Source organism: Thermobia domestica, unplaced genomic scaffold (genome assembly GCF_964235325.1).
Source record: "Thermobia domestica unplaced genomic scaffold, izTheDome1.hap1.1 HAP1_SCAFFOLD_993, whole genome shotgun sequence".
Classification (NCBI taxonomy): domain Eukaryota; kingdom Metazoa; phylum Arthropoda; class Insecta; order Zygentoma; family Lepismatidae; genus Thermobia; species Thermobia domestica.
The window spans coordinates 5,790-67,701 of NW_027656703.1; the positions used below are offsets into that span (position 1 = coordinate 5,790).

A 61,912-nucleotide genomic window follows, 5' to 3' on the forward strand; every position below is an offset into this window, starting at 1 on the left:
TTTTTCTCAATTTTTCATTCAAAAACTAACAAAATATACAGTACTTTTCTTCCTCCTAGCGGCTTTTTTGACCACTCCTTTCTTTGCTTTCATTTCACGTTCGCTCTTCATATCATTACTAATACTGCTAGCCAGGTATTAAAAACTGGTCACATATTCTATTTTCCTCTCCTACTTTTACATTTGACTCTGACCGCATCGTTCCAATCAACATAGATTTTGTCTTTTTAACATTTATTTTCATCCCATATTTTCCTCAACCCATACAGCCCTTCCTCAAGTTTTCTTAAATATTATTGATTATCTTTCCTGGTTCCGCAAAAAAACTGCAATATCATTCGCAAAACTATTCGCCCATTGTTCTAAAACCTACCGAAATACAGTCTTCATCATATAGGATCCTTTTCACTGTCTCTTCTAGATATATATTAAATAATGTTGGCGGAAAATAACATACCTGTCGGACTCTCCTTCTAATTGCTCTCTCCTCTGGTTATTTTATCTCCTATTCTAACCCACACTTGTTGGTTGTCCTGTATGAGTTTTCGATCATTCCATTCCAACCCAACTTTCTTTAGAACTCCCAACACCCGACTCCAGTTTACGTGGCCAAAATCCTTTTCTAATTTAATAAATACAATATACACACTACTTTCACACAGTTACTAGAAATGACAAGTTTTACAAAATTACCCAATTATAACATGTGAAGGATCATCGGGCATTGAAATAATAACCCCTTCAAATTGACGTTGTTTCTGGCTGACTCAGTCGCTGACGTAAATGTTTAAAATGTTTCTGACTTGCTAGAAATACGAAATTTACCACATGATACCATACGGGGTATCATGTGTATATCCAGAAAATTCCAATATTTCGAATATCACAGCTAAGAGAACTAAACAGCGCCATCAACCCTCCAGACTACTCCTTATAAAGATCGAAATTATCAATCTCAACAAGACATAAATACTGATTATAACTATAATAATGTCAGCAAAGCCAAATTTCAGACAATTACCAGCTGTTCTGTATTAAGAGTGGAGTGATTGTTCCATGCCCTATTGCCCTTACAATTAAGGGGGAGCGAAGATTTAAAAAAAAAAAAACATTCAAATTCCGTGAATATCTTGTCCATTGCAAAGCCCACATAGTACGAACCAGGATTCAGACAAGGAACCCAGACGGGAGAAGTGAGTGGTTTATCACTGACGTGAGTTCCCATAACCCATCTGCTTACAAGTGATGAAGGGTTGATGGGAGGTTGCGATATGAACCCATCGAAACTGCATTTTTCGTGTAAATCGTGAAGTGATCGAAATGGTCACTTTTAAGACATCACTGTTGACTAATAGAAAAATTGAACAACTGTTGAATATCATTACCTTCTCTTTTCCCAGATTCTTTCCTTAAAAGAATTATGTTCACGACGGATCCAGAAATACAAAAGTATGCACATTGAAATGGTAGTATTCACATATCCAGAAAATTACCAAAATTTCAGCGTACCACTGCTAGGGGCTGAAAGAGCGCCATCCGTCTCCCATAATATTCCTTAAGAAGAGTTGAAATAAAAAGAAAAGGTAGAATTAATTTCGGCAAAAATTATTTCTGCCTTGAAGTGAACCCAATATTCTTCCAAGCAATATATTAAAAATATACATAAGTATGGTCATATGAAATATATTTTTCATTTGTCATCATGAAGAAATGGCGACAAAATTTGAAAAAGTTTTTACAAATAACAATGTTGGGTATCAAATTGCAGGGAATTAAATGTTGAATGAGAATGTGGCGTTGGTTGTTTGGAATCCCATTTATTTTCTTAGCCTATTTAGTTTAAAGAATGCTGAAGTAGGCTAAATGGATTACAGAAACCACTCAAACTAAGTCTACAAAACGTTCTGATATCCCAAACCAAAACATTCCGTGTCAAATAGAAGCAAAGCTCCTAAGGAATACAAAAAATAAAACTATCAATATAGCCAAACTCTTCAGTAGAGGTTATATATGATATCGATTCTGTCAAGTTCTTGAAATATTTTTTTTTTCACTCTGAAAGTATTTGAAAAACTTAGCCAACTAATTACGTTATCCATACAGCCAATTTCTTTACCGAAGGTAAGTTATTATATCGATTCTGTCAAGTTCTTGAAGTAAATTTTGTCATTCATTTTGCCTGAAAACTTGACTGGTTTATTACAATTGATCATAACTTACAATCGCTGAACAATTTGCCTGTATTGATAACGTAACTAGTTAGCCAACTTCTTCAAATATTTTCAGAATGATGAAAATTATTTCAAGAACTTGCTAGAGTTGAAATCATAACTTACCTTGCCTGAGGAGTTTGAAGAGGCCATATTGATAACATTACATTTTTTGTACTCCTTCGTATCTTAACTTCTTTTCTTTTCATTTTTCTTTTCTTTTTTCTTTTTTTGACAGCGCTTTGGATTAGTGTATTCTCTTTCTCTTCTGCTGGTTGAGCCAAGGTTCACAATAACTAGTGAATTCTGTCTACGGAAATTGACCAGTCCGTCTCCCCTTTCATTTCTTTCACCTAAACCATATTTGCTTACGACACTACTATTTCTCTTCCACAACTGCATTGAAATCTTTTAATAAAATTACGCATGTACCCCTCTTCTCCCTAGAATTCCCCATACCATTAAGGCAGACCTTTTCATTACCTGAGTAAAACATTCTATATCTTTCGCTTCTTAACTAATTTTACCTTCACATCTAACTTCAGAAACTCCTACAAGTCAAGGCTATTTTGTTTCATTTATTCTTCATGATTTTCTAGTTCTCCTCCCAGTACGCACGTTCCGTGTGTCTATCTCTAGCGAAAGTAAACTGGCTTGCGTATTATTCTTGAAACAGTAGGGACCAAGACTGGGATACTACATGCCTCAGAAGATAGAAGTTTAGTCTTTGTATCTTTAGAAGAAAGTATTGAGGATTTTTATTTCCATGCTTTTATATATAGGTTCTCAAGAGATCTTTCTCACGCAAGAAAAGTTCAACAACAAGAACAGAAATCTCTGGGATTATGAAAACCCATATTTAGTATACATTAGGGCTTACTAGCAGCTCTTGTATGAGAAATATCGAATCAATTGGGTGATTCTGAGACAAGTCATTTTATCACTACGGCTGAACGGACAAAGTTATCAAGATGTATACATCACAAAAACATGTATACTTAATATACACATAACAAAGATAAAAATTTCACTGAAATTGTTTTTCTGTGATAACAAACCCTAGATGTTCGAGTATTTCTCGGACACCCTGTATAAAGAAATGATAATCTATTGCTGTTCCAGATCAATTTCCCGAATTCCGAATTCTCTATTTCTCAATGATTCTGATGTGGTATCATGTACCGAGAACACAAAAATAGCACTAGAATATCATCGTATCTAATAGTTTAGAATGTACACCTTCTTCGTAAGAAATCCGAGTTTCTTTTCAGTGTTTGAGCTCGTTTAATGGGAGCGTGGGCAAATTAAACTGTACGTGCTTGCCTAACATAGCCTTACTGATGAAAAACATTAAACTCTAATCATACCAACAAGAAAGAAACTTACCACACAGTACTTATGATCAAATTCACCAGATATTTAATATACTGTACATAGAATAAAGTTTTACGCTGTCCTGAGTGTAATAAGGGTTAGCGCCAGGCCCATATTCAAGAGAGTCTAGGGGGGCCGGCCCCCTAAAATTTTGCTACCCTCGAAAATTTTCACGGTAGTCTTGCAAATGAACTATAATATGGTTGGACTATAGTATGGATAACTTCAGCCGGCCCCCCTACATTATTGGACTGGTTACCGGCCTGATTAGCGCAGATATCTAGATTATGTTCTACCCTCTTCACTGGTCCTGGTTAGCACGTGCATCTTTGGAGCTCAAGTTTCCAGATTCGATTCTTTGTTTCGTAGCTAGAGATTTCGGTGCCCGTTGCGAAGTAAGATTCGGTGCCTCCTCTACACTCTTTACCAAGCTTTTCCTTCCTCCTTTTTTTATTCAAATAAGAGACACATCTTTCGTTGTTATGCTACGTTGATTTTTTTATCAAGTTGCTTGGACAGATTATTGTAACAACCAAACGCGATCATTATGTGTGAGAGGTGTTTTCAAAGAGCTTATTTTAAACGTCTTGTTAAATTTGACAAAACTACCTTCCTAGTTTGTATAGAAATCCACTTAGAGAACAGTTGTGGAAATTTACAAGTATTTATATGTTTCACACTATTTATAAGAAATGAAATTTTAATAGGTCTACATTAGAAACTATGTCTTTTTAAAATGTTCGAAATTAATTAATTTCCAGTAATAATTTTAAATTTTTGAAATTTTCTTCTGCGTGTGACGACACAAATGGAATTTCAATTTTGATTTTTTTACGGTAAAAATATTTTGTAAAAATGTAACTGAATTTCAGAAGGAGCCTTCTTTGTGTATTTGGTAATATTGGTTGATCAAAGTGAAGAGTACGGTATATTTAATGTTTGTACTTAAAATCCAAAATATAGTTTGGCTACTACATGTGTCTTAAATTATGGAAATTACTTAATTTCTCAATGAATGGAAATTCCGAATTTAAGGTTAGGGACAGTCCACGTATTTTGGACCAATTTTTACCCCTCCCTCCCGTTTGTCGCAATTTGTAACGCATGGTGGAACTCATCACCTTTTGTTACATAACACTTTTTGATTTTTGTTTTTTACATCAATTTTGCTTATTTTGTGGATTATCATAAAAAAAGCTACCGTATTTTTAATGGTACAACTTTTTATTACAAAATGCTTTTAATCTGAATATATTTGTAGTGTTTTTCGCCAACAAATCAAAATATTAGAAAATGGTAGTACCGTAATAATATTTGAACCCCATAAGATTGTTTAATTAACCAGTTTTAATTCTTCGAAATTTGCATCCTGTCGCTTTAGTAATAGTAAAAATGGAACATATTACTTATATTACTTAATTTATCCCAGCGAAATCTGGGAGCGTCTTAAATTCGAATAATTATCGAGAAATTATTAATTAAAGATATTATTAAAGTGTTATTAAAACTATCTTGCTACGTACGGTTTTGCTAGTTTATATTAACATAGATGGAACCACTCTAATAACAACAGAAGACAAACAAACTTACCACAATAGGAAGCACAAAGACATGCTAACCATAAATGAAAACCTTTTGAACCGTAAACAGATGTATGTGGAACTGTCATTAACTCTTTGATTGGCGAGCATTAGGTATACCATTAAAATGTTTAGTTTGCTTTTATAGTTGTACCATATCAGTCTGATCATACTTTCGTAATTTTTAAAGTATTTTTGTACTTTGGTTACAAAATACAGTGTTTATTTCAAAGCAACATTGACATAAAATAGGCCTTATATGTAGTTACTGAGCAGCATTGCCCTATTATGGTAAAATATCATAAGAATACTCTCAGTGATCAGCAGCAATTTCGTTGAAATAGAGCAAGAAACCACAAATAAAAAATAAATAAATAAATAAAAAGGAATTTTCGCGGAACGAAGAAGATAAAGCTTCTACAATACTAAATTTGACTGTCCCCTGTTGACAAAGAGTAGAAGTGCCTAAAGAAGCGACCCGCAAATCATGTATATGAATATTGTATGAAAGCAATAATGCCAATTAAATGAACACTGAAGTTATAATTCGTGCGGATAACGCAATAGAATGCGATGTTGCTTGAGAGCAACACTGCCCAATAAAGATATAAAGATGAACACCTTGCTTGTATCAGAGAATCACGAGAAGCTATTAAACCAATTAAAATACTCGAACCTGTCGTCCAAAAGAGGAAGAATTCAAACCTCAGGTAGAACTCCAACCATAATATCAATATAAGTTTCAATAAAGCTCCAGAATATTTGTTCATACTATTAGTGATAATATTGACTTACAGCCTCAGTACACGATATATATATATACCTGAATCTTGAAGAAAAGTCATATACCACATTTATTCCGAAAATTAGTAAAAATCACACCAAATCAAGTAGGTACAGAACATTCTCTTTAACTTCAGTTAACTCAAGAATTATGGAGAAATTACTTGTAAATAGATTACATAAATACTTCAATGAGACGAAGCAAATCACACTGAATCACGTGGGATTAAAATTACAACTTTGCACAACTTTGCACTTTGTATAAATAATGATTTTTTTTTTTTAAAAAAAAAGGCTTGCTCATGATGGCATAATCACTAAATTATATCAACAAAAGTTATCTACAACTATAATACGGTGGATACGCAATATCTTTTGTTCAAGGCACGTGCAGATCAAAATTAACCAATAACTTTCATATGAAATTAACTTGAGACAGAAGTTGCACAAGGAATTACTGATATTCTTCTACCTAGGTACTATCGATACGTCAGTGATACGCCAATATTACTACACAACAATGATACCATAGTCTATATTGGACTAATGGTAATCACACAGCATTAATATTAGCAAGATTGAAGAAATAATTAAGCAAGTTTTTTTTTTTTTTTTTTTTAATTCTCGAGCAATGGTTCCTTTCTTGAACCGCCAAGAAAAATTTCAGATTATATTATTTTGTCTACGTTGTAAAGGCACAAATTCATTATCATTGACAAATTCGGCACAAATTCAGTATTTTCCTGAAAACACTTTGTCAGCTTTCTAATTGTCACTTTTTTCATTCCGTGTTCAATTTAATGGTAGAGTATTGTGTATGGTATCGTTTTGTTCCTTATAAGATAGAGAATGAGAAAGGTGGTGGTGGATAGTCAGACTCGCGACTGGAAGGGGAGGGAGGGTGAGGAAAAGTGATGAGTTATTGCTTGTTTAACCCCTTATAACTTCGCTCCTAATCATTCTATTTTAATTTTCTTTCCTAAAAAGGAAAGGTCTAAGTACTTTCTATACATTATGTTATTAGCACCTTTTACGTAAATGTAGCCGTTTTGGTTAAAATTTCAAAAAAAAGAAAAAAGAAAAAAGAAAAAAAGAAAAGAAAAGAAAGAAAAAAAGAAAGAAAGAAAGAAAGAAAAAGGTAACAAGGAAGAATACAATAACAGCCAAATCAACCGTGCAAAAAAGAATACAATAGCAACCAAATCAACCATGCAAAGAAGAATATAATAACAACGAAATCAACCATACAAGGAAGAACACAATAATATCCAAATCAACCATACAAGAAAGAATACAATAACCAAATCAGCCATACAAAGAAGAATACAATGACAATCATACAAGAAAGAATACAGCAACAACCAAATTAATTATACAAGGAATAGTACAACAGCAACCAAATTAACCATACGAGGATGAATACAATAACAACAAAATCAATCATATAAGAAAGAGTAGAATGGCAGAGCAAGAAAGAACATTTAGAAACGTTTTTGAATGCTCAGCTGGCAACATACAACCCCAGACATACCTACATTACACACTGGATACAATGGTTAATAGGTTAAATATTCTTTCTATTCACTTTGGTTGGTCGATAAATGAACTTGATTGTCTCAGTACTGAAACCAGTATTTACATTGCTTTTGGCATTAATTTTGCATGTAAACGTATAGAAAATTAACAGCGAAATACTGAAAGCTTATAGAAGACTAATCTCTATTAAATGTCCCTTCGAAGTCCAATTATCCATATTGAAGCAATAAGTTTGCAATCTGGGGGTGTGTTATTGATTCATGTTCTAACTGGCTCTATATCCTGATACTTTTGTTACTGGAGTACTGTGGGAAAGAATACTGCAGTGGTTGTGAACAAGTCTCACCCCCCTTTTGTTTTATTCCCCTAGACGACAGCTTTAGTTAACCGCAAATAGATTTTCCATCCAAGTTGAATTTTGATACAGTACGTGGGATACATTTTTTAATGAAACGATGCGGAACTCACTGTACACTGATCTTTATAATATTCATATTAGAAAATCTATCGTCTTCTGAGATACACGCCAGAAGAAAGAAATTCCCTTAAGTTGACTTAAAAAGCTTCAAAGAATCGATAAAACAACTTACCATTTTTTGTTTCTTTTTTAAACTAATGGTAAGTATACTTTTGAAAATCTTTTCTACACCTGACCTTTGAGAGTTGCGGGGTCAAATACCGTTTTACAAACGAGAGCGGAACAAGGTACAAAGTTTGAGGATTAGAGGAAGCGTGCCCATAGTAAATGAGGATTAAGTTTCAACATTTTCTCTTCTTAAGCTTTGGTTCCATATTTTTTTTTATTTCATCCACTTTCCCTTGCCATCCTTTTGTTACGTTTTTTTACTGTGATCTCTCTCTATATATATCACACAAAGTATGTTGAAAGAATCAGCTTAACCGGCACGCACGTATCCTACCGTAGAAATTTCCAGGTTCCATACTGAATGTGTAATAGCAGATTATAAGCTAACCGTTGTGCGGCACGAGGTTTGTGACTTACATACAATGAAATTCTGAATATATATATTTCTTCTTTCAAGTGTGTTTTGTGATAGTGGTTTTATTTCTGTCTTTATAATGTTTTTTTTTTTTTACTAAATCTTGATATATGAATAAATATTCTACTTTTTTTTAACGCTGGCGCTTAAATAGATTTGTATCTGGCTCTTAGTGCTCTATATAAACCTATTTTTATATAATACTATATGAAATGCCCATTTTTCGCACAGGGTGAATAGATTTGTTCAATATATAGATTTGAACCCTCTTTCCGGTTTTACGATACACATTTCAATACAAGAATGAAATAATCAAAACTTGAAAATGTGAGTCTTTTTTAAATGAACAATTTCATTCGCATTCGAAGAAGGGCGGGCCGTAGAAGGTAACGCCTTCTCTAGGGTCATGAGCATTCATTTATTGGGAGTATGATTGGAAGATGGGTATCAAAATTTATTTATTTATTGATATACTTATCTGGTTAAGCATACAGAAGAAGATGACCTTCTGATATGTAATGTAAATGATGAAGTGCAGTGTGTAACGAAGCAAATTTTAGAATTGTTTCATTACAGAAAAATAAACCCTGACATCTCTTTAAGTAGCTCCGTCCCGGAGAAGTAGGAGAAATGTTGAATTTAGTATTTTATGTCAGAGATTATTTATGCTAAGAAATATCATAGGATGGCCTTTTGCTTAATGTAAAATTTTAAATATTTGTACCATACTATATTGTATCTGTATGATTTATTAATTATTATATTTGAACGTGTGTAATTCACTGAATGTTAAGAAAATACGTCTTATAAATTTATATCGTTAATTAGAATGATTTCATATGCACAATATGTTAAATATGTATTGATTTCGACAGAATGTAAATCGGAAATTTAATTCATGTTAAGAAGAAAAAAAGAAAAATATAGAGATTGTCTTGTCATGTTATATACATAGTTACGAATTAAGTGATACTGCTTTCAGTGATTTGGTAATCTTATAGGAGATATAGATGTGTTGTAAGTTAATTAAAGGTCATTAAAACACTTTCTATAACGATTTTGAAGTTGCTGCGAAGAATTTAATGTATAATTTTGCAATGTGTACGATAGAAAATATTTTTATTGAATAAGATCTTGAGGATATATTGTCGATACTAAATAGACATTAATAAATAAGGTCTTGAAGATATATTGTCGACTCTAAATTGTTTTTGTTGAATAAGAACTTAAAAAATATATTTATATATTTCTTGTTGAACGAATATTATACATAAAAGTCGCATTAAAGCAGAAGACGACGAATTCATAAAAGGAATCATTAATTATTCTTCAGTCTTGTTCAAAGCACAATTAGTAAAATAAAAACATTTTAAAATTTCACCACAATCAACAGCACCATCAAGAAGATTGTAAAAGCTGCCACTCCTAGAACACACATCATTTTCCGACTTCTTTTCTGATGTTTCTCTGCTTTCTGCAGCTGCTGAAGTCCTTCTTGTACCTGCACTTGGACTTGTTCTATGTTGTAGTCTATTCGATCTAATACAGTTCCCGGTATTAGCCATGACTTCCAACAATGTATATTTATCCAAACTGGATTCAAAACATTCTTCATGAACATAGTCAAAGTGGTTGTCAGCCTCCTCGGATATGTCTCCTTCCGTCTTATTGTGTGTTATAGAAGAAAAATCTCGTCCAGTTCTTTACCAGGAGGTAATGTGCCTAAGATCGATGACACATTCCCGCGCTGGATGGCGATGCTGATACGTTGGAAAAGGAATGCAGTAGCTCGGGGGTCACCAGTTTTGATTGCTATTCGATGACCAACTTCATTAATTAAATTAAATCCTTCGTGACCCCAAGACCCACTGGTTTCTATTGCTACTGTTACAAACCAATATTTGTCCAATAGGTTTGAGTATTTTAGTCTTTTGTCTGATTCTCTGTGAGCGGCGACGAGACCTGCCTGAATTGAAGAATGGGGTAAGTTGGAAGGAGCAAACGTATCGGAACATGTGAAATCCCAGACTAGTGCTTTTCCATTTTTCCACGGTACCAAGGTCATGCCATCAGGCCTTTTACCATCAGAGCGGCAACAACCATTTGGTTCTTTTATTGAAGGAACTCCCGCTGAAACGAGGGCTCTACAAATAATGTCGTTTACAATATGATGTCGAGATTGTCTTCCCGCACTTTTTTTACATGAAAGGCCATGTAATCCTTTATTATCGACATATGCGTTGCAAGCAGGACAAAAGTGAGGCTCACAAATATTAGCACCTAAGCGCAGAGCTGTAGCAATACGAAAGCTCTCATTAGAAAGGTGTAGCCCGAGTGTGTGAGAAGGTAGGGCTTGAAGCCATGCTCCGTTTTTGGAGGAAGAGACAGCTAACAGCCTGGCTTTGTCATCTGGGTTATTAGTTGATGATAGGAGTGAAGATAAACGAAGCTTGACTATAGGTTCATCCCAAACAGACTGAACATGTCTTTTGTCGATAGGTGGGGGATCCATTCCAACCAGACTAGTCCATTTATCGGTGCATTCTTGTACATCTCGAATCGAGTCTAAGTCAACTTCCTGTTGAAGAAGAGATCCAATTAGTTCTCATGAGCCATAGAATGATGCGAGGAAAGAAGGTATGGCGATATCCATGGCTCGACGAATCCCAAGGCCTCCATTCTCAACTGGTAAGGAAGCTTGTAACCATGAACTGTCTTTCAAAGAACAGTTTAGAATGGATTCCAGTCCTGTTCTAAGAGTGTGGTCGAATTTGTCAAGTAATTTATCATCCTGCCAAGAAGGGGAGCAACGGAGGAAATACAGTAATCTTGGAAGTGAGAGTGAAGCTCGTAGTAAATAATAAGCGGAGTGTGCAGAAAGTTTTGATAATTGAGAAAAGAAGAATTCTAATTTTGATATCTTGTCCAATAAAATTTTGCTCCTTGATTCGGTAGAGATGGCAGCACCTAAAAGTTCCGCATTGGTAGGTGATAAGAGTTTGATACCAGGTGCTACTTCGTTAAACTTTTCATAAAGGTCATGGACTTCATCAGCTCTGGCGCTCAGAAAACTCACTTCACATTTGGCAGAGTTAAGAAACAATCCAATAGATGAAGCTTCTAGACGAATTTTATTAAAAGCGCGTAGTACTACGTCGATATTTCCAGCTATGGTACCGTCATCCAAGTACCAGATATTTAAATCTGTGTTAATATCCTTAATAATGTGATGGATTGTTAGGGCGAACAGTGCTGGTCCAAGTGGGTCGCCTTGCTGTACTCCACGTTGTGAGTGAATTATGTTATCCCTTATAAAAAGATTGCTTGGTTCGGAGTAGCATTGGTAGATGTATGGATAGTACGTTGGAAAGTTAGTTTTAACAGATTGTAACATTGAGTCGCGGTTGAGTTCATTGAAGGCGTTGCGGAAGTCAATTTTCAAAAATGCTTTCACTTCAGTATGGGAAGATGAGTAGTACATTCTGGCAGCATGTACGGCTGATTCTGCTCCGAATGGTATACAGACCCCAAGTTGGTGTGGTGACAGTATATTAATTAATGAATCTCGTATCCGGAAGCAGATAATTTTTGCTGATAAGCGTCTCCAAACATTGCCAACAGCTATTGGGCGAATTCCACCGCTTTTCTTCTTCAGTGCTATAAGTGAAGCACCAAAAAAAATTGGTCGTAAAATGGTCGGCACTTTCCCAGATATAATTAAGTGCATAAATTCACAAATGGATGTGGTTAACCGTTCCCTTGAATCAAAGTCTTGATTTATAAGTAGATCTTTTAAGATTGAGGGACGGAGATTATCCATTCCGCCTGCCGAACCAGAGGGGAAGGATTTTATAGCCTTTAATAATTCGATGGAAGAGACTTTAGTTACTGTAGTCGAGTCCTCAGGTGGTTCGGGATTGATGAATGAGTGAACGTGGGCTGGATGTTTTTCTCTGAGAGCATGTAGTACTGACGTATCTGGCGTAGCCACAGTGTCATCGGATATCAGTAGTCTGATAGCGCCACGTATATCACCATCTGCTAATTTTTGTTCGATGCTTTTCGTATTGATTGAACCGGATTTTTGTGGTTTGCGAAGTTCGTTGGTCCCTCGATGCTGCTTTGTTAATACTTCACGCTGATGTTCTCTCCAGTTTCTGACTCTTAGCTTCATCCAAGTGGTGAGATTACTTACTTTCTCAGAACGCGGTGGAATGCAAAGCACTGCGTAGGGGAAAACTAAAAGGTCGATCCAAGAATCAACATTATTGGTGTTGTTGATATTACGAATAATATCACATAGAGAATCAGCTACCGATGAACGAGCACCGCGCGGGACACGACGATGAACCGGAACATTAGCCTTCAAATAAGACACAAGATCATTCATTTTGGTTAAAAGTTCAGAAGAATTGTCACTGAAATCTAAGGTTAATAAATCCGAAATATAGTTGGTAGGCTGTTGAAGTTTCACGTTACTGTCCTTACTCTTGCGTGTCGCGTGATGACATTTCCCTGTGTGAATGGATAAGCCTCTTTGGCTAAGAAAATGTTTATTACAATGAGCACATTGCACATCGTTTGAAATGTTTGATGTATCCATATTATGGTTATACGTTATTAAAATTGTTTTGTTTCACTCATTGTTATTGTTGAAAATTTCAAACATACACTTTTAACGAATAGTAACTGATAAAAATGCACTTTTCGTTTTTCCGTTGCACTAGATTTCATTGTTAAAGATTACGGAATTTTAACGTTCATTAGGCCTATTTTTTATTTCTTTATAATAAAATTCTATATATATAATATACTATATAAAAATACTATATAAAAAAATATAATAGAAAATATGTACGACAAAACTAGTTCAGGGTCCCTTCAAATGATTCGATCTCACCTTACAAGATGCTATAATCCTTCTTTATCATTGCAATACTAAGTAATTTATTGAGCCAATAATATTTAATCTGCCTGAAAATTACTGATGATGACGATATGCTTGATAGTTATTCTACTATAATCTGTTTATTAACAAAGTATGAGTAAATGTGCCTGATAAATTCGCATCTGTACACAGCCAGGTAAATGTATAGTTAATATAGTCATGGTGATGCTATGGAGGGAAACCGCCTTGTGAATGGGTAGTTCGAGCGAAGTAAATGCCGAACCCTCTTATATGTAATTATAAGTGCGTTAAATCTTTCATGAGTAATCACACTTGTGGCGTCAGTGATAAATGTTACCTGTGTTGCTAATGTGGAATCCTAGATGCTTTAATGATGTATGGTATTTCTCATACGCTCTAGCCTACATTGTCTGTATAGTTATCGTCCTCAGTTTTAGGTGAAATTATTTGTTCCTTGAAGTTTGAAGTTACGTCAGTCACAATCGATTGTATATAAATCAAAAGAAGGAAAGAAAATTATGAAGCCAGTGATTACCGTTGACATTCAGGAAACCACATTAAGGGAATCTGGAAAAGCGATATCCTGAATATTTAAAATTTAAAGTCTACATTTCATCATCTTTCGAAGACGTAATGTGTGAAGTTGTGACAAGTGACAGAACCAAGGATGTATGATGTTAGTTGTGAGAAAACAAAGGAGTTCATTTGTGAAATTATGTGCAATGGACGTATGGATGGTAATAATATATACAAGAACGTGGGTTATAGTGAGCGATGGCCTGATCATGTTCATAGGTAGCAAGAGGGTGATCTAACGATGGATATGCGTAACGATGAATATGCGTATAGAGCTTGAGTCTCCCTAAAAGTACCCGGAGAATCGGATGAGGGTCTGCTAAGCGGCGTTAAATGTAACGAGAGCGAAGGTTGGTATAGATGTTCGACTGTAGATCTCGTGCTGGTGACCGTCGTGGTGAGGAATAAGCAACACGTAAAACATGGCGCTCCAGGACTTATAGTTTATCATATTCTTTTCCACCCCCGCTCATCACACCTTTCTCACTCAATGCCGATGTGGGAGCTGAACTTGTACTTGAGCGGTATTTAGAGTGTCACTTTCCATCTCAGGGACCCCTAAAACTTTGGGTTGGATACTAATATTGGTCGTTTTTGGGTTATTTCTTTTTTACATGTCAGCCTTTTCCTAACCCCAATACTTCCTTCCTATGTCGATGGGAGATTAATGTTGACTTAAACGGTATGGCGAATATAGTTGCTAAACTATATCCTAAAATTCAGACTTATTTTCGTGATTCGCTCGCAAATAAGATCACTTTCTATTAGTTACGTATAATAGTGTATATATATGTCTCACTTAGTAGTTTTTTCTTACGTATACAAAACATAAATAAATAATATGTTCCAGTATCAGTAACAACAAAATTAATTATTGGCAAAAAACGGTACAGTTTCTAGCTTAACAAAAGTGTTTTTTTCCTCCATTTTCCCGAAATCTAAGCATGGGACAGACTCGTATCCAGGAGGAGCTAGAGCGAGTGATCCACGCTCTAAATTATTATTATTTTTTTTAATTCTGCATCTCAATACAGAGCACAGTAGAGAATTTTAAAAATAAAATGAAATCTTTCAGTTTTACGTCCGACGTTTATGTCCCTTAAGCTAAGGGAGACGGATGATTAAGGAAAGCGAATAATGATGGAAGAATTGCTGGAAGGAGAATAAGGAAGGAAACGGAAGTATCCCGAGAAAAACCCGCGGACACAATGTTGTCCACCACAAATTTATTTGATTCGGGATCGATCCAGGGACTTCACGCACCAAAGGTAAATGCTCTACCACTGAACCGCCATCCTCCCTTAGAGAACTTTTTAAATTAAAAGCAAAACTAAATGTGAAATGCATGAAATCTTACTTACCAAATTAAATTCAATTTTAGATTTTTTGTTTTACTAATTTTTGTCTAAAATAAGAAGGTGAAAAAAATCTACAGCTCCGTTTCCTATTTCACAAATGATAAATATATAAATTTGTGGATCCCTTGATGTCTGTCATTGTTTTCTCGTATTAATTTTTACTGCATCTAAGAAATCGGACATGGCTAAAAGTCTGATATGATAATTTTACTTTCCGGCATACCGTTTATTTCAGTTCGATATGATCTATCGATTCGTATACAATATATGTTTGATCTTTTCACAAGATTATAGTAAATTTTAAGAGTTAATTATAATTTTAGGTCATATGTCATTAGCCATAAAGTGTACTGCCTTCTTGCTACTGTCATAATGAAAACCTTGATGATGTTATGCTTCAGTATCAGTTCCATCTTAATAGCTGGCGTGGTCAGAATGAAAAGCTTGATAAGATATACTTCAGTTTTAGTTCCTTCTTAATAGCTGGCGTGGTCAGAATGAAAACCTTGATGAGGGTATACTTCAGTATCAGTTTCGTCTTAATAGTTGACGTGGTCAGAATGAAATGCTTGATAAGGTATACTTCAGTTTTAGTTCCTTCTTAATAGCTGGCGTGGTCAGAATGAAAAGCTTGATAAGGCATACTTCAGTTTTAGTTCCATCTTAATAGCTGGCGTGGTCAGAATGAAATGCTTGATAAGGTATACTTCAGTATTAGTTCCATCTTAATAGCTGGCGTGGATCAGAATGGAAAGCTTGATAACGTATACTTCAGTATTAGTTCCATCTTAATAGCTGGCGTGGTCAGAATGAAAAGCTTGATAAAGGTATACTTCAGTATTAGTTCCATCCTAATAGTTGACGTGCTTAGAATGAAAAGCTTGATAAAATATACTTCAGTATTAGTTCCATCTTAATAGTTGACGTGGTCAGAATGAAAAGCTTGATAAGATATACTTCAGTATTAGTTCCATCTTAATAGCTGGCGTGGTCAGAATGAAAAGCTTGATAACGTATACTTCAGTATTAGTTCCATCTTAATAGCTGGCGAGGTCAGAATGAAAAGCTTGAAAAAGGTATACTTCAGTATTAGTTCCATCTTAATAGTTAACGTGGTCAGAATGAAAAGCTTGATAAGATATACTTCAGTATTAGTTCCATCTTAATAGCTAGCGTGGTCAGAATGAAAAGTTTGATAAGGTATACTTCAGTTTTAGTTCCATCTTAATAGCTGGCGTGGTCAGAATGAAAAGCTTGATAAGATATACTTCAGCATCAGTTTCATCTCAAAATGTGGCGCAAGTATCGTACAGAATCAATTTTTAGGCTTAGAAAGAAAATAGATTTTCTCGATTTCTCAAAAGTCATGCATGTGGTTTTATGCTCACCCATATTATTTCGTTCAGTTCTATGGAGTGTATATATTGGTTTATCATTGGACAGTTTTTCGTTGTAATATTAGAGAGGGACTGATAAGCTCTCGGCCCGACTCCTTTCTGTGCATTCATCCTGAAATAATTCATACCATTTGAAACAATGATCGTTTGTAAGTTTAACTGCCGGCTATAATGATCGTAACACTAACTTTTTTCTTTACAACTCATTGATTGAATCATGGCGTAGCCAAATGTGGAACTCACCAAACAGGAGTTGCAAGATATCATGAACGTTTTCTTTCTGCAATAGAAGTTGCCAAAGGAAATCCATAGTTGTATGCTAGCACATTCCGCCTTATGCAGAGTCGTTTTGACGTATGATTAACTTTATATTAAAGGTCTGACTACTGCAGGAAACGTACGTTAGTCGAACTCGTTAGTATGGCACTAATAACACGTCAGAATGACTCTGCATAAGGCCTATTAGGTGCGCATTGCCCTTCATACTTCACTATGAACACAAATGGTATTCAAACTTTAAGCGTGGTGATTTTTCTACAGAATATGCTGAAAGATGTGGAAGGCCAGTGTTACTGTCAAGTGTCAGCAAAAAATGGATCAGGCTCGTGACATTTATTTTGAGTAACAGACGAATTTCACTTCAAGCAATAGCTGACCCAAAGAAGTCTGGTCAATAATTCTTTATCAGCTGGACGTGCACAAGCTTTACGTGAAATGGATACCTAAACGTTGAACACCGATGAGTAACCCTAACGTATGATATATTTTCAATTGATATTGCGGTATTTTGTGAACTATAAGGATGATTTTTTTGAATCAGCTTTATACCCGAGATGAAAGTTGATTCCATTGATTTGATCCTGAGACCAAACGGTTGTCATGCGAATGGTGCCCCTCAGTATCTCCAAGGCCAAAGAAATTCAAAGGAAAGTGGTCCGCAGGGAAGGTGCTTGTCTCAAAATTCTGGGATAAGGATGGCGTTTTATCAAAATACCTTCCAAACGGACAAACCATAACATTAGAATAATACTGCAGTCTTCGGGCTAAGTTAAACGACGTTATTAAAGTGCCGGGAAAAGTTGAAAAGAAATGTGTTGTTCCTGCAGGACAATGCTCTCGTTCACAAGGCTGGAAGAGTAATGAATTTTCTGAAGGACCTAGAGCTTCAGTGCAATGATCACTCACCTTATTTGCCGCACCTTACACCTTCTGATTATTATTTCTTCTCTAGAATAAAAATAGAATAAAAAGAGTTCTGAAAAAACCGAGATTTAGCAGTGATAATCAGATTATAAAAGCTGCAGAACAGTTTTTTTTTTTTTTCAAATGCAGACGAGAGGAATTTTTCAAGGTGATAAAGAAGTTGGGGCAACAAAGTGCCAAGTGTATTCACCTTCGACAAGAACACGTTGAATAGCCCGAAACCTTTTGTTTCTGTTGTTAAAGTTCTTCTGGTCGACCTAAGAACTTATCACCATCCCTCCCCTTCGTAAATGTGGAGAAATTTAGCATATATTTAAATAAGTCTGAAACGTAGATAGAACAATTTTATCTCTGTGACAAATATGTACATGTAATCAGAGATAAAAGTGAGGGGGAACGCAGAAGGAGACCGTCCCCCCACTTCCGGAAAATATGTACGACATACCCTCAGTTCCTAAAAAATTACAATGGCCAAAGATATGAAGGGGGACGGCGTTACGTCATGCCGCTACCTACCGTCCCCCTACCTTGGAGCATTGGACTGTATGGTTCAGAGATGTGGACATTACGAAAGTTAGAGAAGAAATATATTTAGAGAGCTTCGAAATGTGGTGTTGAAAGAAGATGGAGAAGATAAAATGGACATAGAGAGCAATAAACGATGTTCTAAAATGGATAGGAGAGAGGAGGAAACTTCTAGCCACCATCCTTCGTAGAAAGGTCAATTAGATTGGACACATATTGCGAATAAATTGCCTCGTTCACACCTCCATAGAAGGAAAGATGGAAGGGAAGCAAAGAATAGGAAGAAGAAGAACACAGCTGGTCGATGATTTCAAAGATAGGAGAAAATATTGGGAGTTAAAAGAGGGAGCTGAAGATCGAGAAAAGTGAAAGAAACATTTCCAGGACCAAATCTAAAATTGAAAGAATAAAATAAAATGCTCATTAGTCCGGACCTGCCGAAAGGCAGAATACTTAATAATAATAATAATAATAATAATAATAATAATAATAATAATAATAATAATAATAATAATAATAATAATAATATTAATAATAATAATAATAATGTGATATATAACTATCAGAAAATTAAATTGTATGAGAAAATGAAATTAAATCTTTGAGTTTTACGTACCACGGTTATGCCTGTTAGGCTAAAGGAGACGGTGATGATGAGTAATAAATGAAATGGTGAAACAAAGAAAGTGGGAGGAAACGGGAGAACCCCGAGAAAACCCACGCACACGGTGTTTGTCCACCACAAAGTTCACTTGGCGGGGGCTGGGATCGAACCCGGGACTAAATTGTATGAGAGTTGTCCCATGAATTAGAGTCACGAAAAAAAATTGGTGGAATTTTTATTTAGCCCTGGTTCAAATTGTTTGAAAAACGTGTGAATATTTTCATAATTAAATTTATCGGTTATTAGGACAACGATGAAGACTAACGCTTGATTATTGAAAAGTTTTTGTTATATTTTGAGCCTTGTTACTATATTATTAAGGCTTCCACAGAAGGCGTCCCAATCGATAATGGGAATACTACCTCTCCAGTAAGCATTCCAGTACATCTGGATTCCTTATTGGAAGAATCTTTTATATATATATATATATATATATATATATATATATATATATATATATATATATATATATATATATATATATATATATATATAACAGCGTTTCCCAACCGGTGTGCCGCGGCACACTGGTGTGCCGTGAATGGGCCGCTGGTGTGCCGCGAGGAAATCAAAACAAAATTATTAATTATATAGCAATCAAATTGCAAAACGTAGGGGAAAATGTATATTTGCATTGCACATTACTGTGAACCTCTACTATGAATTTACAATTTTAAGTTTCATATCGTGTTACTTTTCTGTACATTTCTAATGTTGAAAAAAGTATTTGTTATTGTTATGACCATTATTGCTAATTTATTGTTGCAGACTATTTCGTAACTTAAAAATTTAAAATATCATTCAATTCTTTCGACAGATTACCTACATTTGTGTTTTAAAAGTAAAAGAGATTTGTTTGTTCGTTCGTTATTTAGTGAGCTTCATTCTTAGTAAAAGGTTGGATACATTTTTCGAAAAAGAAAGCGTATTTTTAATAACCTGAGTCCAACATTTCATTGCAGTTGTTTTCTGTTTTTAAATCAGAATGAAAAATAAGCATAGTGATTACCACGGAGAAAACCCAGTGATCGAGCTTTTTCTCTGTGCGAAGGAGATCAGTAATCAAAGAAAAAAAATACCAGCGTGTTTTATATTTACCAATAATAATATATATAAGTGTGCCGCAAAAATCCCAGTTACACCCGTAGTGTGCCGCAAGTTGAAAAAGGTTGGGAAACGCTAAGAGGGTGGACTCGCACGAGTCATTCTCTGATATGGCAGTCATAATTTGAGGTAGATAGGACTGAGTTTATTTCCGATCTATCCAATCTTTCGTTTCTAGGAGGTTCCCAGATCTTGAGTTGAGTTATGCCGGTATCCTACCGTGAGATTGCTACTTTGAAGTGTCGGGGTTTTTCCTGGCATCAGAAGAAGTATATGAGTTTCTCTCAACACTCCAGTGCCGACACTGAGATGCCGGTAAACTTCCATATGCTAATAGAGTTTCCTCCACCAGTAAATGTGGGCCCCGCATAGCATAATCGCTTGCGCTCTCGCCTTTGGTGCGAGTGATTCTAGGTTCGATTCCCGGCAGGGACACTCGATCGAAAAAGTGTAATAGTTTTTTCAGGCCTGCCATCTTTAGTGGGATTTTCCTTGGTTTTTCTCATATATACCAGGCAAATGACAGGATGGTGAATAACATGAAATTAGCAGACCGCTTCTTTCGTTCCCCTTTCCTTCTCCCCCCCTCACTTTCCGGGTAATGTGATCGCCAAGGAGTATCATCCTTCATACTTGACGGGCCATAGATAACGAAAGCTCCGAAATCTAATTCCTAATTACGCCCTAGTCCTAATAGGTTGAGTTGAATTGAGTTTGAATTTAACATCCCGTTCAGCAGCGAGGCTATATGAGATGTGGACCTACTAATTAACGTGGAATCCGAACCACTTGAGCTCCTGCCATGAATCGAACCCGTGTCTCACGCGCCAAATGTGCGTACGCTAACCGCTTCTTAGCCACGAAGGAGCTCTTAGTCTTAATAGACCAGCAACTATAATTCGTAGATGGCTTTTGTCACATAACACTGCTGGGCGTATTCCATAACCCTTGTGACCCTTCTACGGAAGACTCTTTTTGTAACGTTATCTGAAATTTTGATTCAATATAATTGATGTCCATGTTCAACTACAGGCCAAATTAAAACGATAAAACCTGGTCTTTACGGTAGGGCACGTACCAACCCTCAGTGGGTCAGTAAATGCTACACCAGGGCCGTGCCGTGAGGGGGCGAGCGGGCGACAGCCCCGGGCGCTGAAGTAAGGGAGCGAAAAAATCGGGAGAAAAAGGGGCAAAAGAAAGGAAAATACTTGGAATATATGTATGGGGGCGCTGTCGTATACTATCGCCCCGGGCACTGATTTTCCACGGCACGGGCCTGTGCTACACTATGTATTGTAAGGCTTGAAGAGCAATATAGTAAAGTGTATAATTTTAAAAATGCCTTATTATTGTAAACAGAATAGTTGCAAAACAATGTATGGTACAGAATAAAAGAAAATTTAATAAACTTTTGCTTATCTTAATGGAATGTAAATGCATGTGTTAGTGCTATTAGTAACTATAGATGGCTGTTAACACGCACTCCATTAGTTGTCAAAATGAAAAATCACAGAAGAAAGAAGAAAAATACATTCTTTCGATATATGTGTTCACGAATAAATTCACACAATACAAACCAGTTTGTGGTAACTTAACTGTTAATTTTATTGACATTTCCATACAGAAAATTACTTCTCAATATGGAATTTTTTAAAATAGAAAGATATTTGAATAAATTTTTGAAAAACTGTAGTACAATTTATATCGTTCTCTAATATCGGATAAATGTAGTTTCGAATAAAGAACATTGACTCAACTCAATGTTTTAACATTTGTCATGGTTTGTTTTATTTCCATACTGTGCTATATTTAGTTTGGTAAATGTTCAGCTGAAGGGGTCCAGAAGTGCATAAGAAATACAAAATTTACAGGAGAAATGGAAGATGCAAGTACTTAGACCTAATATAACCTAACAACTCTAACCTAACATAAACTAAACTAACCTAATATTAATAGAAATAAGCGAAATTCTATATTTTTTTAAAAAAATTTATGCTGGACCTCTATAATCTAACATAAACTAACCTAACCTAAGCTAACCTGAGCTAACCTATTGTGAACAAAAATTGCTGAAATTGTAACATTAAAAAAAAATAGCTGGACCCCTTCTGCTAAACATTGTCCCTTAGTTCGTCTATTTACATGTGTATATATAAATCTATAATTAAGCTACAGTATTATAAATATACAAATGTCTCTTAAAATAATGGAAACACATGTAGTTCATAATACTTAAGTATACGTTTGTTGTAGGGCACAAAAACGAAAGTGACGCAAAATGGGAGACTGTTTTATGTCCTAGCCAAATTATGGGTGTGGAGTTAGTGAAAGTGAATCTGTCTGACCACCATGGGCGGCGATTAGGGGGGGGCAAAGGGGGGCAGTTGCCCCCCCCCACTTTTCTGAAATGGCCTATTAATGTATATAGTTTCAACCAGGGAAATTTGTATATTAACATTGATATACAAATATTCAGATCATGTCTTGCCCCTCCACTTTTAACGTCCAATCGCCGCTACTGCTGACCACTAAGGTGATAAGTGTTACGTGTTTCATAAGGATGATGGCGTACTGAACTCATAGCAAACAACATCGTCGAAGACTAATAGTGGACGGTTCAGTGATAGGAGTTGCCAATATTGAAAAAAAAATGTTACCATGAACCATAGAGCGAACGCGGAGCTCAACCCACACGTAGGACTATCTATTGCAACACCATAGTTCAGTGTGTTTAGTGTGACTTAGATAACCTAAATATTCACGGTATGGTCGCAATTTCCAAATCGTTGAATCACTGTCAACATTGTTTTAGCGCGAATAAAAATGGTGCCGAGAACGTGCTAGCTATAAGTGCCAAATACGTAATATGGTCCGATGAGTCACCTTTTACCTTACTTCCCTGTTCATATATGACGGACACCTAAGAAAGCTTATGTCTCCTTCCTTCCGTACAACGTAGTTATGAACCTCAAATTCTATGTATTCCGTGGGTCTCATGACTATACTAGCAGGAATAATTACTCCAACTGATTACGTGCTCAGTTTAGGTGATCTTATGCACCCTATGATCTAAATCTTATTTGGTCAACGACGTAATTTTCCAAGGCGACTACGCGTCAATTCATACTACTTTAGATGTTGAGGAGTGATTTTCATGTACACCGGATGAACTATAACCCCTTTCCTATTTTGCGATGGGAACAAATGGCCTCGATGCTAACTTCTTCATTAAACATGCAATCCGTCAATCAACTTCCCTGACCAGTGGTCTAAGTGAGGCGGTATGCGGTGGTATGCCATAGCGCCTCTGGTTTTTCAGTAATGAAGGCATACCGTTTCTGGTTTTTTCAATGATTAAAACATACGTCACTGGAAAGTAGATGATAAATACTTTTAATAAATCCATTTTTATACATAGTAGCCTAATTGACGAATTCTGCACGCAAAAAGATTTTACTTTTTATGTCAAAATAATGACTGCAATGAGATTGCGCACACTTTTCCGGTTTTATCAGTTTTATCTGATAAGCCATTGACAAGCTGTCATTATGTACAGGGTTGCGCACAGAAAAATTAAGCAATATTGTCAGATGGAAAATATTTTCTCTTCTGTTTGTAAATCTGTAAGAAAAGAGCAGCAGAATACCCGAACTAGAGATCTGCACGGGATCGAGCCGAGTCCGCGGGCTGGACTCGGGCCTACAAAGCATATATCACTTCGGGCCCGGGCCGTAAATTTTTAAGTATACAATCCCATTTCTTGGGCCTTTTCGGGCCTAACTTTGTAAACGTACCATACAACGATATTTATTGGACGATTCTTTCTGAAGAACTTTTAAAGCACAACTGCAAAATTAAACCTCTTCTTGCTGTAAATAAAAAATATAATTTTGAATTATTAAGTTTATGTAATTCGGGCTTATTTCGGGCTCATTTAATTATAACATGAGATCGGGCCTAAATGCTAAAATTATTTCGAACTCGGGTCGGGCCTCCCATTATAAACTCATGGGCCGGGCCGGGCTCGTGCAAAAATTTCCAGCATGTGCAGACCTCTAACCCGAACCAAGGGTCGAATAAAATTACTAGGATTGAGCTAATTTAGAAAATACAGAAGAATTAACACATAAGGATAGTGATGCTATACACCAGCCCTGGCCACGGCGAGCAGATAGTGGAAACTCTCCTCGTGAGCGCTCACGAGCATTCTACGTGCAAATATCGTTGTTCGTGCTTCGTGAATCTTCGGGTTTCGTCCTTAGAGGAGCGGAAGTATTGTCAACCTTGGCGGTAATCACTAGCTTACCAAATTAAAAAAAAAAGGATGTATGGTAATTGATTGCCATTTAGTGTATAGTGTTTTTTACAATGTGGTAACCGTTAACTATAGACAACACAAACTTGTAACAGCAATCAAATGATAAACTATGCACGTTCATTTTCTTCTTTTTTCTTTTCTTTTGTTAAAGAAGGATGTGGTGGAACCAAACCATCGCTTACATTTATAAAAATTTGCTAGTTTGCCCAATGGAAAACCAGTTTTCAATATATATATTATCAAGTTCTTAATCCGAGTGTGGGTTTGTTATGGTGTATTATGTTGTTTCGCTTTTTAGGAAAAGAGATAATCTGTTGATACGAAAAAAAAATACTGTAGCACTTGTTTGTAATTATCTAAGTATTATCTCCAGAAAATTAGCTTATGCATGTATGTGTGTGCGAATAGACTTAGCAAGGGGTTGGTTGTGGAGATTAGAAGCCACTATTACACTATCAATAGGAAGAATAGTATTTCTTACTCCACTTTTAAAGTTACTTTGATCGCAAATAGGGATGGTATCGAGACGAGACGAGGCGAGACTTTGTACAGTCTCGGTCTCGTCTCGGTTGATAAATAACGGTCTCGGTCTCGTCTCGAGTAAAAAATCACCGTCTCGGTCTTGGTCTCGTCTCGGTCAACAGATGCTTGTCTCGATCTCGGTCTCGATCTCGTCTCGAAAGTCTCGAAAGTTTCGAAATAAATAGTGTGAAATTAAAATAGTGAAAGTATTATTACTGTACAGTCTGTCGTTTCCGCTTATTTTTTCCTTTCATTTTGACTTAGAATTATGGTATGGTGTACCTCTTCATAGCTAATTTGCTAGTGCTAATGCTTTCCATGCGCGTATTTCAGGTTCAATGATCAGTGGGTATATCACCCTAAAACCCTAATAGAACCCATATTTCACTTTCAGCAATAGACTTTGTCTCATATAGCCTCAGAACTGCCTATACAATTAAACTCTATTAAATTAACTCCAGTACTATACAGTAGTTTATTTCCTTCCTTTGAATCAGAATTGTTCAATACCTCCTAACGGATAACGCAACACATAGCAGCACGAATGTATTTAATCGTACCGAAATTGAAACTTTACAATTTCTCATTTATTATTCAATACATTCTGCTGTGACTGTCATTTTAAAAACAGAATATAACGTTCATTATCTTAACAAATAGGGTAAACTATTACTACAATATACGTATTTTGTTTGAAATTGATGAAATGCTTTATTACCATTTAACATCTCCGTGTTTAATTGACACTTTATAACACGAATGTCCTGAACCTTGTGGTGGGAGCTACTACACTCATCTTTGCTACGTGAGGTCTCGAGTTGGATCACAAAACAAGTTAGATTCAAAGTCCGATGTTTCGTATAATTCGCGTCTCATTTTAAGTGCATTCTGTTTCTTATACAAGTTCATAAGGTCGTAATGCATTACGTAAGCACATATCCAGTGCCGTAACATAGATTAATCTTATTCCTGAGCTCTCAACGGTGCATGCAATCTTTATTCGAGAAAACTAATCTTGCTTTCATTACATTGAAATTTTATATTTATTAAAAATTACTTGCGAAACATGAACATACATATTATATATGTATATAGGTAATTCGAATTATCTGTATCTATTTTTTTTCTCACTCGCCAAAACAAGTGGTTCTTAGCTTTCTAGTTTTCTTTTGTGTTAATTTTCGTAGTTTTGCTGCAACATGATGGATTGAATAGTCAAAAATACTTTCTTCGTTCTACGACTTTCATTAAATTTTGGATCCATTTTTATCCTACCTTACCTAGTAAAAGTTATATATATAGTCTTAGTTGAGAAACCAGTTTTTCGCTTCTGTAAAATTACGAAATTATGACTTGGTTTAGTTTACCTCCGAGGTTCAGATATAATAAAATCATCACCACCATCATAATCAACCATTATCAATCCATTGCTGGTTGAAGGTCTTTCCAAGTCTTCACAACTATCTAACTTGGGCAATTCTTTTCCAGGTTACTCCTCAGTGGCTCTTGATTTCGTCACACCTTCTTGTATGCGGGGGTTTCCTAGGCTGTTTTTGTCTTGTGGTGTCCAGTCTAGAATTGTTTTCGTCCGTCGATCATAATTTCTTCTTGCAATACGTCCAGCACATTTTCCAGCTCATATTAAATTATTTCATTAGCATCATCAGTATTCATTTCTATATATTTGGGCTACAAATAGTTCGAATTCGCTACTTTCGGAGTACAGACACGCTACTTTTTAATCTTCAGATCTGGCAATACTGACTGAATCATTTAAATCAACATAATGTGAGAACCCCCATTTGGTATAGCGGCTAGCACTCTTGATTTCGGTTCGCGTGGTCTCGAGTTCGATTTCCGGTAGGGGTAAAGTTAAACGACCGAAGTAGTTCGGATTCCACTATAATCATTAGCTCCACGTCTCCTTTAGCCGCCCTAGCATAACTGTGGGCCGTTAAACTAAAACAAAACAAAACAAAACAAAAGTGAACACTGTGTATTACTAACTGTAAGTCCTTGAATAATTGCATATACGTAGCTATATGGTATGGGTCGAGTTTGATGTGATCGGTGGTCAAACTAAAGCAAGTGAAATGTAATTAGTGTGTAATTAGAACTTTTAATTAAACACGGTCTTAATCTGAAGTGTACACCAGGCCTAAGGCTTAGGGGGAACAACTAGTGTTACTGAAAATGTATCAGTTACATTTAATTTCAGTTACAATTTGCATTTACATGTATTGCTGGAACATTAACATTATAAGTAGCCCAAAGACTATGAGAAACGTCTTCTCTTGAAAGCATTCTTGCACCATAAAACAAACTACGAGTAATTTTAAAATATCTTGCAGTTCATCTACGTTATTTGCACTATATTTAGAATCATATTTAGCAATTTATTTAAGAGGGCAACGCTGCTTAAAATAATGTAACTGACACTTGTAATTAAAACCACCAAAAACTATTGTTGTAATGTTATAGAAGCAAAGGAAAGCAATAATCATTATAAAAATTTAATACAAATAGGGCCTACGTCATTTTAAGCAGTATAACAATCACTACCAATGTGTTTGGTATCTCTGAAACGATTTGAAATAACAGTTGTTGTAAATGGCGTTATAAACATTTGTCTTTTGGAAACATCTGCATGATGAGACGTGATATGTCAGCGCGTTTTCGAAGTAAAGTCTTTAGAAACATTTAAATTTTTCGTTTCTTGTAACTTTGTTCCCTCATTCATTCGAAATATATTATACCATGATTACAGTATTTGACGCTAAGATACAGTTGAGGCGCATTGCACCGTCCATGCCGTTTGTGTTATTAGAGATTTCCAAAATGTTGATGTTAATGATACTGTGTTGTCCTTTGTTACACTAAATAATGTATGGGCTATTGTGGTTTTGTTAAATAACTAAATTAGAAATATGTAATACTTTACGTAGCGCAATTTGAGAAAATACAACTTTATTTTGCTTTTAGCAACATTGTTTATCTAGTGATATTGCAGAGTATCTAAAAGAATTTCCCAACTTGGTAGAAAATTTCAGAATTTTTAATATATATATATATATATCGCAGATCATAGGGGAGGGCTATAGGGACTATAGACCCCCTTAACGCTCAGTATGCACTGGATAAAATGAGTTTCAATCCTACTTTCTTTACACTGGATAAAGCGGCAAACCATGGTTTAGCCCTTCCCTTGATCATATACTGGGTCCACGGATATATATATTTAATCTTTCCACGGAGATATCTCGAAAACGGTTGAACATAAATGAACCGAAGAAAAACTCAAATAGGAAATGCCATTGGGCACACCGAATGGTGTTGTCGTGGCGCCTCCCGGAGCCATCCTTCATGGGGTACCAGGGTCAAGCTTTAAAATTTTAAATGGAAACATGGGGTGAAAATACCTCGTTCCATAGATCTTTAAAAAGTAAAAAGCGATGTGGCAAAAGATTTTTCATATTGGTCACCGTATTCAAGATGGCCGCCATGACATGGTGCCTGTATCTGATAAAACGTCCAGTACCACTAGCCCTCTAATATGAAAACAGTTGGAGATAAACGAACAGTCAGAAAGTGAAAGAGGAAAGGCATGCGGCGCGTCGAGTAATGTTCTCGCAGTGCTCCACGGCTGCCTTTCAAGGGGGCCAAACTTAGAAATTTTGAACCGAAATATGGGTCAAGTAATACGTTGTTGGATAAATTTTGAAACACTGAACAGTATTGTATCAAAAGATTTTTCATATGGGTCACCGTTTTCAAAATGACCGCCAAGACATGGTGTCTGTATCAGATAAAACGTCCAGTAAAACTAGCACCCTAATATGAAAATAGTTGGAGATAAATGAACAGAATAAAACTCGTATAGGAAAGCACAGAGGGTATTTATCATTCCACGGCTCGAGTATAATGCAACGGAGAAAAAGATTATTAAAGTATAATTAACATGATGCAAAAGAGGAAATGATAGAAAATTATCTTTCCGATCTCTGTCCGTAAGTGGGTGAAGCGGTAATGAATGATAAAATCTCAAATGAGAACCTCACTTTTATTTGCAATAGATATGGTTTGTCTGAAACACTTGTGTGTACAAATGACTGGTACTATAATGAATAAAAATAAAGTGAAATTCAAGTTTAACAACATTTTGCCCGCCCCTTCGCCCCTGATAATTTAACGCAATGCGTGCAAGATTTTTGGGACATATCTGCATCAGTATGTACCGTTTCGTTACTAAGGATCACAACTGAAATTACCGTTGAAAGTTATTCGGAATGTAACTGTGGACATCTCAGTGAAACTCATATTCTATCACATGCAAGAAGACATACAAGGAAAAGAAGCGAACCAATATCATGCAGACGACTGTTGAACAAAACCAACGTTTGTAAACATTGTTCTAAAATTGCATTGTTCGACAAATTGGTTTCGCATTTCAGTTGATTCATTTTTCCATCAAACCATTGCCTGCAATCAAAATGGAAGGTACCATTTAACAAGAATTTTACATACTTTTTCCCATTACAGAGACATTTATCTCTTATTAAAACACATTTCAAATAACTTTGTTTCGTAGATACAATTTGCAAAAACTAAGGCTCTCATTTGCAATTTCACCGATCCTTCCCGCTTCACTCACTTACGGAATGAGGTTAGGATAAATTTCTAGGAGTTAGATTTCTTCCTTTCCATTATGGCACTTTCACTCTAATCATCTTTTTGACTGTTGCAACATTCCCGAGATATAGAATGATAAATATCCTCTGTGATTTCCTATTCGAATATTTGTTCTGGTGTTTTCATATTAGTGATACTGGACGTTTTACCTGATGCAGGTACCATGTATTGGTGGTCATTTTGAAAACGGTGTCCCATATGAACAATCTTTTACAACAGCACTATTCAGTTTTTAAAGATATGTTGAACGATGTATCACTCACCCCATGTTTCCATTTACAATTTTGAGGTTGCGCCCTGGGGCCACATGAAGGGTGGCCCTGGAAGCCTCCGTGAAAATATCAATCAATGTGCCACATGACATTTTCTATTTGAGTTTTTGTTCGGTTCATTTATGTTCAACCGTTTTCATATTAGTGGTACTGCACGTTTTAACTGTATCTGATAGAGGCAACATGTCTTGTCGGCCATTTTGAATACATTGCCCGATATGAAAGATCTTTTGCCACAACGCTTTTTAGTATTTAAAGATCTATCGAACGAGGTACCACTCACCCCTTGCTTCCATTTAAAATTAAAGTTGGGCCCGGGGAACCTATGCAGGGTGGACCTGGGTGGGGGATACGGACAAAATCTCGCGGCCGAAACATCGCCGCCCAAAATCTCGCCGGCCATAACCTCGCGTGGCCAAAACCTCGCCGCCCAAAACCTCGCGGGACAAAATCTCGCCATGCCAAAACCTCGCCGCCCAAAATCTCGCCGGGCCAAAACCTCGCCACCCAAAACATCGCGTGGCCAAAACCTCGCCAACAAAACCTCGTGGGCCAAAATATATATCTCCCACTCCCCCTCCCTTTTGTTGTGCCGACAAAATGAAATTATAAAAGACATCCTAGGCTCGAACCTCATGTAAATTTGATTGAGAATTAGAAAATTTGATTGAGATCGGTAGGATGGCTTAAGAGGTATAATGTAACAATTTATATATATATATATATATATATATATATATATATATATATATATATATATATATATATATATATATATATATAGATTTCCAAAGCATGCATTAGAATTTTTCTTGTCATTATTTTAATGTAATTATGTGTTATTAGTAAATATATACAGTAATATATAGAACATTCTACATTGAAGAAATCGTCGTGAAGAGGTTTTATCCTGACGACATTCCTTCCCAGGCGACACTACGTCTCGCTTAATTTAGACCAGGCGAGATTCTGTGTCGCGAGATCATTACAACGAGGTTTTGGTCAAGCGAGAGTTTGGCATGGCGAGATTTTGTCCCGCGAGGCTTTGGGCGGCGAGGTTTTGGCCACGCGAGATTTTTGGCGGCGAGGTTTTGGCCAGGCGAGGTTTCGGTCCGGCGAGATTTTGGGCCGCACGGTTTTGGGAGGCGAGGTTTTGCCCAGGCGGGGTTTTGGCCAGGCGAGATTTTGGGCCGCGAGGTTTTGGGAGGCGAGGTTTTGGCCAGGCGAGGTTTTGGTCCGCGAGGTTGTCGCCGCGAGGTTCTGGCCGCGAGGTTTTGTACCCAAACCCCTGGGTGGCACCGTGATCATATATATATATACAGAGAGAGAGAGAGAGAGAGAATTCTATTTGCATCAGCAGTGGATTTAGTTTCTGGAGAGGCTTGAGGAACCAGTAAGAAACATTTGCGTTCTACGTGCAATGCAAAAAATTATCACAAATTTATTTCGGGAGGGGTTTGAGCCCGATAACTACCCCCTAAATACGCCAATCTACATCAGTCAATTGTTCTCATATTATCTAACACAGCAACGAAACAAATTTTGAGTGAAGGCAATTTTAGTATCTATCAATATCAATATTCGAGACGAGACCGAGACTTTCGAGATTGACCTAAGTCTCGTCTCGGTCCCGTCTCGATTTACAGAGGTCTGTCTCGGTCTCGGTCTCGTCTCGGTATTTAAAAGTCCGTCTCGGTCTCGGTCTCGTCTCGGTATAAAAAAGTCCGTCTCGGTCTCGGTACCATCCCTAATCGCAAAGAATCAAACAAAATATTAAGAGAGCCAAAGAGATTTTCCATTTTTAAGAGAGACCATTAGTGACTACCATTAGTGTGTGTTTTTTTTTTTAACAAGGAGTGCCTTTTTAATAAGGAAAAATAAAGGCTGGAAGGTCCCTGGCTGGTTGCTTGCCGGTGGCTTGTTAAAAGTGAAAAAGAATGTTAAATTATATCAACGACTGAAGCTACACGCGTGTCTTTCTTCGATAGTTACTGACTGGTTTTGAAAGTCACAATGTTGTAGGCCTACTGTAACAGAGTAAACTCGGAATAAACGTTCCAACTGAATGATACGAACAATTATTCCCAATGTCTTGAACATGAAACGTGGGTTACACGGATAACGCTTAAAGTGGGCTGGACTGCACTGGAATTTCCTTCCGGCAAATTAGTGTTCTTCTGTGTAATTCTCTCTTAACAACATTTGAACATTTCTTTTAGATAATAATAACTAAATAACTAACTAACTCTATGGTCTATGGAACCCGAAGGTTCAATGCCGCGTTTACAAAATATTTCCACTAACTTCTGTCCTTAGCCAACTGGATCCAGTTTCTACTCTGTACTCTTATTTCTGCAAGATCCATCTTAATATTATCTTCTCATCTACGCCTAGGTCTTCCTAGTGGTCTTCTTCCAATTGGGTTTTCAGTTAAAATTATGAAAGCGTTTCTAATTTCATCCATTCTGGCTACACGGAATGGCCACCTGAGCCTTCTACACTTAATGACCCTAACAATGTTAAGTGAGCGGTATAAACTATGCAATTCCTCGTTATGAATTTCCTCCAATCCCCATTTTCATCCCTCTTTGGTCCGAATAATACTAATACTAATACTACTAATAGTAATAATGATAATAATAATACCATTATTATTATTATTATTATTATTATTATTATTATTATTATTATTATTATTATTATTAATATTATTATTATTATTATTATTATTATTATTATTATTTTCAACCTCTCGTCGTTCTGCTGAAGCGAATGACAAGTTACAGACCGAGTGCTAATGTAATACAACGTCACGAATTGTGTAAGCAAGCTAAAGAGGTCTGAAACAATTCGTTTCCGATTTTTGCAGCGTTTTTACGTCTGTAAGCTGACATGTTTAATATTAGTTTCTTTCTTTCTTTCTTTCTTGTTCATTTGTTAGTTACTTCAACGCTAACTGTAACCTCTATCATGCGTCTTCCTCGACCAAAAAACGTACCAATTTTATTTCCTGCAGTGTTTTTGCATCACTGCTTTCGAAATGGGGAGGGAGAGAGCATACCTGCACATTTCACGCTTGCGTCTGCTCAATGCTTCAACATCGTGCGAATTTCTGACCAGGCTTGGCCGTAGATTTTTTGCCATCATGAGTGGTTGGCAACACTTATTGGATGCAGTGGAAGGGGCGAAGCTAGTGCTCACCTGTTCTTACCTCCGCTCGTGCTCGCTCACGCTTCGGCTCTGGGAGCCAATTCATGGACAGGCCTGCTATACACTGTATCAAAAAAAAAAAAAAAAAACACTTCGTCCGAGAAATATTACAGAGGCTGTTCAGTAAATGGTTGAAAAAGAAGTTGAGTTCAGTTATGGTGGAGAAACGTTTCTATTTATAAATGAAGAAACTAAGATTATCGTCCTAACTTGTGCGAGTAACATTAGGTATGAACAATGATAGCATTTACTGTACATAGTCGTAGTGTATGTAATAAAACTAGCAGGTAGCTACATAATACTGTTTCTAACTAATTATATATTCTAACTAGATTTAGGAAGGTGATTTAACATACATTGACAGATTCCATGTTATTAATAAGTAAACCGTGTAATTTTGCAAGGATTAAATTGGAATGCAGTGTAATTTATATGAGGAAGTGGTTTACTCACATCGTTGTATTATATTAATAGTATTGTAATCTAGGTTTGTAGTATCGCACATATTATTATAACAAGTATCCTGTTATATGACCGGGGAAAAACAGACGTTAACGACAGACCTTAATAAATTTACCAAAACAAAGCTTTACGATAATGGAGAAAATCATTCACTTTGATTTTCAATTGTCAATTTTTCCATAAAACTTGGCTAGTAGCGGGAAGTATGTATATATTACTATTATTATATTAACATTGAGAATGTCATCATAATTGTTTGCTTCGTTTTATTTAGGTTTCCACGTAGAATATGGGCTTCAGTATCCTCAGTAGCTCCTCGAACGACAAATAGGGCGGAAGCATTTCATAAACATTATAATGAATAATTCTATTCAAAGATCCAGATATTTATCAGGTGATTTAATCTTTGTTGAAGATATACAATCAAAAACAAACTTGAAATTAAGATCAATTGTGATAGGAGATACCAATACATAAAGAAAGGAAGATTTAAAGAAACAACTTCATATTGAAGCAGTGTGAAATGCTTAAAGGTGATACATGTTCAGAGTATGAGACAAGAAAATTTTAATATTTGGATTGTAAATTTGGAGGTATCATGACTTCTTGTATCTAGTGATCAAATTATATTTAGTTAATCCTCAATATAATATTATTTTATTTCTAATTTCTATCCTAGTCTGAAGGTAAACCTTGTTTGCACACAGATTTTAAATCTACCATTGTGGCAACGTTGGATAAAAATCTGTGTTCAGAAAGGCATATAGAGATTTGTGCGCAATTTGGAATCTATAGTGTGCGCAATCCAGTTGCTCCCGAAATAATTTCTAAGTTGACAACACCGATATTTTTGTTATCTTTTTCCTACCTTTTGTTTTTAAAATGAAGTGTCTTCAAAGAAGTTACCTAGTTTATATTTTGATGTGCCATATTGATTTGTTTATTTTTTATGTATGTGTATGTGTCCCTTTCCATTAATGTTAAAAGTCGTGTTTTGAGCATGGGCGGATTTAAGGGTTGTTTGCTGTTGGGGACGGACATTCCGGGGATTTGGAATACCCCACAGTCGAGCAAGGGACCGGGAGTTTTCCTGCAGGAAATTGTTAATATCCTCATTTAGTTATTGAGCATTTCGTGTATAATTCTCTATAATACAACATAAAGGATATTTAAAAAAAAAAATCAGAAAGTTGTTGGCGGGGAATCAATGTCTCTCCATATCCCTCCCCCCACGTTTCCTCGTTACTACAGAGAAGTTCTCCAATGGTTTCAAGTCATTATGTAAATAGAAATGCAATCTTTTAGGCAACATACTCTCCCTGCATTTCAACATTTAGATAGCTGGTATGTCGTGTCAAAATCGTAATTAAACATACGATTCTTTTTTCTCTTTCCTCTGCTTTCTTTTTTCCACTTCAAACACTGACCCAATTAATTTCCACCTCTCAGCATTATTAAACCCCATGGTCAGTCGTCAAGAGTTCAGCATCAGGTCAAGAGTTCAGCATCCAAATTAGATATTCTACTTCATAATCCCTGACAGAATTGAGTACTGTATAGCGCACGAAACGATACAATTCTCGCATAAAAAGCCACTCATGACTTGCATGCCTCCATTCAACTGCGAATCAGACCTGCTCTGGAAGCTAGTAATGGTCGCATACAGTATTAATCAAGTAAGATGCATTCTCTTTGGGTGTTTCCATCATTTTAATAACAGTCATCATTATCACCACACGAAACGAGACCCAGAGGATCGTATGCAGCTACAAACTTCTTCCTCCACTGGATTATGTTGTTTGCCCTTTGTCTTCAGTTGTTTCATATGCCGATTCGTAACAGATACTAAAAAATTCCGACCTTCCATCTCTTTCTTGGCCTACCTATTAACCTTCCTCTATCGAAAAAAAAAAAAAGACGAGCATCTTCAAAGGTAATCTATTTTCCTCCATTCTGATTATATGACCGCCTACACAAGACGTTTCATACTCTTTAGGGCTGTTGAATAGTTCTAACTCAAGGCTATATGGTGTCTATTTTTCAACAGCAATTTGATAACAGCCTGTATATGAAAAAATACATTAAAGATAAATGGTTAGTGTAGTTAAGTGGCTATAAGCGGTTATCAATGGCGTACGCGAGGATGGTTTTGCGGTCTGTCCTCCTCCCTTGATCAAATGTTATAGAAAATAAACGTTTACTATCTATCTACGTATCATTATATATATATATATATATATATATATATATATATATATAGAGAGAGAGAGAGAGAGAGAGAGAGAGAGATGGATAGATAGATATAGATGTCATCAAAGTGAAAGAACACTAGTTTTTTCACTTAAAATTTGGTACCAATGTCGCCTAACTTACGAACAAAATTTGCAGTCATCTTCAAGTTGAATATTTAAAGAATTATTTGTCATGCATTCCGTATATCTAGCTTTATTTTTACGACCTTACATTCAAGAATAAAAATGCACTAAACTCTCGGGAAACTGAAATCATGGGCGTCGTTAGCGGGGGAACGTGTCCCCTCCAGATTTTAGTAAAATATGTTTAAAGAAACTATACTACTTTGTGTGTATATAACTTCTGTCGGAACGAGGATTTTGATTTTGAATCATCTGACCTCCGCTCCCCCCCCCCCCCAGATTTAAAAAGCTAACGACGCCAGTGCTGAAATTTACCTGGCAAATCCAGGAACGAAAATGTTAAAGTATACACTGGGAAATCTACAGTCTACTAGTGTATACAGTGCTAGAGCCAGCATTTTCGAAAAAGACAACGGAAGGAACACCTAATGTAAATAGAATCTTACAACGGTATGCAAAAAGAATTTGTCTTGCCGCCAGTTCCCTAGTAGCAAGGTTGGTTGGCCCACCGTTGGGGATTGAGTGGGATTTGGTCAAAACAGTGGGTGATGGTCGGTACAAGCCTATAGTGGAGAAACGTACGTTGGCCCACCGTTGGTTAAATGTATGGTTGGCCAACCAACTATTCTCCCGACCTTAACGCAACTATACTCGAGTTGACTGTTTTCCCAACCAAGAAATACGTTACTTTAGCGTTGGCTAAATAACGGGGAATCGCTCTACGAAAAGCATTTTTTCCCACCCCACGACCACTGATTTTTATCGTTGGGTAAAGGTCGCTAACTCCAACATACTTGATGTTGGTAGAGTGCGTTACTGATCATGCGCAGTTCTTCACCGCCATATTAGAAGTGTTGTGGTCATTGCGTTGTCTCTCTACTTACAGAAAAAAGAGTGTGATCAAACTTAAGTGCTTTTGTAAAAAGATTTAGACCTGATGCAAAAAACCAGCACTATTCATAAGTGAAGAACACAAGACAAGACAAGACAAGAAAGGTAAGTAGGTTATATAATCATTCTATATAAAATAATTTCCATACTTTTTTTTTATGGAAACATGTGGGTGAACAGGTTATGATTGTGCATGGAGTGCTAATGTAGAATAACATTGAAATGATTAATATCCATTTTAAGAAGGCAAAATTAGTTTACGTGAGCTAGTTACACTCTTCACTGGGTTACAGTACAGCAGATGTCTGCATGGAAATTAAGAGTTAATAAATATTTCTGGGTTCAGTTTGGCCGATTATCTTTGGCTACAATGCATTGTTCCTGCGCATGCACATTAGGTTAGGTTAATTCTGCTCTTCCACCCAAGTGTGACATAATGCTTTGACTTTGTATAAGTTTATGCATTAGTAACGATTCTCCAGTCACTTGAAAAAAGGGAAATAGTGCCAAAATGTACTGAAAACAGCATGCAATAAACTTTAAGACATATGCCCCTTGTACTTAGATTTTGAGTGAATTGCCAAAGTCCCAGCCAATTTCAGAAACTTTGCCGAATATATTGAACAATTAGGCCTAGTTTTGGTTTTCAGAGGAACAGTGTGTATCAGTTAGGAGATTTTTGTTTTTTATGTACTGGAATGGGCATTACTCGAGCACACAATTCTACCAAATTTTGACACGTTTCCTATATTTTCAAGTTATGTTAGGGCTTTGTATTCCTTTTAGCAGAGCATGCATTAAGTGAGGAGATCAGGGTTTGCCCAAGTGGGCCCTGCCCGATAAAACCCACCGGGTTTTTTCGGGTTGGACCCACTTGAAAAAAACCATCTGGGTTTTTGAGGTTTTTGTTACTATTTTTATTGGTACAACTAAGGCGATCATATTGAAAGTGATTTTTATCAGATTTTGAACTTTCATTGGGCGAATCAGATGCTTTCACGTTAAGGTACTCAACAGCATTCAACATAAGACATTTATAAACTTTAGAATGCACTGAATGAATAAAAAGAAAAAAACCTTCTCTTAGCTTGAGATAATTATAGAACAAATTAAAGTGCAGATTATGCTTATAGCCTATTTGAAGTAAAATATGCAATTTTATATTTTAGAAGATACTTTCCGTGAATAGTGTGCTCGCCAAATGCGACACCGAGGGACGTTATCCCTCACAGAGTGAAGGTACTACCAGTAAACAGGGTGCGAATTGGCGGGGGGGATGCCAGGGATTTCCCCCCCTGACAAAAATCTTTCCCCCTCTGGAGAAGAAAAATTTTATCCCTGGCAGGGATAACTTTTCCCCCCTCTGGAGTATTTTTGAATAGACATGAAGATAGAAAAAAAGAACAATTCTTACGTTGTGTAGCTAACCTAAATATTGCTGACTGAAAATTTATGAAACATCTCACATCTCAAATGTTTTGTACTTGTTAGTAAAAAAAAAAAAAAAGAAAAAAAAAACCACTATATTTCAAGTGTGTCCCAATTGGTGTTATGCCGATGTGTGTTTTCAAGTATCTCACTCGAAAGGGGGAGGGACAAGTTGCTGTGACCGAGATCCTTCAATAGTTGGATGTAGACATGTTGCCACACTGAACTATTTCGCGGGTTTTGCTGTGCACTTTAGCCATTCTAAGTAACCTACGATCTTCACTCGCCAAGAACAAACGACTGAATGACTTCCTTCCCCAAGTAAAGGGATGGTTTCCTCCGCAAGAGGGCTGCGGGGGTGGGTCCGAAGTATGCAAGGAAATCGAAGGGGGTGGAAAGGTCACCAAATGTTTGAGTCTGCAGTTACTGGAAAAGAACCCGTGTTACTTGAAAATAACTTTACTCCAATCGGAAATTAGAATTTCGTATTTTTATTCCACCACCGTTATATATATATATATATATATATATATATATATATATATATATGTATGTATGTGTGTGTGTGTGTAAGGGGAGGACTGGGTGCGCATATGGGTGAAATTCATCCCCCCCTGGGAAAATTTTTCAATTCGCACACTGCCAGTAAATATGTACTGCATTAGTGAAAATGCTAGTATTATTTTTGGCATTAGTGCCGTAACGCCGGACCAATTTGAAAACTGGAAAAAGCACCAAAATGCACTGCATTCGGTTATATTTTGTTGGATTACATCAAATTATGTTACTTTACGTCAGGGGCATAAAAACTACTACAGCACAGAAACACAAACCAACCTGTGCTAGGTGGCCATTAAAAAGCACGAATGCTGTCGAACCGAGTCAGGGCAGGGAGACCCGAGCGGAGCAAGGAGTTGCGTCCGAAGGGAGCAGGTGGGTATACGCGTAAGCGAGGGTAGTGACAACGTTCCCGTTCTCTTGGAAGTCACTTATCAAAACTGAGGCTGGTAAACTTTTCCGATTTCAAGAAGAAAATCATGCACAACAGTTTCCTGGGGTTTCGTTTCCTTAAATAAATAGTCCGCTAAATAGCCCTCGAAATGCTCTTCCTTCTTCCCCAACACCTTGCCTTTCGCGCTACAATATCATAACAAATATACCTCTCCGCGAAATAGTCCTTCCGCCTCAACATACTGTGCCGCTTACAAAATCAAAAACAACGAACAAAAAACAACTTTCTTCACTTTTACTAGTTTACTTACCCCACTTTCACTCATTCTTACTCGCAAACTTAAATAAATTCTTCAATTGACCGGGTAAATTTCCTAAAATTGGTCCGGTGCTACGGAACTTAACCCTTATTTATTATTATTATTTTATTTATTTTTGGTTACCTTTGATGGTAGCACAAGTATTCTTAAGTAAAATTTGGTTTTCCAACAACAGCTGTTTAGTCCAGTTATTTGTTGCTCCTCCTCAAATAAGCATTCTGTAGAATCAACAGCAGCAATAGCGTAAAAATTCTTGTCAAATTTAAGAAGCGTAATGCTCAGAGTTCCGAAAACCGTGTGACGCTTATTATTTCAAGTGCTGAATTCAAATTTCCATACTACTAGAAGTTTCGATGTACAGTAAAAAAAGCTTGGATTTTAGAAAAAAAAAAAGAAAGAAAGAAAACATCGCGAAAGAAATGCTCAGGAAATTCCCATAATTGAACACAAAGTATCGGAAGTGAACTTCACCGATAAAACTATTTATTTTATAAAACATGAGTTGTGTATTTGTTTTAAATTAATATTTTTGGCGAACGTCATTGAGGCTCCCGGGATGATTCTATCTACATTTATTCGTTCGTCTGCCTGTATCACACATACTAAACGGTACTACTTTCAGTGTTTTAAGCTTAAATTTTCAGGGCACAATCAGGAGATTTTCTGTAAATTTCCTGTACAGACTTTGGCTGCATAGCAATGTAAAATTTCAAAATGGCGGCCATTTTGTTCAAAATAGCGGGTGTCCACACTACAAATCAAGAGACATTGAAATATTTCGAAAAAAACAATTAAACCGGAAAATACCCATATGGGCTCAGGTGGGTTGTGCTTTTTCAAAAAGACCCGGTTTCTTTCAAACCCTGGAGGAGCTCCATTACTACTTGCAGATTGACTTCAGGAGGGCTCAGCAGGGTTGGCTGGTTTAAACCATGATTGAAACCTTGGTTTAAACCAGCTGGTTTTTTCAAAAAAAAAAAAAAAAAAAAAAAAAAAAAAACTGGTTTAAACCAAAAAAACAAAATGTTCGTAAAAGTGTAACTATTCGTAAAATTTTGATGAACACATATTTGTGGGCTATCACGTTTCACTCCCATATATTATTCGTACTATATTCAGACCTAAATTCCCCATTCTTTACTCAAAGAGATTATATTACAAAAGCAACTTTTTTATGTGACTTTATGGATGTTTCTTTTGTGATTTTTTTATAGTTTGTTATTATTGTTATGCAACCAAAGGAAAATTCTAAACATTGTTTCGTTTTAATAATGTTTACTATTGATAAAATACATCGAAGTACCGTACTTTTTCGGGGAATGGGGTCATACAAACCCCACTGGAGGCAATTATTGAAATAACAAGAATCTTTGGTAACTATTTTTGTATAAATTGGTCAGAGCTTAAGTGGACTCAATTCGTATCTTTATTCACTTTTCTTACTGATATGCAAAGTAAGTAGTTATATTTCTTTAACTTGGACTAATAAAAGTCGTAGTGAACTGACTTCGACCAAATTAGTTCTTCTGTACTCTGTAGTACTTTGAAATTGTCCATATGTAATTCTGTATAATGGTTCCATTTGTGCAATTGTTTATCTTTTTGTCCTGTTCTAATGACTCTTGATGATTATATTGACAAATATGTAAAGATTAGTCAACGTATTTTTACCAGGAGTCCTTCGTGAGTGAGTCGGCAGACGTATCGCGTTTGTGGCCAATTAGTCCCGGTTTCGAGTTCAAATAGAGGACAATTTCTCTTGGATGTAAGCCGAGAAGCAGTTTGGATTCCGCTTTAAGCTTATGTGACCCCTTCCAGCATAACCCGGTTGTTGCATACTAACACCAAGGCGAAAAAAGCTTATTTCTGTCCATATGTGATATAAATACATAGAGCAAATTATTTAAACAAAAAAAAAAAAAAAAAAAAAAAAACCTGGTATAAACCAAAAAGACCGGGTTTAAAGCAAAAAAAACTGTTTTTTTGGTTTTTCAATAAAAACCATGGTTTTTGCCAACCCTGGGGCTCAGTATAAATACAGTGTGAACGTATGGCACACAAACTACAATGCACAAAACACGAACTAACTTGTACTAGGTGGCCACTAAGAAACACGAATGCTGTCTGAGTCAGAGCAGGGAGGCACGAGCGAAAGCGAGGGGTGCGTCCGTACGGGGCAGGCGCGTCATCGGCGGAGGGTGTACGCATAAACGAGGATAGTGGAGACGCACACTTTCTCTCACTCAAAATTCATTTAAATATGCTGTGCACTGACAGTAATTTCTTACATTCACACTTCCATTCTTTCATAAAAGATGTTTCACATCGTATTTAGCTATAAATTTTCTTTTTGGTAAGACATTGTGCTCGAGTGGAACCGCGAAATATGTGCTAGGCCTGGTTGTTGGCTATTTATTGTGTTTTTTAAGTAGCACTGTATCTGTACGTGGAAGGAACTATGAGCTGTAAGACACGTGTCCTTCGTACCTCTGCTGTCACATAAGGAAGTTAAGGCTAGACATACTTATTTGTATCCACATGTTACTATTTAAACCAAGAAAACCAGCGTATTAAACCATAAAAACTTTCAAGAAACAGGGTTTTAACCAACCCTGTTTATTGGGTAATTAAATAGGATGATACTAATTAGCTACTTCATTAATTTGTAAAATATGTATTAGAAAAAGGTTTCGGGGCGCGGAAAGTGAAAATGCAGGAAACGGTTAAGGTAATTTTGTAGTTTAGGTTGTCAAGGCGGAGGGGGGGGGGGAGGTATTTAGAACAAATATACAGAAAAATTCCTCTGAAAACGAACGATTTAGGACTCACCTAAGCATTTTTTTTTTCAATAATTTGACGAGAATTCCTGACAAAAAATGTGAATGTAGTTTGTTCTCAAAATGTTCTTTATAAAAGAGTTTATCTGATCAGCCTTTATATACACACCTCGTTTCCAAGTTTCATCTCCTCTGTTAACCTGCTTCGAGAAAGCAAACGTGGCGCATCAATGTGTATTGTAACTCACTCATACGTGTAAACCATGCGTCCAAATATGTATTTGTGGGCCTGTCTCGAAATATTATATTTATATTTTTATATTTAAGGTGTTTTATATTGTAATGTATTGTATTGTTGTATTTGTTTCTCTTCTTTCTTTATCCAATAGCATATTATAAGTATACACGTTGATTTCAGGATGTTTCATGTGGTGGAATTTGACGAAGAATCTGGGGGTGGCTTGGGGATTGTTCATTCGGAATGGCTAACTCCTCGAAAGACGGAGAGTTTCTGGCCACCTTGTAAAGAATCAAAAAGATTCAATAAACTTTTGGAAGATGGCGTAATTCCTGAGGACTCTTGGAAGCTGTATAAAATCAGAAAAGTTCATTACGTAACAGGTTAGTTAATTATCTTTCCTTTGAGCTATGGTAGCGACCCTGCATTTACAAAAGTGTATTCCCCTCCACGCTTCCCAGGATAGCGGCTGGACAGGACGTTTGGGCGCTACCATTTCACCGCGGACGTTTCGGCGCCGGACGTTTGGGCGCGAAATACATAGTAAAAATTACAATTTACGATATATAAAGTAAGCTAGGCACTGAAAACTAAGCGCGAATCAAGATATATATATACATTTCCTGCACTTCTGTCTTTATCTCACCTCATTTATCTATCTATTTTCTATCTCTACTTTATTTATTAATCTAAATTAAATAGTTTAATGCGATTGTGACATTTGTTGCCTAACATCGTCATGGCTTAATTTTTCGCTTGTTCACGATTCTTAAAATTTGTTTTCTTTCGTATTACGTTGCCAAACTCTTCTCTCCAAGTCCAATAAAGAACTACCAATAAAAGATTTCCGCGCACTCTAGTTGAGGAAAGTGGCCCCGCGTAGCGTAATCGCTAACGCGCTCACCTTCGGTGCGAGCGGTCTCGGGTTCGATTTCCGGTGAGGGCACTCGATCGAGAAAGTGTAACACGCTCTTTCAGGCCAGCCAGTCTGAATGAGGTTTTCCTGGGTTTTCCTCATTCACACCAGCAAATGCCGGGGTACTACCCTAATTTATAGGTTCCAGGCCGCTTCTTTCCTTCCCTTTCCCCAGATAGTGTGCTCGCCGAGGGACGTCATCCCTCAAACGTCACGGGCTAAATGGCCTTAGATGCCTAGAGCCCAGAAATCTAAAACTTCTAAATCCTAATAGAGTTGAGGGAGAGATGTTAATACAGAGTGTCTAAGACATTGAGTTTAGGAACTGCAGTGTGCTGTATTACTGGTATCACTTTATATATATATATATATATATATATATATATATATATATATATATATATATATATATATATATATATATATATATATATATATATAAACATTCCAATATAAAAGTCAAAACTTAACATACTTTTTTCGCCTCATTGTAAGCATTTAAACTGGCGAAAGTGGCGAAAGGAAAAAAAAAGAACGATTTCAAAGTGAAAAATAATAGTTAAGTGTACATATATTGATCATTTAGCCACTAAAGATGTGTTTTTGACATTCACTTATTGCATAACTGCAGAAGTAGGTTTAATGTTTTTTTTTTTTTTTTTTTATTTTTTTTTTAATAATGAAATAGTCTCACTACGTATGTAATGCAGTCAATCATATCTAGTCTGGTCTACTTACCTTTGGCTTGAAAATTTATCAAATAAAAAGTACACTTAACTTGGTTGAAACTTAAATTTACGAAATTTAATTGTTAATTAAGTTTTTAGAATTTTGAAATTTCAGTAATTCTAGTATGTAAAACAAAATCAAGTATAATTCAAGGACTTCCACGACAGTAAACATCTTCTGATATCTTGATTCGAACTTAGTATTCAGCGCCTAACATAATGACTTTTTAATTTAACTCGCGTCCAAACGTCTGTCGCCCAAATGGCTTCGCGTCCAAACATCCGGTGCCCAAACGGCGGAACCCAAACGTCACGTGCCGGATAGCGGAATATAAATACCACCTTGAAAAATGGCATTATTATTTTACCTACTGCTATTATTATTTGGTATGCAGTGCAGTAAATACAAAGATATTCCCCTCCGTCCGGACATGTTAGTATACTGACTTTTTTTCTTTAAGAAACATTAGCTGTCTGTGCCGTTTTAAAACGGTCGAATTAATGACCCTACAATTCATATCCTATATTGCGAAAAGGAAATGTCCCGTTTGAAATAATCACGCAATGGGTTCGATTCCCGGCTGGAGCTCATGCGTTTCGGATTCCACGTTAACAAGTTGGTCCACGTCTCATAGCCTCGCTGCTGAACGGGACGTTAAACTCAAAATCAACGCAATGAATCTCTTGAAAATTATTAGCTTTATTCACTTACATTAAATATACTTGGTTTTCTTTCTCATTAGAAATTAAACATATCGTTCCAGCCTGACAGCTACTATTACATTATGTTACGCTCCTAAGTAAACACTTCCAAATTAACTAATTAGGAAAAGATTTTTTTTTATTTTTATTTTTTTTATTTTTTTATTTTTTTTTTTTTTTACTAATTTTCAATTTTATTTTATGTCGGAAGCTGCACTTCATTCACGTTAGCTTTGCATCAGAAGTTCTATCTATTGTAATAGACTTAGTGGAAGATCTTATTAACGAAATTTCCACGTCCTTTATCCATGTAATGTATCTCTTCAGGTGACCTATTGATTGCACGAAGAAAAGAAAGGGATGCTCAGTATACTTCGGATTTGTTAAGTGATGCAGAGGAAGTTAGAAGAAAGAGGAAAACTAGTCGTAATGCACAATATGTGGAAAGTGATGACACAAGTGAAGAAGATGATAGTCAACGAACCCAGAAAATAATTTATCCACGTATGAACTCTAGAGAATTGTTCAGGGAATCAGAGGCCCATTCAGTTTCGTCACCTTCAGAAAGTAACCAAAATGCAATTGGGAGAAATGCAGGAAAGTCTTCAAGTGCCATTGGAGGCGAGGATGGGGCGACCTTCAGCGCTGAAGAAACATCTTCATTAAGCCCAGAACAATCGAAAATCAACACGGTCGGTATGTACTTCCTTCTTTTAAAATGTAAATTTTTGGCGTTCAGACTTCAGGGACGTATTTCGGGTGTTCCTCCCCCCCATCTGCACCCAAGGTTGAAAACCCTGTGCATTTTACATAACTTGAGTCGAAATTTATGCATCTCATTCCGTAAACTAGTTTTAAACTTCCGATTTTACACACACACACACACACATATATATATATATATATATATATATATATATATATATATATATATATATATATATATATATATATATATACACGTTCCTGCCAGATTTCAATAACTTTCGTGAATACAGTGTATCATTTTGTTGAATGTTGATGTACTTTTTCCTCAAAGCATGAAAAGTATGAAAAAGTGTTTGGGATTGCAATCAGTTAAAGATTGGGAATCAATTCGAAATTTAATCCCAATTAGGAAATTTGCTATGAAAATTCATAGCTAATTAACATTTAACTCTATTCCCAATGTTTTTCTCAGGTCTCAAGATGTATTATCCAAAGCGAAAGAAATTATTAAATTAAAGATAACACTGTTTAAAAGAAAAAGTTAGTATTTTCCACCCTGCACCAGACTCCCGCGTGGTGCAGAGCATGTTTGCGGTCAGTAGATAAGCTGGACTGAACGGCTGAGAGGAGAAATTAGAATACCCAAACTGTAAGATCAGTATCATAATATCGGGTTTTGAAAGCAGGCATATAAATGAGTATATCCTAGAATTGTACATTCAAAAATATGTTGCAATGAATGCATTTGAGGCTTGCAGAAGTAAACTTCTTCACCCATTAGCTACTATATCTTTGAAAGCAGAAATGGTTGGTTGGTTTTATACTTTCTATGAAACTGAACTGGTGCAAATATTTATTAATAAATGAATAAAATTCTGAAAACAAAGTTCAGAAATTATTAATAGTACTATTTTTAACTCTTGTGTACTACCATGGGGTCTTTTGGAACCCTAGATTTGTTTCTCATGTTACAGCTGTTAAACAAGTGAGGTTACAATTCATCTTTTCTTGCAGACTATCTCGAGTGTATGCTAAAGATGCATACTAAATATTTAAGTTGTCTCTTTGATGGTTCTGCGTAAAGAACATAATTTAGGTGGGATTCTAGAAGACCCCATGTAATTCCTGTGTAAAAGTGTTCTTGATAGTACACAAGGGTTAACATTCTTAAACAAAAAATGCCGAAATTATGAGCATTCGAAATCGTAATGTTGCAAAAAAAAAAAAAAAAAAAAAAAAAATGTTTAAAGTTATTTTCCTTCTATATTTCTTTTTTTTTTTTTCTATTTCTTAAAAGTTATTATATATGCAATACAGGTTATACTTCATTTTTCCCGCAGGTTTCACGGTTATTGCTAAGCATTTGGCGAACATTAAGGGACGTCTGGAACGTATAGAAGAAACCCAGTCACGCATACTGGAATACATCCACGGAAATTTACGTTCACCGGGAATTTCGCAACCACTGGTATTACCCGACGGTCTGACTCTACCCTGTGAAACTGTATCATTGGTTAAATCACTGGAAGAATGGGCACACAATGAAAATAATGCTACAAGTTTGGTAGGTTTTGAGCTCACTGTAGTATTTTAGACAGTAATTTCCGTATTTTTATATTATACGGGGTGATACTTCCCATTAGGTATCTTACATTTGTTCAATGACACGTGGCAACTTGAAACTGAATAAACAAAGTGGGTCATAATTTCCTTTGTAATTTCGAACATTGATAATGCAGCAACTATGATAGAAATAAACTTTTTCATACCAGCAATTGGCGTCTCTTCTAGTATGAATCTATATAACATGCCTCATAAATTGTTCATATATTAAGCCGCTACAGAGCAGTCAACGACCTTAACGTGTCATGTTAGGGCGTGTGTGGTAGAAACATTCGGCATCTGTTTCTATGAATGTCTCAGTTGTTGTAATATGAATATTCACAACCGCGGAAGCAATTATGAATAACTTCGTTCCAGTAGACATAACCTAATGAAGCCTATAGGGCATATCTTATTTTATAGAGACTTGGATTTGCGTTCGTTGTATTTTGGGCACAAGTTCGGCTCCGCCATCCTAACAGGGACTTTCAGGATTTTCCCACCAGGAGAATTTTAAGACTATGCCTATAGAAAATGGTCATGCCTTAAACATTTTCCCGCATCTTAAGCTGTTATGTAACGTGTGTGTTGTATCTAGATTATAAACAAAATGTTATACACAATGCAATGGAAATATCCCTGAAGTAGCATCCCTGCTTCCTTTGTTTTTGTATCATAAGAAAATAATTATTTATTCAGTGTTGGCGAAATGATTAAAGAGAAATAAGTTTTTCATTGTATATTTGCTACACATTTTAAGGTTCTTTATGCTTCATTATGCTTTTAAAATTCTGTTCGTCATTATTTTCATGTTTGGAAATAATAGCATATTTTACTGTTTGCCTTATCCGGCTAGTTGTTACGGGATGTTTCATATTAAAAATGTTCTGTTTCCGTTCTTTCGTGTGCAAATTGTACTGCTCTGTGCACTGGTACAAATATATGCTATCTAAACATCTCTAAGTAGTGGTATTTAAGAACCTGGAAAAGTCAGGAAATTTGATTTTGCCAAACGAGCAGGAACCCTTTCATCTATTACTTCTAGTTTTCTTCGTTTCTATGCTAGGCAAGGAAAAAATTGATATTTTTAGTTCATTGTGTCCTGCTATTCGTTAGTAACAACTAGTGTATTGGTAATATGTATAATTATAACTGCTTTTATTATATTTGCTTACAGCAAATAGCTTTGAGTACCTTGGGTGGTAAAAGTGTTGAGAAGTTAGTGAGACGAATGTTAGAAAAAGTATTCAGTAACGACGCAGCAAAGAAATTCAACTGGACCGGTAGAAAGGGTAAAGAAGCACTAAGAACCCTGAGAATAATGCAAATACTGAAAGGTATGCTTTGATTGGAAACTCCTGTCTAATATGCACTTTGTTTGAGGACAAATTTTGGACAGTCACCACTCCTATCAAGTACATTGAGCAAAATGCCACCTTCCCCTCCTTCCTCCCGCGATCTGAGGTTCATATGTGCGTTATTGTTGTGACTGAATCTTGTGTAGGTTCCATTCGTGGATAACAGACCTGTAGGATTTACTTACTATTCATTGATGCTCGTTTCCTCCGATAATATGCGCGAAACACAACTTGTACGCTTTACAAATTCAGGGGTGAAAACGCAAAGGGGCGTAACTTGAAAAAAAAAGTGCGTTTTTCTATTATGACTTCCACGTGTTCTATCAACTGTTAAAATGCAGTATCTCACTTCATTATAGTTCCGGCGATATAAAGATTTAAAAATCAAATTTCCCGTAGAACTTTAAATCGCTCTGCTGTAAACTTGGGAAAAATCAAGATACCCCACTTCGAAATGACGGCCTAAATTTCGTTATAGTTTCCTCGTTGGCTTTTGTCACTGCTTAGATTTTCTAATATTTGACCTGTCGGTATCTTGGACAAGGACCAAATGAATGCTCTTTCATTTATCTGGCTTATCACTCAGTTGTTGCTACTAGTACTTACCAAAACAGTTTCTGTGCGGTCATGCAATGAGAGTGCCTAGCTAGATTACATGCAAAATAACGTAACCTTACACAGCTGCTTTCTAGCTTTTATAGTAAAACTTAATGAATCAAATTTGCTGCCAGGTGACATAAAATTTGTCTTCTACGCCATATTAGGACCAACTGGTCCCAAGTTAATTATTATATAAGCGTTTATTACAAGTGTCGACAAAACGCACGGTGACTACCTTCAACATGATGGTCATAAGGCGTTCGGTCCTCATGTTATTATTACTTCATCGTAAGGTATTGCCCGATTTCTCCAGCAATGTTGAAAATATGACATGTCCAGACTTTTGCCTCGGCCTGCGTACATGTAGAATTTTTACAATTAACAATTTGAAAAAAAAATAGTTAATTTTACTGTTATTACTATTAATATTTAGCTTTATAAGAATTTTTCTTTCCCCCAATACAGTGAATTTTGAATTTTATTTTTTTTATTTTTATTTATTTATTTATTTAATTTTATTTAAATGTCAAAAAATTTGAAATAAGTTTTAAACGATGTCCAAAATTTACATATCGTGAACTGTTGCTTCCAAATAGAAGTGAGATTACCAAATGTGAGTGTTTTAATAAGTATAGTAGATTTGTTTAACAGACTCATTACCTTATCGGCATCATCCTTGTTTTCCATGCTGCAATAGATTATTGACAGTAAGTTGCATTACTACTTCGACTATGTCTTCTCTCTTCACTTTCTTTCTTTTCAAGTCTGTTCTAAAGATAAATGTTCTGTATTCAAGTTATTCGTTGCATGTCAGAAAAAGAACTCTGAATAACGCTCGTTAGTGTGAAAGCCCATCACATTTATTACACTTCTATATCAATTTTTTTCAGCCAAAATGCTTCAAAGGGAACTTTTAAGCATAGAGCGAAGTTCAACATTAGTCCCCATCATTCGACTACACAGTATTTTAATTCGCTATACTGGTTCGATCCCAGCTCGCGCTGTGTGAACTTTGTGGTGGACAAACACCGAACTCGTGGGTTTTCTCGGGATTATCCCGCTTTCTCCCACTTTTTCATTCCACCATTTTATTCATCTCTCATCATCATCATTTTTGCCTAACCATCATATCCGTGGGACGTAAAACTGAAAGATCTCATTTTCATTTAATTCGCTATACGTTACAGGGAATAGCCAATTTTCTCTCGAAAATAAATTACAGGTTTCTGAGATCCAATTTTGGTCCATTAATTTTAAATTACTCGGATGTTCCGTATAGCAACAGTTAACTTGGATTCACGGTACCATCTCGACATTTAGTCCATGGTTGGGAAGATCATTATTGAAGTAAGATTTTTTCCAAACTCTGTAAACAACTAATACTGCACTCACTGACATAGAACACTGTATCATTTTGTTATGCATAGATGAAGAATTTTTTACTTTTTTTGGATTCGAATGAAACTGCAGACTAACCATTAAATCACATTTATTTGTTTATTGATTGAAGAGAACCTTACAAAATTAAAATATTGAGGAGGAATTTATTGAAGTAAGATTTTTTTAGCAGTCCTTCTAAAAACCAACTAACACTAACTCAGTGATATAAAATTCTCTCTCTCTCGGGTTCCCCCGTAGACGTCGTTACGGTTACAGCGCTCGCCTTCAGTGCGCGTGGTCGCAGGTTCAAATTCACCTGGGAACCTAATGCCTCGGATAGCAACTCGAGAAGTGGTTCAGATCCCACCTTAAAGTTTAGGTTCTGTCTCTATATAGCCTCGCTGCTGAAAAGGGACGCGAAACTCCCACCAAACAGACAAAAACATTATGTCTTACGTTATTCATGGATGAAATCTTCCATCCATAAATAGCAAGAGAGAATGTGTTTATGTCAGTGACTGTAGTGTTGATTGATGTTTGTAGGGACTGGAAAAATCTTACATCATTAATATCCTCCACAACCATGGAGCAAACGTCGAGATGGTACAATGAATACAGGCTAGTTGGTATAGGAAATATCCGAGTGATTGCAAGCGTATGGACCGAAATCGGATCTGGTAACAAGGATCGGAACATTAACACGTCATTTGTGTTTGCGACCATTTAGTACTGTTTATAGGAGAATGGCAGTAAAACTTTTACTTCCTACGTCGAAGGTCAGGATACCAATGTCGGTAATCATCCTGACTGAGTTTTTCGGCGGGTTTTCTCAGTCCCAAAGAGGCAAGTGATATTGCATCTGAATGGCAAGGGACGTCAGATCTCAGGTGTGACGACCTTCGACCGTAATGTTCACTTGGCTACAAAATATTAAAATTAAATTCTCTTCAGAATATTCCGAGTAATTTAACAGTGAACGATTGTACTTTTTAATTCATAAGTGTTCTATACATTGCGTTATACATGTTAATTACATTGAAACTTTGTAATCATTCCAGATGGCGTTCGGCGGGTAATACCATCAGCAACCGATGATCAAATAGAAATGCACGTAAGGAATTGGTTTAAATACTCCATCGACAGAGACGGTGGGCGGGAACGAAGACGACCATCCTCTGCGAGTGGGGAATCTTAAGAAACAACTAATACATTTTTAAAAAAGACAGAAAAAGAAGCATTTTTTCGGTAAGTTATTTCGATGTAAAGTAATTGTATTTAAGATGGATAGATTTAAGTTAATATTATTTAAGTCATAATTTTAGTGCGTTTAACATTAACCTGCCGCTAATTTCACCGTTTTTCTGTAATGTCTTCACAATAGATAAATGAATCGAAAATTTCTTTGTGGGAAGGCATGACAATATTGTCTGAAAATATTCGAACACTATATTATCCTTTGCACTATAGAATACGCTTCAAACTTCAGTCTTGATTATTTTCTCACGTGCAGAACTCAGAAAGGACGTTACTTTCACCTTTTTGCTTTTTTGTTTTCCGTGTCTAATTTTAACCCTAGAAATGCTGCAATAGAAATTACAGAACGCTGATCAAACAAAAATTCGTTTTTATGCGCGTCTGTTTGTTTCCAGATGATCCGACCCACTATCCCCGAAATTCGTGTATTTTGCATAACTTTAGGCGAAATTTATGTATTTTGTGTGTCTTTTGTGCCGTAAGCTAATCGTAGCCGTTCGATTTTGTAAAATACGTCTTTGCCAGTTATCATAATCTTTTGTGGAAAAAAAAAGTGTAAAGTTACGTTGGTGTAACTTTAATTCTTAAGAAACATTGTTACGGATTCAGGATTTATTAAAGATTGAGTGTTCATTAAAAGTTTTCATCCTGAACCACGGTTTAAACCATTTTTCTTTTTTCAGTTGGTTTAAACAAAAACAGCAACTAAAATAAAATAAAGTAAAAAAAAAATTAAAAGCCGAAGTGCCACAAATTGTATGAATTTGGTGACGGTTTTTCCACATATATCAATTAATCTCCGTTAATTCTACTCAAGGTTCCACCAGCGAGACAACTCCCCTCCCCTCCCCCAATGAAAACATAAAAATACCAGTTTTAAAACCCAGAATTTTCTGTTTTTTACATTATATGATTTTCTGAACTTTCTGAAATGATGAAACTTCAAAGAAAAGGATAATATAAACTTTCGCATTTTAGTGTTAGTAATCGGAATAAAATTGTTTTCTTCATAGTTCATAGACCTGGTCTGTCTTTTGACACGTGTTTTTGTGAAATGGCACTTTTCCGCAGCATAAGGTACAAACTGTGATGTTTTTATTTGATGTACTTTCTTAAAATTGTCGTGCTTTCACACAAAACATCAGTATTTTCTCAGGGAAACCACTTGAGGAAGATATTTTTACATTTTCGAAATCCCGAGGGAGGAGGTAGAAAGAAGGTATACTACCAATTAGGAGATGACTTTTTTCTCAGCCATATCACGCCCTATTGATGCCTAAATATTTGTTATTATTCCTAAGAATGTGATGTACTAAATTCCTTCGGACATAAAATGTTTTAATTTAGGAGATGTGACCTAAATTGTCATAAATTATACAGGGTAAATATGACGCCAAAAAATGTTACTTTCAAACGTAGTTTTTAACATTTTTTATGTTTCTAAGACATTTGTAGATTTTATAGACACACGAAGTAATTTATCAGTCTTGCTTGAAGATAAAGCAGATTGGAATATTTTTTGCCGCTAAAAGGAAAAGAACTCCAATTGTGAAAATAAATCACATCTGTCCAAGTTCTTTTTAATTACCTAATTTTTTCAAATCATGATTGTATATTTTGTTGGGATCATAATAATGTAGAAGTAATGTTAAGTAAATAAAGGTAATTTGTTGCTGTTCAATGCTTTTTCACACTGTAATAGACTGTGAACTTTTTTAAAAGAATATATGATGACATTTAAATACCAATGCCTAATGAAGAAGATCGAGGGCAAGCTCTAGAAGTTAAAAGTAACTTGAAAGCCCCAAAGAATGTAGATATAGGATTCGGGCAGAAAAAAATTGCATTGGGAAGCTTAAAGATGTCAAGGAAGTAAACAAGTGCAGTTTCTTCACTGATTGTCGAAAATTTTTGATAGGCACTACTGAAAGAAATACTCGAAAAATATCCTCTTACTCGTGCTATTTCATGCTTTGATCCTGAGGTATTCTTGTATAAACCTAAAATTGCCCGGATAAGGATGACGAAGTGCTTGGTAATACTCCATCAGTCGTTTCGTCTCGATGATGTTAAAACAGGTAGTTCAGAAAGTGTTCGAATCTTTTCTTTTTTTTTTAAACCGTCTAAAAGCGTCTGATTTTAATTCAAATCTTGATGAATTTTATAAATCAGTTCTAAGTGGGAAAAGTGAATTCTAACACTTGTGGAGTCTTGTGAAAATGACATTGATTATTTCACATTGCAATTCAAGTGTAGAGTCTGGTATTTCTATTAAGAAAAGTTTATTGGTAGACAACTTGTAAGTGGCTTCTTCATTAGCCCAACGACAACTAGTAGATTGGCCTACGCACGTGGAACTTCAGAACTCTTAACTTCTGTGAAATGTGCGAGAAGAAGACAATTCGGCTTTGGAAGAAACGGGAAAAGAAAGAGAAAATTATCACTTAACTCTGTATGTGCTTATTCCGTAAAAAATACGAAAATTTGATTTAGGTGCCGTTAAAAAATTTTGTAGCTCCTGATCCAAAAACTAATTATCGGCCAAGATCGCAATCTTTTGATGAAATTTTTTTGGGGGGGCGGGGGTCATTCCTAAAATTCTCGTTATCTTTTAATATGTTGTATAATATGTATAACAATAAATTTGTTTTGTTGTGGTACCAAGTAGGATCTATTGCAATAACTGAAAAAAAAAATCGGTAGGAATTGGTATGGGCAGCTGTACTGTTCGCTCGTCATAACTTTCATTATGTTAAACTTTCAAATATTTTTGCGTTTGAGGGTGGAAAATTCACAATTTGCATTCTCACAGTTGCATATACATTTACACATTATTTTGAAAAGTTTCTCATTGTTTTATTTTTCATTTTATTGAATTCAAAGAAATATTGAGAAATTCCATTAAAGTATCTTTTTTTTCTGGTTTGTTTACTAAACTTTTAGGAGCGCTTATTTTTTTCGAAATTTATAGAATCAATTTGTTGCCATTTTTTTTAAGAATTCTTAAGTTACAGCTGCTCGTTGTGGAGAAGGATGGCTAATCTTTTAGTGTTTTATATAAAGAAATTTAACGTTAGTGTATAATATTATTTGAAAATGTCTTATAAAGTCTCTTCACTAGCTCAAATGGCAATTCCTTGGATAACTTACACTGGTCTACTATTATTAGCATTTTGTATGGCTCTGTGTCTACTGTATAGTGTTACAAACGGAAAGTTGCTGATCTTTGGCAGCACACAGGTTGAGAATCACTGCCCCAAGTCTTTATATAGCTTTTACGGGCATTGATCATCAGTACACCATTATGTTATTAAATGTCGCGGGTCAGGGAAAATGGGTGATCTTGCACCTGGAAATCATGGAAAATGATAAAAGTAATTTTGTAAGAACCCTGTGTTGGGTTAAATTCTTATTTTAAAATTCAGCCATTCACTACTTTTATAAACGTCATTTCTAGCGTATTGATTATAATACAATGTCACTAAAATGACGTTACATACTTGTTAATATTGTTGATAAATAATAACGCAGGCATGATTATGACGGGAATTTCCTGGTCTAAAAAATACACTAATAGAACCGCACAACTCTATACGCAAAGTACTATTTCGATTTCCGAATATACTTCGTATAGGAGTTGTAGATCTTGTCCTTTATAACCCCATTGCTGGAAATACGTGAAGGCCAAGTTAATTTATTTCTGTCCATACGTATTTTTTTTAATCAATCACAGAAACAGGTTGACTTTTTATTTTTTGTAAGAAAACGTTTTTTGCCAACCCTGGTTCGCAACACTTATTACAAGAGAAAAATGTTATTTAAAAAATATTGAAATAAAAGAACTGCCAAATGAAGTTTTAAAAATATTTTTTCCACTTCATTATTTATTTCGATAGGTTTTAAGGTGTTAAGTGTATATGGCACAAGTCGGAAGGACAAAGGGCTCTGGTAGGGTCTGTTTTAAAAGTTTTATTCCAGTATTCATCTGAGGTGTACATGAAAATTTCTACCCAGTATTGACATTCGCGAAGCACAGAATTTGCAAATGCTAAACCAGTGGTAGAATGGACCTTTATTTATTTACTTTAGAAAATCGCGAACTGCAAATGTATTTAAATTATATTTTATAAATTAAGTTCGGCTGTTTTCACTTTGTACATATGAAATATATATATTACGTTGCATTGGAGGGGATTGTTTGTACTAATAAGCTACTTAACTTATATTTGCAGTTCTGGTTGAGATGAGAGGCCAGCTACTGAACCTACACCCAATTCTTAGATTTTAAAAGGACAGGTAAATAGTTGAAAAATGGAGGAAACAGTGGAAAAAGAAAACTTTGGAGATTCTGCGAGATCTAAGCGCCGCAAGATTCAAAAGGAGTATGAAGAAATTGTTAATGAATACAAATTTCTCTCTGCAGAAGTAATAGGACAAGAAATAAAGAAAACTAATAAACTAGATTCAGATAACAATGCGAATGAAACTTTGTGCAGAAATGATGATCAAGTTCCACGTGTTAGTGACCTTGACATTTCAGAGGTATCCAGTGAATATGATAATTCTAGTGATTTTGGAATGTGGAGTGATGGTTCACATGGTGAAGTTCCTGATTCTTTGGAAGTGAAGTTGGTGCAGTGGGCAAAGGAACATAACATAACTAATACAGCCACTACCGATCTGTTACATATTTTAAACAAATATTTCCCTCAACTTCCTTTAGACGCACGAACTCTATTACATACACCGTCTTGCTCCAATGTAGATACACGTGCAGGGGGTCTATTTAAATACTTTGGCGTAGAACATAATATTGTGAAGAAAATGTCATCAGGTTTGGTTCCATGTGTTTATCCATTTGTAAATTCCAAGTTGTTGGTAGAAAATGAGGGATCATGTTTGGTAACTATTACAATTAATGTGGATGGTTTACCTTTACATTCGAATTCAACCAAATGTTTTTGGCCTTTAATGGGAATTGTGGATCAGGCAGTAGATAAAACACCATTCTTAATCGCGATTTACTATGGTGAATCTAAACCATCAAACTGCAATGAGTTCTTTGAACCGTTTGTAAAAGAATGTAAAGAACTTGAATCACGTGGCGTAGTGTATATGGAAAAACAGTATATATTCCGTGTCAGTGCAGTTATAGCTGACGCTCCAGCAAGAGCTTTCTTGAAGTGTATTGCTTCACATAATTCTATTTATGGCTGTGAAAAGTGTACTCAGGAAGGGGTATATTTTGGTAGAACTATATGGTTGTATGAGAAAAATGCCAATTTAAAGGATGACATTTCGTTCAAACAATTAAAATACGAAGAGCATCAACGTTCCGAAACTGTGTTAACAGGTTTGCAACTAGGTCTTGTAAGTCAAGTGCCCTTAGATTATATGCACTTAGTTTGCTTAGGTGTGGTAAAGCGCCTTGTACAAACGTGGGTCGATAAGGGACCTGCAAGATGCAAGCTTGGTTGGCGTAGTATAGTGATTGTTTCTGAAAGACTTGAAGTTATTTCAAAAAATTGCGTACCTATTGAGTTTGCCCGTAAACCAAGAGCGCTTAAAATGTATAAATACTGGAAAGCCACTGAATATCGTGCTTTCCTTCTTTATTTCGGGCCGGTAGTTTTGTATAAAATTCTACCTCAGCAACTATACAAACATTTCTTAGTATTGCACGCAGCCATTTATATATTAGTAAGTGATTTGTGGAAAAATGCAACGTGGAGAACATACGCAAATGACCTTCTGCACAGCTTCGTGCAGCATATCACAGACCTGTATTTCAAAGAGTTACTTACATATAACTTTCACAATTTGTTACATCTAGAGAAGGATGTTGTTAACTATGGTAACTTAGATAACTTCTCGGCATTTCCTTTCGAAAACCATATGAGAATAATTAAAAGAATGGTTCGAAGCACCAACAACTGTATACAGCAGGTGGCAAAGAGAGTTGAAGAAATAGACTACACTGATGTTTGCAAGAAAGAAAAGGTCAAAGTTCAATTGGATAGGTGTAAAGGTGTCATTTATATGTCCAAAATGTTGAATTGTTCCTTCTTGATTGGGGCAAATGAATGTGATGGTTGCTTTCTCAGCCAATCAGGTGACGTCATACTTGTCCGTCAAATAAAAAAGCTCCCTTGTAATGAATACGAATTGCAGTGTGCAGTTTTTCAAAGAAAAATCAATTTGTACAATGTACCGTTCGAAAGTAAAGCATTAGATATATATATAGTTCGCAATATATCTGAAAACAAGAGATATATTTCTTCAGATCTAAAGAAGAAATGTGTGCTTTTACCATATTTTGATGACCAATTTTCTTACGTGTCTATTCCATATGCTAACATGTGTTTATTTCATTAATAACAGATCGCAGGGTGTCAACTTGAAATCAGATAATTAATATGGGAAATTTAGGCTTCATATTTCGGCCTGGAAAACTAAGATATTTTTAATGTAAACAAATAAGCTTGTACTCACCGCTGTATGTGAAGAGTCCACAAATAATGTTCTGAATTATTTGTTACTTCATCCTCAACATGTCAGAAAGGACTTTAATTGATTCTTTTAACCCGTTTTACGAATGTAAGCAAACTGAGGATAAAGTAGCGGGTACTTCGAAAATTTTACTTGTGTGTTCTTCACATACTGCGGTGAGTACAGTCTTTTTGAGTTGTTTACATTACCGCTTGCCGAATTAAGTTTTTCAAGTAGACATTATTATTAATTTTAAAAAGTGAAAAGTGTGTGACAGGACTCTAGATCAAATCCAGGTCCTTAGGTTTATCGCGCCTGTGTGCTAACCAACTTCGCCACCCAGTCGATCCATTTTCCAGTCACACAATTACACTTTTGAGTACGGTGTTCTTTTTTTTCAGACTATATGGAGAGTCAGGATACCACAACTTTCTGTTGTGATTGGACTTCCCAGCAGACACTGGGGCAGTCCAAACTCAACAAAGTTGTAGTACACTCCATGTGGTTTGAAAGAAAGACAACACCGTCCTCAATAGTTGAAATTGTGTGGTTGGGAGTTAGATCGACTGGGTGACGCAGTGAGTTAGCACATAAGCATGATGAGCCTAGGGCTCAGGTTCGATTATTGGTCCAATCACACATTTTCTACTTCAAAATTATAATGTCTGCACTTGCGGAGGCTTGGTGTAAAAATCGGAAGTCGCCCTAATTTCTTTATTGAGATATTTTTATTTTCTATAGTCCTTACTTTTCGAGTGTTGACTTTGTGATTAAGTATACTTTTAAGAGGGCTAGTCACAGCGAAATTAAAATACCGCTAATTTTACAGTAATTATGTGATATCTTCAAATAGATAAAAGAATCGAAATGTGGAACAAGAGCGCCCTAGACAATATTATTTTGCATGAGATACCGTTATCACGAATCACCTAGTAGCTTTGCGTTTCCAGCCATTTGTAAACGAAAAAATAAGTGCCGATTCTCTAAATGGCTGGAAATCGAAAGCAGATAAGTGAGTCGTGATAACGGTATCTCATGTAAAATAATATTGTCTAGCGAGCTCTTGTTCCACTTTTCGATTACTTTTATATGTTTGAAGATATCATAATTACTGAAAAATCAGCGATATTTTGATTTCGCCGTGACGGGGTCTCTTAATTTTAGAAAGAAAGCAACGTTTATTGAACTTTAAGCTGTACGTTACGGGGGGAAGGGAAACAGTAGGTATGTTTTATCCAAATCATCATCCTGTGTCTTATAAAATCGAATCGTACGTTTAATGACTCTTTCAATTTTCATTCGCACTGTTAGGTCTACTTGTCTTTTCCTATGATGTAGTGTTTTTTTTTTTATTATTTATTTGCTTTCTTGGATTTATAAGGTAAAAAGGCATTTACTTGTTTTATCTGATCAGAATATTAAGTTGTGTATGTTAAGAAATTACGAAATATATAGGTTTAGTAGCCGGTTACACTCTCAACGTTTTTCTTGTAATGTTACAACATATGTATGGGTGCATGCATTTAGAAAAAGTAGACACTCAGACGTATATATATATATATATATATATATATATATATATATATATATATCGCATTCAAAAAAGTTTATTTTATACGTATATGAGGCGATGATGCTGTAAAATTTCTTCATATGTAGTAGAAGTAATAACTGATCTACGCTATCTGAGTATAATTGTAACATTAACAAAATAAGAATTTCCATTATGTAAAACTGTTTACTGTATAGTGCTTCAAAATATGCCATTTTCATGCACAGATTTACTTCTTAATCATTAACCACTGGCCGGTCCCCTTTCATATGCTCGTACACATATGTGAAATAATGCTGGGATTTCAACATGGATCCAGATTTAATATGCATATCTCATTGTTGTTTACAATGAACAGTTACCAAAATTTTGTTTGCAACTTCAAAAATATTTACTATTTTTATTTGTTATTGTACTTTTTTACATGTAAGAAGATTGTAATGTAAAACAAATGATTTTGCAACTTGCAATTATAATAAAAATTATGTAGTGGAAACTTAAGAACAGTGTTTAATTTATTTCATTTCCATTAAGTTAATACTGTTCTCTTTTCAATTACTTTGTTATTGCAGTAGTATTGTGGATTGGTGTATATAATAGCAAGGAAAAGTTCCTCAATCTCTAATGGGTACAATGCGTGTTTGTTATTTGGCTGTTTGTCTATTGATTTTTATTTTTCAATAATGTGCTTGGTTACTACTAGTATCCATTAAAACGCAGTTCTGAACGGAACAAAATGAATTATATTAATAACTATACGTTACAGTTTCAAGAATCTAACGTCCTCTTTATCAGACGCAAACATTGAGAAAAGACTGTTGACAGCAGATCTTATCAACTGATGGTTATTTAATGGTTAATGGTTATTGGTTTTCCAGAGCGTTTTAATGGTTATTGATTATCCAGAACCAGGGAGTTTATTGTTTAGTACTAGTATAAATGTACAATCGGAAGACGTCGCATCCTGACCCAACATGTAAGTATTCATCTTTAGTGTTTTCCTATATTTTTTGCACATTTAGGGGGCTTTACCCCCTCACTCTTGCCCAATTTTCCTCTCCAATGCACTTGGCATGTACTTTGAACGAATAAATAATCATTGAAAGTTTCATTTGAGTCGGTTCAATTGTTCGAAATTTATCGTGAGACCAACACACAACACAAATGCTGAGCGAGTCGAATCGCAGACTGCTTCACACATTCAATAATCTATATTTTCAGTCTTCCCAAGTTAGCTCAGTCAAACCTCTCCGTTGAATGGTAGTTCATCATCCAATGCTGTCGTGTGCGCAATCAAATGTAGCATAATTCCCTGACGTTCCCTAACGTGTCTTCGCTGTGGATGAGGTAGGGTGGAGATGCATTCGGTTCGACACATTTTACTTTTTACATGGTATTCCTGATACTCAGATCTGTTATTTATTTAGGAATGAGTTATTATTTATATGGTAATAACGCAAATACAGTCGATAATATCTGCGTCATTATATATGAATAATAACTGTGTAAATAAATAACATCCGAATATCTCAGGAATACCATATAAAAAGTCAAAGGTGCCAAACCGAATGCATCACCACCCTACCCCATCCGTCGCAAGGACACGTCGGGGAGCGTCAGGGAATAATGCTAGATTTGGTTGGGTAAACGTCAGCGTTTGGATGGTGAACCACCATTCAACGTCGAGGTTTAGTTGGGGTAACGTAGGGAAACTGGTGGGATTTGGTTGGGTGAATGAAGGCCCAACATTCTCAAGGTTGTTGGGGTTTAGTTGGCCCAACGTTGGGAGATGGTTGGGAATTGGTTGGGTAAACGAAGGCCCACCCTTCTTTTGGTTGGGGAATAAGTGGGTAATGGTTTGGGTGGGAATCGGTTGCCAAAGCGGCCAAACATGACGTTGGACCACCGTTTGTATGTCGCATTACCACCATTTTCCCAACGTTGGGCCAA

General features: G+C 35.9%; 1 protein-coding gene across 4 annotated transcripts; it reads left to right on the forward strand.

Moving 5' to 3' along the window:
- The first annotated feature begins 36,570 nt into the window (after window positions 1–36,570).
- Window positions 36,571–60,453, forward strand: LOC145677528 (uncharacterized). 4 transcript variants are annotated; one of them, XM_081748001.1, is made up of 7 exons: window positions 36,571–37,064; window positions 42,854–43,056; window positions 45,347–45,715; window positions 47,068–47,291; window positions 48,507–48,666; window positions 51,726–51,912; window positions 56,154–56,290. In XM_081748001.1, the coding sequence occupies exons 2-6, from the start codon at window positions 42,855–42,857 to the stop codon at window positions 51,860–51,862; spliced, it is 1,092 nt and encodes a 363-aa protein (XP_081604127.1). In that variant the 5' UTR covers window positions 36,571–37,064; window position 42,854; the 3' UTR covers window positions 51,863–51,912; window positions 56,154–56,290. The 4 variants fall into 4 exon arrangements, with proteins under 4 accessions (XP_081604127.1, XP_081604126.1, XP_081604128.1 ...); XM_081748000.1 differs by lacking the exon at window positions 36,571–37,064 and adding an exon at window positions 40,074–40,267; XM_081748002.1 differs by lacking the exon at window positions 36,571–37,064 and adding an exon at window positions 40,275–40,479.
- The last annotated feature ends 1,459 nt before the right edge of the window (window positions 60,454–61,912 follow it).

Excerpts from the sequence above, each read along its gene's own strand:
- LOC145677528 (XM_081747999.1), top strand. The coding sequence starts at position 56,233 with ATGGAGGAAACAGTGGAAAAAGAAAACTTTGGAGATTCTGCGAGATCT.